The following is a 57,812-nucleotide window of genomic DNA, read 5'->3' on the forward strand; positions in this document are numbered from 1 at the left end:
CTTTTATTCAACATAGTATTAGAAATCCTAGACATAATAATTAGACAAGTAAAAGAAATAAATGCCTCTGAATTGGAAGGAGAGGTAAAACTGTCATTATTTGCAGATGACATGATACTGTACAGGGGTGGGTAAAAATTAGGTATACATTTGAGTACATGAAACACATTGTGACATATTTTTGAGTTAACAGAGCTATTGTTATTATCATAACCTGTATGTCTTTTCATATATGAACAACTGTAAACCCACTTTTGCCCACCTATGGATATAGAGAACCTTAAAGACTCCACCAAAAAACTATTAGAGCTAATAAGTGAAATCAGTAAGGTAGCATAATACACAATGAATTCTCAGAAATAGGTTGCATTTTTAAAAAATATGTTTTACTAATTTCTTAGAGAAAAAGGAAGACAGAGATAGAAACAACCATGTGATGTTGCCTCCCACATGCCCCTTACTGGGGATCGAGCCCACAACCTGGGCACGTGCCTTGACTGGGAATTGAATCAGAGCCTCTCAGTCTGTGGAATGATGCTCAATTCATTGAGCCATGCCAGCTGAGCCGGTAGCATTTTTATATACCAATAACTTATTATCAGGAAGAGAAATTAAGAAAACAACCTCATTTAAAATTGCATCAAAAGAATAAAACACACAGTAATAAATTTAACCAAGGAGGTAAAAGACCCATACTCAGAAAACTATAAGACACTGAAAAAAGAAATTAAAGAAGACACAAATAAATGGAAGCATATATTGTGCTAATAGATAGGGAAAACTGACATTGTTAAAATGTTTACCCCACTCTGACTGGTGGTGCTCAGCGGTTAGATCATTGGTCTGTGGACCAGAGAGTCCCAAGTTTGGTTCCCACTAAGGGCATGTACCTCGAATGCAGTCTATACCGGCCCCAATCAGGGTCATGTGGGTGGCAACCACTCAAGGTTTCTCTCTCACTTTGATGTTTCTCTCTCTCTCTCCTCTTATCTCTCTCTCCCACTCTATCTGAAGATAAATGCAAAAATGTTCTCAGGTGAGGATAAAAGAGATAAAGTAAAATATCTAGCCAACACAATCTTCAGATTTAATGCAATCCATATCAAAGTACCAATATCATACTTCACAGAACTGGAATAAATGATCCTATAATTTATATGGAAACACAGAGGGCTCTAAATAGCCGTGGAAATCTTGAGAAAGAAGAACACAGTTTGAGGTATCATGCTATCTGATATCAAACTATACTATAAGTCTATAGTAATATAAACAGCATGTTACTGGCATAAAAATAGTCACATAGGTCAGTGGAACAGAATAGAGAGCCCAGAAAAAAATCCACCCTTGTGTTCAACTAACCTATGACAAAGGAAGCAAGAATATAGTGTAAAAGTAGTCTCTTCATTAAATGTTGTTGGGAAAACTGGACAGATACATGCAAAAAGTGAAACTCGACCCCTTTCTTAGACCATATATAAAAATAAATTTAAAGAGATTAAATCCTTGAATATAAGACCTGAAAACATAAATCCTCTAGGAGAAAACATAGGCAGTATGCTCTCTGAGCACTTGGTAGGATATATAAATGTCTTATCAGTATGTTATTACACTTGAAACTAGTATAATACTGTATGTCAATTGTAAAAGAAAACTGAATTTTAAAAAATGTATAACACATCACCTTAAAAGAATAAAAGATAAAAATTGCATGATCATAAGGATAAATGCAAAAAAAGATTCTGACAAACTACAATACTCTTTCATGATAAAAAATCTTAACAAATTGCGTATTGAAGGAATACACCTCAACAAAATAAAGGCAATATCTGACAAAAATCACAGCTATCGTACTCAATAGTGGAAATTTAAAATATTAAAAACAAAAATTAGGATTGAGACCAGGGTGTCCTCTCACCACTCTTATTCAACACAGTACTGGAAGTTTCAATTAGAACAGTTAGGCAAGACAAAGAAATAAAAGGTATCTGAATTGGAAAGGAAGAAGTAAAATTATAATTATTGCAGACAATATGATCTTATACATAAAAATTTCTAAAGACTTACCAGACAACTGTTGGAGTCAATCAATAAATTCAGTAAAGTGGCAAGATATAAACTCAGCATTCATAAATCAATTGTGTTTTCACACATTAACCATGAAATATCTGAAAAAAAAAAAGCTATTTTGGTCACAATAGCATCAGAAAAAAATATTTAGGAATAAATTTAACCAGGGGAGTAAAAGTTTTATGCAATATACACTCCAAGGCTTTGATGAAATAAATTGAAATAGACATAAACATATGGAAGATAGCCCATGTTTATGTATTAGAACTATTCTATCAAGATACTGTTAAAATGTTTATACCATTGAAAGCCAACTATAGGTTCAGCACAATCCTTAGCCTAATTCCAATGGCATTTTTTTCACAGAAATATAAAATACCACCTTAAAATTTGTGTGGCCCCACAAAAAAACCTCAAATGTTCAAACAATCCTGAAAAAGAAGAACAAAGCCAGAGGCATCAAAATTTCTGATTGCAAACTATACTACAAAACTATAGTAGTCAAAACAGTATGGTAGTGGAATAAAAATAGACACATAGACCAGTGAAACAGAATAGAGAGCCAAGGCCACTCAATTGGGGAAGGATTGTCTCTTCAATAAATGATGCTGGAAAACAGGATAACGGCACACAGAAAAATGAAATTAGGCCCTTAAATTACACCACTTATAAAAATGAACTTAAATGCTTAAAAGTTTTTAACATAAGACCTGATACTCTAAAATGTATAGACGTAAACATTGAAAAGAAGCTCCTTGGCATTGTTTGTAGTAAAGATTTATTTGGATATGACACTAAAACACAGTGACAAAAACAAAAATCAACTGAAAGTACAGCAAACTAAAAGGTTTCTTTCTGCAGAGCAAAAGAACAATAAAAACCTGAAAGTGTAACATGCAGAATGGAAAAAAAAATTGCAAATCATACATTGCATAAGAGGTTAATATACAAAATAAAAAATATAAAACTCCAAAAAATTAATTAAGAAATAGGTAGAGAAACCAAATAGACATTTTTTTCCTAAGAAGTCATCTGAATGGCCCACAGGTACATGAAAAGATGCAGATAGCACCTTATTTCTGTTAGAATGGCTACTATTAAGAAGACAAGAGAGAAAAGTGCTGGCAAATATGTCCAGAAATGGGAACGCTTATGTAATGCTGGTGACAAGATAAATTGATTGGGTCACTAGGGAAAAGAATATTTCTTCTCCAAAAATTGAAAATAGAACTATCATATGATCTAGTAATTCTATTTCTGGGTATATATCCAAGGAATTGAAAACAGAATATTGAAGAGATGTATGCACTCCCACATTTATTTCAGCATTATTCACAATAGCCAAGATTTTTTTTTTTTAAATTCTGACTTGAGGATATTTTTCCATTTATCTCCAAACAGAGTGGGGGAGAGGGAGAGAGAGGGAGAGAGAGAGAGAGAAAGAGAGAGAGAGAGAGAGAGAGAGAGAGAGAGAGAGAGAGAGAATTCTATGTGACAGAGACACATGGATTGACTGTCCCCTACACAACCCCGACCAGGGGTGGTGACTGAACCAATATCGAGTAACTTGCCCTTGACCAGAATCAAACTCTTGACTCTTTGCTCCATGGACCGATGCTTTAATTGCTAAGCCAAACCAGCCAGGGCAAAACAGCCAAGATTTTATACACACACACAAACACACACTGGAATAGTCTTATTTTGTTGTGATGCATTACATTGCTTTTTGAATGGTGCACCAACTTTGTATAACTAAGATCAATCCCCCTTGGTTATCATAAGCGATTCTTTTATATATTGTTGAATTCAGTTTGCTAGGACTTTCCTCATGAGAGAAGAAAACCCCATTATTTGGAGAGCCAATCTAGGCTCAGAGAATTTGGCAAAACTCTGTTATGCCTTCCATGACCCTAAATTCCAGTGGTGTACTAGAACCAGCCTGTACTGGCTCCTGAGAACCATTTGCCAAATTTTCAGGAATTTTGTCAGGCAATTACTAAGCACAGCCACTATGAAAAACAAACTATATAGGAGTCACATCAGCAAATATAAGGGGGTAAATAACTCTAAGGGCCCATCCTTCCACTGAAATAACAAACAAGCAAGAGAAAAACCATCAGAATCAATCTTTTGGAACTCTAGAAAATAGTCAAAGGTTTATAACAACCAAATGAATACTGAATGAAGAAAAAGGAAATGTAAAAATGGTAGGGGAGTGTGGTGGCATTTTTACTTGCCCTTGTTTCCCATTTGTGCCCTGTTTGATAGATGCCTTAAAGATACCAGCCCACATTTCCATATGGCAACATCGTCTCTGCTTCCAAAGGGAGAAGAGTAGACCTTGTTCTTAAAGAATTGTGTTTGTTTGGATATGATGGAGGCTATCTGAAGGACTGATATGAAGCAGTTGTGCCTTTGCTCTGCCAACTATAGAGCTTTCATTGGGCAGAAAAGCAGCCATCTGGAAGGCATTTCTTGAAAACAATGAAAGATAAATGAACAACACCTACTGTCTTGGGGAAGAGATTAAATTTGAGATAAACAATAGAAATGCTGGAAACCTGGGAGGAAAGACAGGGGAGAGAAATTTTTGTGTGGAAGTAGAACATTATAAATCTCCCAGTGTGTAGAAATTTAGAAAGTGATGTGCAAACTCAGGGCAGGATATATGCTCAGGAAATCATAAAGTCTTACTCTAAGTAATCCTAAGGCTCATATTAAGCAGAAAGTGAAGCCTAAAGCAGAGTTGTAAAAGGCCTGACCAAGCATTGAAGGAATGGTGAACACAGAGCCGAAAAGAAGTTTGTTTTTTGTTTTTGTTTTGCTCCAGGCATTTAAGAAAATCTTTATCAGCACAAGAATTTACCATAAGTTGGGGAACACACTTCAGAGGCCAGCTACCCCAAATACAGTCTTTATAGAAAAACAGGCTCCTCTGGCATTGCAAAGGTGCGTTAGCCTAGATGGACCAGAACACGGACAGGACTTGCCTATTACTAAAGAAGTTGTAGGTCTAGGGCATGATTATCCACCTTGACCTGCCCAGTTAGAAATTTATGATCAGATCACCTTGTGAGTCTCTGGTTTATTACAGAACCTCTTTTTCATTTGAAAACATCAGATTTGAGCAGGCACAATTGAAAATCATTAAAGTTGAGGGTGGGTGACTCAAAATGATCCAGTCTGAGGAGCAGAAAGACAAAAGAATGAAGAGAGCCTGTGAGACCTGTGGGACACCATCATCTGTCAACATACATAACGGGAGGACAGAAGGGAGAGGAGAGGGAGAAAAGGATGTAGAAGAATTTTGAAGAAACAAAGGCCAAAAAAGTCATAATTTGATAAACTACACGAATCTACGCATTTAAGAACTCAGTGAACTCTGGCAAGAACAAACATTACAGATTCAACCTGAGACACATTATCATAAGACTTTTGAGCCCTAGCTGGTTTTGCTCAGTGATTAGAGCATCTGCCCACACAGGGGAGGGTCTCAGGTTTGAGTCCCTGTAACGGGCATGTACCTGGCACGGGCCCAGTCCGGTGTGTGTGTGTGAGGCTACCAATTGATGTGTTTCTCTCTCAGATGGATGTATCTCTCTCTCCCTCCAATGCTCTTTAACTGTCATTAGAAAAATATCCTTGGGTGAGGATTAACAAACAAAGAGAAATCCTGACTGGGTCAATGTAGGAAATGGTGCTATGTGCGAGATGTGTGTGAGTGTGTGTGTAGGGAAAGTGAATGTGTGAAGTTGATAAAAATTATTTTTCGATAAAAATGAAGATAGGTTATGACATAAAAGGGTGATTGAATCTTAGCTAAAGCTACAATAACACAAAATAAAGAAATCTCAATCAGTACCACAAAGGTAGGAAAGAAAAGAATCTAATTAAAACAAGAAAGCATAGATACCCTTTAAAATAAAATCACAGAAATAAGCCAATATTTGCATTCCTACATATATGCCAATTGAACTATGTATACATATCATCAGGACATAGTAATTAGAGTGTTTACAGGAGCACTTCTCATAAAGGTCACAAACCGGAGACAACTCAGATCTCTATTCACAGCTAAGTGGGTAAATAAATTGTGGTGTATTCATACAATGGAAAGTTATATCACAGTTAATACAACAATAGACTCACCATATTAATTTGTGAGAAAAGAAGCCAAATACAAAATAATGCATGCAATGTGATTCTACATAAAGATGGCTAAACAAGTGGCAAAATTTAACTTGTATAGTTAGAAGTCTGAATATTGACTAGTGTAAACTTTTAGGAAGTAGAGATTCTTAGTATGTATATATAGGTACAAAAGGTTGTTTTGGGATACAGGCAGTGTTTTAATTCTCCATCTGAGCATGCTTACCCGATCATTCAATTTATGGTACTTCACTGAATTTTAAATCCTAGTAGGCTCTACTGTGATGGCATTATATTCTCTATGGTTTGTGGAAGAAGGATCACAAAGACTAGGAAAGAGTACCAAAGCAGTCTTTGTTTTGTTTCCAGGACTGTCAAATTAATCTACATTCCTTCTAATTTAATAATGTTGCATTTTTTTGCAATTTTGGAGTTCAAATATTTTGCAATCACACAAACAGAAAGCAGACAACTTCAGACCTTATATAGAGAAGACATATATGAACTAGTATTTTATTTCTGAGTTGTTTGAGAAGCCTGGGCATGGTCGGTCTGAGATAAATTTGAAGACACAGTTTGCCTAGAGTAGACAAAGACTTGTAGGATAGGATTTAGGTCCCTGGGAAGTGGTAATATTTAGAGACTGGCAGGTAGGCACAGGCTTATTATTAACTGACTTCTCCCTTCTGAAACAGAGCACATAGTTCTTCTGCTGATTTATTGTCATTCGAGAAACACATTAATAAAGTAGTATGGACACCCATGTGCCAGGATATTGTATGAGGTAAGAATTTGTTCAGAAATCTTCTTTGACATCCCTTAACTCCATGTTTTCTTCTTAATTATTACACAACCTCAGCTTGTAGGTTATAATTGGAAGCATATACCATGGTATGGATAGGAATAACTAAAATCATTAAAATGTCCATACTACACAACCCAATCTATAGATTCAATGTGATTTCTGTTAAAACGCTGCCATATTTCAGATACCTAGAACAAATATTTTTACCTTCAAATTAAGACTGTAATTCCATTCTTATGTTCTTTCTTGGGTCCATAAGGCAAAAGTGTCCCTAACATCTTTGTAAACTAACTGTCCTCTAAATCCTGCTCCTGCTCACCTCCCCTGGGGTATTGTCTCCTATATGTCAAGCCTCAATTGTCTTGAGTACCTTAATTTTGTGGTTGCTTTGCTTTGGACAAGAAATCATGCTCAACCATTCCATTTTCATAAAGATTGGATCCTGACTTCTCCATAAGTTTTTGTTTTCTTTATATACCCTTAATTGCCAGAAATATACCCTTAAATCTAAAAGAAAAAGAAGAAAAAACATTTTGGAACCAATAACTGTTTGTTGGTAAAATAAACCAATGAATGCATCCCATCCACTTATTACTTTGTTTCATTTCTGCCCTCAACTTTTAAAGAAAAATTCTCTGTAAACCTGATACTCATCCTCGAGTTTCCCAGTTCAGAAGGCTTCTCCCACATTTTCATCCTGATAAATCTAGGAACATTCTTCGTGTTGACTATCTCTCCTCTCTTGTACACATCATGATGATGTGCCTGTCAACAAACCAGATCTTATAAGTAGTATGGGTCAGAGGCTTAGCAAAGGTCCATTAGAAATTTCAGCATTTATTCCACACATATTTATTGCAGGATGTCAGCATACTGGGAAATGTTCTAGGTACTGTGGGATATTTGAATAAGATAGGTTAGATGCCTCCTCTTTGAGAGTTTACATTAAGCAGACCATAAACTTGAAAATACTTGAATAAACAAACTAATTTCAGATTGTTTTAAGTGCTAAGAAAGAAACAAACAGGTAATAGGACGAAGAGTAACTTGAGGCTACTTATGATCATGTGGTTAGAGAAAATGTGTATGAGGAGTTGACTCTGGGGCTAATCATGAGCTGCTTTAGATTCCTCTTGCGTGTCCAACTTTTTACAGTGTCTATAAGTTTTAATTTCCAGCAATTCCACTTCTGGGTATTTATCCAAAGGAAATAACAACACTAACTAGGAAAGGGCTGCACCCCCACATTCATTGCAGTATTGTTTACAGTCGCCCCCAAAAGGAAACAACCTAAGTGTTCTTCCATGGATAAATAGATATAGATAATGGAATATTATTATACTAAAAGAAGGAAATCTTGCCATTTGCAAAAACATGGATGGACCTTGAAGGCATTATGCTAAGTGAGGTAAGTCAGTCAGAGAAGAACAGTATGATCTCACTTATATGTGGAAACTAAAAACAAACAAATAAAACAACTGAATTCACAAAGCACAGGTTGGTGGTTTCCTGGGGTGGGGGTTGTGAGGGTCAAATGTGTAAAGGAGGTCAAATAATACTAACTTTCAGTGAAAAAATGAATGAGTCCTGAAGATGTACTGTACAGCATGGTGACTATGGTTGATAATACTGTATTGTATATTTCAAAGTTGCTAAGAGAGTAAAACCTTAAAAGTTCCCATCACATGAAAAAAATTGTAACTATGTGTGGTGGTGGATATTAAGTAGACAAATTGTAGTGATTATTTCATTATATACATATATCAAATCATTACATTGTACAATGGAAACTAATATAATGTTATATTTCAATTATATTCCAATAAAACAGTTTTCAAAAAGAATGTTTGCTTGCCTCTACATCTCCACCTTCTATCCTAGCTCATATTGTGGCAGGATATTGAGAAGCTAAGAAAATTCCTGGGCAAGTGGAAAAGGTAAACTGAGGCAAGAAAATTAAACAAGGACAAACAATTTGAAGGACTTACACCCACCTTGTGAATCCCAAGACTTTATCTTCCCCAATCAAGAACACATAAAAGCAAATGGTTTAAACCTCCCCGCCCTAACCTGAGAATGCATAGTTTAAATTACCGTGGTCTGGGGGACAGAGAACAGAGACCCAGTTAATGCCACTTGTGCCAGCTAAACCCATGCACAGATGAAGTTAGGGGAACTAATACGAAAAACCCCATTAAAGCCAGGCAGACCCAAGATAAGAGTAAAGCAGAGAAAAAAGTACCCCAAACTCCTTTCTATGTTCATTTTGATGCATCAAGGTATTTTTAATAAACATCTGGAAAGGTTTTGAATATTCTGTTGAAACCCTCCCCTAGGATTGTCACCCTCAGGACAAAGACTCAGTGTGGGCTTGCTCTAGAGCATGCCCATGACCCTTCTCCCTAAAATCTGAGGGTGCTCAGGAGACTTGCAACCAGGGGAGCAGTGGCCAGCAGCAGCTTGTCTTGGGCTTACCCCCTGATCCTGCCTCCATGGTCCCTTTTCTCTGACTTCCCAGTGAGCTGACAGCAGCCCTGCCTTGGCTCACTTCTTTCCTGTAATGTTCCTAGGGAGCTACAGCAGAGCACACTTAGGCTCTCTCCTGTTTCTTTTCCCCCCCCCTAGGTCCTTGCTTTGTTTCACTGTCCCCAGCTTTAATGAATATACGTTCAAATCGCCTGGACTTATGTTGTGAAATCTTTTGTACACGAAGTCAAGAGCCACACACTATAGGCAGGCCTGAGAAGACCAACTCTGGGCAGGTCCCTGTCTTGTTACACTATTCCTTTTGTATCTGGAGATGCTGTTTGTATGCCTTGGATTAACTATGTAGAATGGTTTATCCAATTAGAAACTCATTCAATCTTCCTGGGTCTAGCCATGTTAGGGTATCCATCCACTTCTGATGGTGGAAATGGTGATGCAGTTATCTTTTATGTCTTGGAACCTCATTTTTCTTATGTTTCTTTCCCTAAACTGAGGCTCCTATTGGATACATTAAATATTAGTCATTAGTGTGCCCTATTTATTTGACTGCTGTGTATAAATCTGTTGTCCCTCTCTATTGTGGTCTACTTTTGACATTGCATCCTGAAACTCATACATCATTTGTTTACAAAATTTTGAAAACTCTTCATTGGTTTAGGATGTGATCACTTTACTTGGCTCTGGCATTCAAGGCCTCCCATAATCTGGCAACAGTTAATCCAATTCTTTCACAATCACTTCTTCTTTTTCCTACTTTCTAGTTCACTTTCTTTCCTTAGAAACAACACCGTGCCTTCCTTCCTCAACCTCACCATTTCTTAATCCTGTATATTGCGGGCAGAATGTACCACCCCAACATGTGCCACTTTGGCATGTGATTGTGAGTAAGACCTAGCAGACCCAGGAAAAGCATATAATCTTCCTCTTAGCTGCCTAAAAAAAATTTAGATAGGGGACCTATCCCATGAAAAGCACTATCACTAGAGATAACTTTATATAGCAAAAAGAAAAACAAAACAAACAACAAAAACAACAACCTGGCTGGTTTGGCTAAGTGGTTAGAGTGTTGGCCTGTGGATTGAAGGGTCTTGTGTTGATTTCTGGTCAAGGGCAAGTACCTGTGTTGCAGTTTCGATCCCTGGTTCAAGTCAGGGTTTTGAAGGACGCAACCAGTTGACATGTCTCTCTCACATAGATGTTTCTCTCTCTCTATCTCTCTCTCCCTTCTTCCCTTCCACTCTATCAAATAAATCAATGGAAATATATCCTTGGGTGAGGATTTTAAAAAAAGACTCTTCTGTGTGGCTCAGCAAACATTTTTTAACCACATATTTGCTGTTCTCATCTTCCTGTGAATTGTATTTCTTCCCCTTGAGGCTCCAGACTCCTACACAGGTCTCCTTAGCTCAGGATGGAGCCACAGCTGCCTGACTGCCTTTGAGTCTTCATGTCTATTGGAGTCTGCTGTATATGCCGTGACTCCATTCTGACCCTCAGTTACTGCACATACACACCCTGGCAGTTTTTTGTAAAGGCAAGGGCTTTGAAAAACCCAGAGAAAGCTATAAAGTTAAGGGAGATAAGGATGGCTTTGGGAAACTCAGAGGAACCATGGAGAAAGGAGATTAATGAGTGCCCTGAAGTCTAACAGTTCCTCTCCTTCCCCTTTCATCAATTCTCCCCCTTAACAGTGCCAAAAGTGGAACCAAGAATATAGTTGTTGTTTTTTTTTTTTTTCCCCCTCTGTGCTTTGTGTCTATATAAGCAAAAAACAAAGAAGACTTGAGACTGGGATTTGGAGAGAGCTCCCAACCGGCCGGTGAATAAAGTGCTCCCTACAATTCGGCTGTGCGTCTCTGGTTATCTCGCTGACATGTTATAGCATTTGGAGGCCCCAGCAAGATCTCTGTGCTTTATGACACCAGGAGCTAGACACCTAGGACAGTCAGCCTCCCCTGGTCCAGCCACCAGATACCTAGAGGTCATGGGGGTGGGGTACCACCTAAGACATTCCAGGGCCCCAACGATTCTACCTGGGTTCCCAAAGAGCAGACGGAGATGCTAAGACATTCCCAAAAGATTTAAGGAGACCTGGTAAAAAAGCCTCCGGAGGTAGATTCTGGGTGACCGGTCAGTCTGGGTGAGAGTGAGAGGGCTGGATGCGGTGCAGCCCCTCCTCTCCTGGGAACCCCCTTACGACGTTAGGTGGGGTTCATTCTGTTCCCACAGGATAAGGTGTTTTCCTTGACCTGCCACTGGGGCAGAAGAGGAATCTGATCACCTCCCAGGAACTTCTGGTGTGTGAGTGTGACTGTGTGAATGTAGTTGTGTGTGAGTGGCCCTGCTCCACGACACTTGTTAAGGAGCTTGTGTGAGTCCTAACCTGTGGTACCGTGACTGCCTCATGTGGCTAAAAGGCAGAATCAAGTACTTGGGGCACTCTGGTGTCCCAGCAGCGAACCTGATCAGAATTGAGGGCTTATTCCAACCTGTCACATGCCAAGAGGCATCTGAAATCTCCACAAAAGGAGTGGCCAAGCAGACGAAGTGAAAGTTTCTGTTTTGTATGTCTCTCCTTATGTTTGTCCTCATCTGCCTCCCTACTGTGTCTCCCTCAACTTTGTTACGGTTAGTCTAATCATGGATAGCAAGCAGCCCTAGTGCCCAGAAGACTCCATTGGGTTGCATGTTGAAACATTTTTAAGCAAGGATTTGAGGAAGGTTCTGATTAGGGCACAAAATATCTAAAGGAAAGTTAAAGACCTTCTGTGAATTAAATTGACCCACATTTGGGGTGGGCTGGCCTGATACGGGATCATTTAACCCTGAGTTAGTGCAGGCGGTTTGGAATCAGGTCTCAGGGAAGCCAGGACATCCAGACCAATTCTCCTTTATTGATCGATGGCTTGATTTAATGAGACATCCACCCCCATAGTTAAAGAGCCATGCCCTCCAGACCAGGGCACAAATACTAGTAGTGGATCCCAACCTGGGCCCCAAGAAAATCCTGGGAAAAGGTAGGGAAATGCCTGTGAGGCAGAGATACAGCAAAAGGCCTAGAAAGAGCTCCCAACAAAAGGAGAGAATTTACTAGATTTTGCATCCATCAGACAAGGACCTCAAGAGCCATATCAAGATTTTGTAGCTGGGTTGCTATAGGCAGTCAACAGAGTAATAAGTGATTCCGGGACCAGCATATTAATAAACAGCTTGCCAATGAGGATGCTAATAATCCCTGTCCTTACCATAAAAAAAGAAGCTAATATATCTGAATTCATCCACATTTGTTCAGATATTAGATCTTCCCATATATGGGGAGGCTGCAATAGCTCAGGTTTTGAAAAAATGTCTTTTTGTCGGTAAGGTAGGAGGAAATGTTAAAGGGTGATACTTGTGGAAAGCCAGGTCAATTTTCTAGGGAGTATAAGCAGCACACCAACATCCCCACCAGTCAGGAAAATGCAAATGGAGCCATCCCAGACTCCCTCAAACAGTAGGGGAAATGTCTGTCACCCCTGCTCAGGTGTTCCAAGCAGGGTGGAATCCAAGACTACAATCCGGGATCTCTGCCAGCCACCTCAGGGAGAGCAGGACTGGAGCCTTGTCCTTATACCCAACTCAGAGGATGTGAATCTTCCCTTGTGCCCGGGCACACAGGAACTCACCCAGAGGCCACAGGGGCCCCAGAGTTCCCTGGGGAGGGCGGTCCAGCTGTGGAAGGGGCGTGTTCCTTCCCTGCCAGTAGGGTGGCGGGTCCCGCAGCTCCAGGTTTGATGGGAGCAAGTTTTCAACAGGCTTCTCTGAACTCTGGGGAGTTGAAAATAGGGATCCTGGAAGAGGGCACAAAGTGTTCTTGGAGGGAGTTGAAAAACACTCTGCCCTGTGTGAGCACATGTCCTAGGATGATGCTCCCTTTTCCTGCATCCTTTTGAAAACCTGGGGTCAGAGGAAATTTTCCCATCTCTTCACCCACAGTTAGACCCAAGTACTGCTGGGAGGAGGGCTTCTTTGGACACTTTTCACCATGTTCTACTGTTAGGTCTAAAGGCCCAATTAGTTAAAATACTTCAAAAGGTATATAATAAAGTGACACCCCTGGGGAAAACCAAGATTAAAAAAAATAGCAAAGGTAATAAAAGCAGCCTTAAAGGAAACAGGCCCACAGATAAGGATCACCCTAAGAAGAGAAACATGAGGAAGAGCCAGGATGGCAGGCCCAGGGCCCGATTAGGAATAGAAAAGACAAGAGCAAAGTCAGGCGTAGAGGAACAAAGTAAAAAGCCATCCTTAACTTAGAAAAATGACAGGGCTAGGACTCCTTCCAAATGAGCCCTCTGGAGCCCAGAATAATACAAGACAATAGGGGACAAACTAGTTGGATTCCTGGTAGAAACTGGTGCAGCAGACTCAGTCCTGACTGAGCCCATAGGGCTCTAAACTACCCCTGGACTTCAAAGAGGACTATAGACCTTGGAAACAATACTGTGACTCATTTGTTTCTGGTTATGCCAGAGTTCCCATACCTCCTACTCTGACATGAATGATCCAGAGATCATTCTATTGCTGGCCACTGCCACTCCGGGCCAGCCCCACATCAGTTCCACAAAACATTGGCCATCAATCCTGCCAGCCTGCTTCCAGTCAACGACCCAGAGAAACCTCTACAGAACTGTCTGGAGGTAACAGACATAGCACAGATGGCTTGTCAGACCTCAAGGATGTCCCACTGCTATCATCAGATGAGGTATTGTTCACAGATGGGAGCAGCTATGTCCAGAAAAAAATCAGGTATGCTGGGGCAACAGTAGTAACTTCGGACAGTGTCATCTGGTCACAGTCCTTAAATAGGGGAACTTCAGCCTAACAGGCTGAACTCTTGCCCTAATCCAGGCTCTCTAATGGGACAAGAAAAATCTGCTGCAGATCAGAAATTTTGGGAAGCAGCCCTAAAACCAGTGGGGCCTCTCCATATACGCTAGGTCAGAAAATGACTTATCCAAGCAAAAATAAGCCATAATGAAAATCAATGAATGATGGACACTGCCTGATGGGAGGTTTTTAGTCCCAGAGGCTCTAGGTTGGACTTTAGTTAACTAGCTTCACCAGACTACCCACTTAGGTTGCACCAGGCTTCCTAAACTCCTGAGAGGCGGGCAATGTCCAGTAGGGTCACAGGGAAAGGAAGACGGCAGAGGGAAGCAGGAATGGGTGGGTTTAAGCAGGGAGGAGAAAAAACCTGGGGAATGTGCAGACAGCAGATGCATTGAGCAAGCTCTCAGGTTTATGTCAGGGGAAGGACTAGAAAAGTCACAGGGGATCTGTGCAAGTTAAAGAAAAATTGTGAAGAGGGAAGAAATAAAAAGAAAAGGATTATGCAGAGAAAATTTTAAAAAATAGTAAAGGATAAAAAAAAAGGGACATACATCTTACAGGAAGACAGGACATTGGAGGGATTCTCCAGAAGGGAAGAAAATAGGACACAGAGAGGGAGAGCTCGCCCCTAGTAATGGAATAACAGTCTGGGATGCAGTAAAGGGAGTAAGATGTTTAGGCTTCTCCTGACCCTTAGAGCAGATGATAGCCCTGCCTCTATAGCAAAGATATCACAGGATATCTCTAAGGGGTTAAATTTACATTGTAAGTTCAATTGTGCTTACCACACACAGGGTTCTGGGCAGGTAGAGCGCATGAACAGGACCTTAAAGGAAACCTTTACCAAATTTATTTTAGAAACTGGTGAAAAATGGACCACTGTGCTCCCCCTCCCCCTCCTACAGTTCATGCAGTCCCTGCAGTCTGCCCAGAAAGCTGTCCATATACACATCTGTGACACCCTGCCTGTGCCCACCTCAAAACCTGTGTACCCTTTCCAGCCTTGGCCTCAATGTAGGTAAAGAAGTTCACCACCCAGGAACTAACTCCAGCCTGGAAGGGACTATACACTGTCACCCTGCCTACACCAATGGCTGTCAAGGTCAATAGCATCCCGATCTGGCAGCACCATTCCCAGCTGAGGGCAGAACAAAGCAGACTGGAAGGTTTGGGCCTCTCCAGATCAGACCTTGTGTATATCGAGACCTTAATTTTTCTGTTTATGACTGTTCATGGGAATCCTTATAGACCTGAGCCCCAGTGGAACTAAGAACTTAGAAATGTGATATTGGGGAAGGTCTTAAGAAACATCACCACAAAGGGGATAAAAAAAACCTGTTTTCAATCTCGACCTATGTGACCTCATGAGAGGCACCATAGGCACAGCTGGTATTATTGAGGATAATACAGAAGATATAGGAGGGCCCCTTCCCTGGGATTGTGAGACACCTATGGGAGGCATGGGGACTTCAAGGGGTAGAGATCTATGTATGCCGAGGGAGCAGTACAGTCACCACAAGTTGCTTTAATGCAAATGAATACTTCTGTTTATCTTGGGTTGTGAAACCACATACACTACTAAGGGCTACATAAGAAGCAGGGGCCCTCATATAGGTTTTAGAAGGTTAACCAAGCCCAAGGGTTTCTCAATAGGAAAATCTAACCCCATCCAGATTAATGTCATTACTCAGCCAGACCTCTATTGGGCCACAGGAAGGACATAGGGGCTGACTGTTAGTTATGCCTAAATTCGAGGCCACCTTATTATATAAGGCTGGGCCTCTTCGAGCCAATTTCCCAAAACCCCAAATGCTGACAACTGCACATGGGACCAGCCCGTTAACTTTGGGGGATATCCAGGGGCAAGAACTTGATTACTCCCACCTCAGTATAACCTCCAGCAATACAAAACAGATGAGGTTTAGATCTTCTCCTCAAGCAGGGAGGACTCTGTGGCACTGGGTGAAACCTGGTGTTTCTATGCCAATAATTCGGGAGTAATACAGGGACAGAGTTAGTATCCTGAGTGAGAAAGAACACTGACGATAAAAGAAGACAATGTGATAATTAGTCCAAAGAATGTGTAATTGGTCCCTTGGCTGACAACCCTCCTGTCTGCAGGGGCAGGGCTCCGCCCTCATGCTCTGAGCCTTGACTACCAGAACCTGCTTGGTCAATTGCCTTAACAAAACTATGCAGAAGAGAATTGATTCTATAAAACTCCTTGTAATTGAGAAACAATATACCCCTGTTCCAGAGAAAGAAAAAACTAAATAATTTGACTTGCACATAAAACCAGTGGGGATGAAGTAACTCCATTCTGACCCTTAGGTATAGCATGGACACACCCAGGCAGTTTTTTGTAAACATGAGGGCCTTGAAAAACTCAGAGAAAGCTATAAAGATAAGGGGGTTAAGGATGGCCTTGGGAAACTCAGAGGAACCATGGAGAGAAGGAGATTAATGGTTGCCCTAACTTCACAGCTCCTCTGGCCCCCTGCTATCAGTCCCCCCCCCTTAACAGTGCCAAAAGCAGCACCAAGAATATTTTTTTTTCCCTCTGTGGTTTGTGTCTATATACACAAAAAACAAAGAAGGCTCAGACCTGGGATTTGGGGAGAGGCCCCCAGCCTGCGGGTGAATAAAGTGCTCCTTACAATTCAGCTGTGCGTCTCTGGTTATCTCGCTGACAGGTTACAACATTTATATGTACTTATATTTGGTTTTCTTTTGATAATTTGTTTTATCTCAATTTGACTATTAGTCTAGCCAACAATACTGGAAGGGACGAAGGGGAAAACTTTCCTCCCTAACAACACTGTATTACACGAGTCTTTCCATCTTCTCTGCTAGACCCAGTTCATTTCTCTTTATTTGAGAAGGCTCCCCTTTATCTTCCAGATCGAATTAGTGCCTGTCTTCTCTGTGCTGACAATAGCATGTTACATGAATGATAACAATATTAACCTTTTCTGAACCCTTTACTTCTGGAAACAGTTCAAGAAATCTCTCCATCATTTTGTGCTCTAAGTGTGGTGTAGGGGATCTCACTTTAGAGATTTAGTTAGTCTCCAGCCGTAAAGGATCTTGAAAAGGTTGGACTCTCTGTTTAACCTTCTGTCACTGTTTAACTCTCTCTCTCTCTGTAGCTTCAGGTTTGGCTGACTACCAGAAAGTTGGGATGCTGCTTAAAGATAAAGGTCATGCCCCCAGGAAAGAGGTTAATGAATGTGTAGGGCCTGGCTACCTGCCTGATGCTGTTAACTTATTGTTCCTTCCAGTGGTCTACTTTACTACCCCCATATGCTTTTACTATTAACCCCCTATGAAAAAAGAGACCCTGTCCTGGGAGAGGGTGCATTTTTCCTCCACCAGCCACCACTAGGAACAGGTGGCTACTTTGCCCAGGTATGTAAGTTTCTCCTGTTAAAGCGCTTATGAACTTCAGTAAGGTACCATCCGTTCTTCTGAATGGATCCTGAATTTAGACTTTTGGGGCTTTCCCCAACCCATGGCTCAGTGCCAAGAAGTACCCTTCCCCATATGACAGACATAAGACTTAGCAATGTACCTCCTTTTCACTCATAATGAGGACGGATACAGACCTTAAAACTTTTTTTTTGCCTTAAAACAATGAACTGAGCTCTTTGTCTCCACTGATCAATTGAAACAAAGCAATTATAAGTAAACCTTAAATAAGTTTCTGTCTGTTAACTTTAACTTCCATATCACTACTCCCAGCCTCTTATTGTTTAACCTCACCCCAAGCCCCTTATTCCAGGAAACCAAAGTTCATTGCTCAGGCCAGGGGGACAGTATCCTGAAACCCCAACCCAAACCTGAACAGCCACCAGAGGAGAAGGACTGCTCTGGGACAGACCCCAGCCCGGACCAATCAAGGACGACCTGGACTCCTGGGCGGGCACCCACCCAGCCCAGCCCCAAGTTTAGAAACCCTTGGTCTGTATGAACCCAATGCTGAGCTCTACTAGGAGGCAGCCTTGCAGGTATTTCCCTCAGTAAACCTGCACTTCCTGGTTACTCAGCACCATCCCCTTCTTAGTCTCCCCCTTCTCCAGGCCCCTGAAATTTGACAGGCCCTCTTTCTGACCCAGCAAACAACCTCTCCTTAAAGATCCTGCCGGAATCTAGCAAACCTCAGGGGAAAAGTTCTCTGCTCATCCCACTCCAACCCACACCAAGGTCTTTTTGCAAAACCTTGTGATTCTTCACTAAAAGAAAATTCCTTTGTGCCTGGCCTGTGAGATGCTTGCAGCTCTATGCCTGGATTGTTTTCCACATTGCAGTAGTCTCTGTCCCTCACTGCAAGAATTCTTCCAAATATAGTCTTTTTCTACCTGTCTAGATTTATTTTTATTTGATAATACAAAATTTTTAAATTCTTTAATGACCTGTTTAATAGTTTACTCCCTTTCACCCCCATTTGGAGCTTGCCTGCCTCCCTCCCTTCCTTCCTTCTTTCCTTCCTTCCTTCCTTCCTTCCTTCCTTCCTTCCTTCCTTCCTTCCTTCCTTCCTTCCTTCCTTCTCTCTCTTCTCTCTTCTTCCTTTCCTTTCCTTTCCTTTCCTTTCCTTTCCTTTCCTTTCCTTTCCTTTCCTTTCCTTTCCTTTCCTTTCCTTTCCTTTCCTTTCCTTTCCTTTCCTTTCCTTTCCTTTCCTTTCCTTTCCTTTCCTTTCCTTTCCTTTCCTGTCCTTTCCTGTCATGACAATGTCAGATTCATGGAGTGTCATTCATTTGTGTTTTAGTTTTAGTCTTTGAGCCTGTGTTTGTAGTATGTCCACCCCATTTCCCTCACTCTCCTTCACCTACCTGTCTCCTTGAGGCCAAGCTCCTGTCTTCAGGTGGCTCCAGAGAGACCTGCATGTGGAGTAGTTTCCTTCCCAGGATCTGGGAGGCTGCTGACTCACATCTCCAGGCCAGATTTTCTCTGGCTGTGGTAGAGGTCACTGAATTTATACACCAAGAAGGACATTAAAAAGTGGTTTCACTTTTGGTTTTGTAGCTTGTTTTTTCTTTAGAAAAATCAACTGACTTCCCTCCCACTCTATCTGGAAAAAAAAACCAGAAAAATGTCCTGGGGTGAGGATAAAAAAAAAAATCAGTTGATTAAAAGGAATTTTGCTTATTACTATTGTGATTCTTGGGTTTTAAAATTTTTATAATTAGAAGACTAATCTGGGGTGTGTGAGTGTGTGTGTACCAATGGGGGTTGCAGTGAGCACAAGGTGAGGACACAGCAGAAACAGGACAGGGGCAGGATGTGGGAGAAGAGACATGGGCACATTTCTTAGAGCAGTGCTTTTCTAGGGGGAAGTGCTTTCATTGCTTTGCTGTTCTAATTCTCAAGTTACCCGAGGACGAAGAGAAAAGCATGCTCCTAGTGCTAATGAAGTTTGTTCATTTTTATTTCCTGTGAAAGACTTTTATGCAAGAATTAGTTTCAAGTGTTGGAGCTCTGTTTTCCCAAAATGGTTAGTTTGAAAATTAAAAAATCTTCCAACAATTTATTGCCTGATTTGGATGATTCATCCCCAAGGTGGTCTAAGCTCCTAAAGGTGTACTGTGTAAAAGATCTAAAAAGCATATTCTATGTTTCTGGTGAGAGAGAAATAATTTACTTACCTGTATCTTTTATATTAGAGCTTTCTAATTAATGTTATTTCTGAAGATGTACTTCAAACTTAAACCCATGTAGAACATGTTGTTATCTTTCTGTGAATATAATGCATTACAATATTGCTTGTATACCAGTACTGCCTGTCCTATTGTTCTTTTATTTCACACTTTTGTAGTCTGATGCACAGGTATTTTTCAGGTGAACTTTATAGTCATTCTTTTCAGTTCCTCCAGAAATCCTACACACATCATCCCTTTGCTTACTCTTTCCCTTAGATAGGAGCATTGGCGTTTTCTTTCTTTTAAAAAGAATCTTAATTTTCAATTACAGTTAACATTATATATTAGTTTTAGGTACATAGCATTGTGGTTAGACAACTATGTAACTTATGAGATGATCTCTCCAATATTTCAAGTACCTACCTGACACCATACATAGTTATTACAACATCATTGACTATATTCTCTAGGAGTGTTGGTGTTTTATGATAAGCAAAAATTTCAATGCCAGTCAGAGACAGATTTGAATCCAGCATACAACAGTTACTAGTTATATCTACTTAAATCTTGCATATGGGGAGCACAATGCAAGTAATGAGAGCATCTGAGTAGTGGAATACATTTTTGCCAATAGTACTTTCTACCTCACATAACATTAATGAGCACAAAATTCTTAGCCTGAAGTAGTGATTAAAATTCAGATTTTTCTCCCTGGCACATAATTGGTTTGAAGATCAAACCTATCAAAACAAGAGCCACCAAGGGAAATGTCACAGCTGCAGTGTTCCATCACGTGTTTAATTGAATTTTTTATATTTTCTATATGATGCCACCATCTTACAGTTCTTGGGGGACATTTCTGTAACTCTCATATGCTGGGTCTTGTATCAGTGTCTATGTTTGTCTACTGCTATGCTATGAGTCTACAGGTGATAGAGTCTATGTCTGATCCACCTCAAATTTCATCACCTTTGAACACATTTTCTGTGTATGGTCAGATCTCAGTAAATGTTGTATAAATGACCGGTGGCCTCAAAATCAGATTCAGAAATGAGCTCATTCTACCAGAGCTGCCTCCTGTTACTAAGGTTAATACCAAATACTGAGAAAAATATTTTGATTCATTTCTTGTTCTCATCTCAATTCCCAGAAATGTTCTGACAGGATTATTTGTTAAGTGGTTACTTGTATATTTTTTGTAAGCTGTTTTCTCTAGGCTTTCTGCCAATTTCCTAATTTACATTCCATTTGAAATTTTCCTGCCTTTTTCAGAACAAACTGATGGAGAAATAAATAACCCAGAATTCTTCAGAGATCCTAGAGACAGCCAATGACCCACAAGCTCACCAGGGCTGGGAGGAGGGTGAGGCCACCAAGGCCTTAGTGTACAAGGGTGCTAGCGAGGGAAAGAGTCCATAAAATTTGAACTCTCGGTGCCTCCCTTACACCACCCTAGTTTCATCCCGAATCCTAGCTTGGACTGAAAGTCCTGTGGAGTGAGCTAATCCATCTCTAATCCCATGATTAGAGAAAAAAAAAAAGAAGCTGAGATCTCACAGTCTCTCCTGCCTGGCATTTCCCACTGATCTTTTTCTTCCAGCTGTGTCTTCTAAAATCTTGTGCGAGATACCAGCCTACCAAGAAAGAGAGGGAGAAGAGGAGAAAAATCATATAACCCAGGTGTGTTAGTAACAATATGGTCTTCCTTTGTTTCAACAGCAGATGTGAGGGTAAATTCCCCTTATTAAGCAATTCTGCAACACCAACCGGGTGTGCTACACCAAAATTCATTCTGACACTATCTACCTGGATATAGTGTCGGATCCCACTGCTTAAGGGCAGAGTCCCACCTTCAAATTCCAATCTCAAGGAACAGGTCCCTTGGGTACTCCCAACTTCTGAAAACAAGACCAGAAATCAGAATTTTCCACAACCTCCTTCTCAGTTATTATTAATTATTTAGGGTTGTTGACAGAAATCAGAGAAACACTACATTATGTTTCCAGCTTATTAAAGGACATGATAGAGGATACAGGTGAAACAAAACACAGAGCAGAATCTGGGAGGGTCCTGAGGGCAGGCGCCTATGTTCCTGTGGAGTTGTGGTGCATCACCCTCCCATTATAGGGTTGTATTCACCAACCTAGAAGCTCCATAAAACCCATGCTTTTGGAATGTTATGGAGGCTTTTCTCAAACATGATATATTAGGGATTTAATTTCCAGCCCCTTTCCCCTCTCTGAAGAGGTGGTGGGGTGGGGCTGGATATACCAAGATTCTAATCCTGGCTTTTTTTTCTTGTACCAGCCCCCATCCAGAAGCCAACCTACAGCCACTTCATTAGATCTAAAGATAACTGTTACTCTTAGTAATCTTATAACTTTGAAATTTTTAGAAGAGTTTGAGGAGCCCTGTGTCAGGAAGTGGGCTGAAGACCAATTATACAGAGGTGAGCAAAAGTAAGTATATGGTTGTAAGTATGCAAAACAGTTATTTAATAAAGCTATTGTAATGATCATAACCTGCATATCTTTTTCCATAAGAAAAACTGTAAACCTTCTTTTCCCTACACCTGTATGTTTGTTATTATATCACCTTATCACATCAGAGAAAGACAGAGATACATCTGATCCTGCCTTAGCTGGACTTCTCCACCTACCTCACAGGGCAGTGCCCAGCTGGATCCAGTAGCATTTCTTGCCAGAGGACGTAGAAAGAAAGAGCATTATTCTTTTCTCTTGTGAACTCTGAGTTCTTTCTGCTTCTGCTGTTTGATTATACCATTTCATTGACTTCAAAAGCCATTAATTCATTTTTTAAAATATTTTATTTATTGATTAGAGAGAGAGAGAGAAATGTCAATTTGTTGTACCATTTACTTATGCATTCATTGGTTGATTTTTGTATGTGCCTTGGCCAAGGATTGAACCCACAGCTGTGGCATATTGGGACAAACCTCTAACAAATGGAGCTACCCAACCAGGGCCTGGCATTACCAGGTGGCATTATCCTTGCAAGTGACAGGACCATGAATATTTGGGCAGATGTGTCCTGTTAAGAGAGCTATTGCCATTACTCTTTTTAAAGTCGTATATTTACATGGAAAGTGAACACAGAGTTCCTTTCTCACTACTTTCTGTGTAATCTTAGGTTACTTATTTAATTTTTCAGCAGTTCATCTTGCTATTTTGCTTTGAATTGATGAAATGAGGTAAACAACATGCCTAACCAGGAGTAAGGGATAAAAAAAATGAATTCTTGCCCTGGCCGGTTTGGCTCAGCGGTTAGAGCATCCACCTGCGATCCGGAGAGACCCGGGTTCGGTTCCCACTAAGGGCATGTACCTCGGTTGCAGTTTGTCCCTGGTCCTGGTTGGTCGTGCGGGTGGCAGCCACTCGATGTGTCCCTTTCACATCGAAATTTCCCTCTCTCTCTCTCTTCCTCTCTCTCCCTCCCACTCTATCTGCGCAAAAAATGGAAAAATGTCCTCGGGTGAGGATTAAAAAAAATAAAAAAATAAAAATAAATGAATTCTTTCCACTTTGTTTTTTTTTTTTTAAATTCAAGTCCTGCTTTAATCTCCTCTAGTATAAATTGTATTTCAGTTTTGTAGGGGAATGTAGAAACCAATTATGTAGAACAGAAGATTGAGTTCAAGGACGTTTCCACCCCTAAGCCAAGGGGAGAACCTCCTGAACCTTTGTAGACATTATGACATATAAGTGATAGTATTGAGCACTCCAGGATCCAGAATATATATCCACCAATGGGAATCAGGAAGCGTAAATGTACAGAATTCGTAGTAGATGAAGACTGGGGTGGCTCCCATTGTGGAGCATCCTGAGGGATGTCAGCAAGGCCAAAAACAATGCAAAGAGAAATCAAGTCAGAAATTTAATTCAGAAGAGTGAGCACCAGGGAAATGGTAGGAATGGGCTTAGGGAGCAGCTACCAGCACTATGGCAGCAGTTGTGCATTTTGCTGGAGCAGAAGGGAGAGCCACTGGTAATATTGAGGGTATTAAAGAGCTTACTAATCACTCGAGGCAAATCCTGTTGGTTGCACCATCAAAATATTTGTAAACCAGGCCACTTTTGACTAATCACCATCCTCATACAAGCTACTATCATCTATTTCCTTGATTGTTGCAATAGTCTTTTAATTTATTCCCATTTTGTCATTGCCATTGTACTTTACCAACTCTTGTTTCAGTCATTTCTCCACACAGTAGCGAGAATGATCTTTTTAAATGGAAAGTAAAACATCTCTTCTTTCCTAAGAAATCTCCAATAGCTCCCCAATTAACACGTAAAGAAAGTAACAATCCTTACAGTGTCCCACAGGCCCCACATCAACTTCATCGCTGACCACTCTCCCAGTCGCTAATTCTCATACAGCAGTACTGACTCTGTTGATGGTACTCAGTCACCCCAAGTTACAGTCCAATCATGGCATCTTTGCGCTTATTCCCTTTCTTTAAAATATGCTTTTTTCCCCAGAAACATCCTCACTTTCTCCAGAATTCTGCTCAAATTGAATTCTCCCTAGAAAAGTCTGTGATGGTCCTGTATTAAGTATCAATACTCTATGCCCAGAATCACTATTCCCTTTGCTATTCCCTTACTTAGCACTTGCCACTAATTAAAATAGTATTTATTGTTGAGTTTTTTTTCTTTTTACATTGTCTCTTTCCTCTAGAATAAAGTGTTATGAAAATAGAGGCTTTATGTGTGATTTTTTAAACTCTTTTATCTTGAACTTTTGGAATAGTAGCTTGGACATAGTTGGGACTCAAATACTTTCTGAAAAATTAAATGAATATATAAAATCATAATATTTACTTATGTTACCAAAATTAGATCATATTATACAGAGTTAGGCAAAGTAGGTTTATTGTTGTGAGTGTGTGAAGCACAGAGTTAATAAATTTATTGTAATAATCAAAACCTGCATATCGTTTTTTCATGCATACATACAACTGTAAACCTACTTTTGCCCACCATTTACATACCTATTTGTAACTTTCTTTTTTACATGATATGTTTTCACATCTTTCTATGTAGATATACAAAGAGCTGCCTCATTTTTCTTAGTTTCTGTATTAAATTCTACTCAAGAGATACACCACTTACCTTAGCCACCTCCAAGTAATGGACATTTAAGTGGTTTCTAAATTTTCTTTTATGAGCAATTCTATGATGAATCTTTCCACAATTGTCTTGTATATATTTATATATTTTCTTGGGATAATTTCTAAAAGTGGAATTATCAGGTCCTGTCCTTTATTAAAGCTTTTGAAAGACGTTGTCCTCCCGTGTATCAGCAATATATGAATCTTTCCATTTCTACATAGGCTGGCTAACATTGACATTATTATTTATTTTAACTATTGTCAACATTGTTTTCATTGTGTTTCAATTTACATTTATTTGGATATTACAGATTTTGAAATTTATTTATTTACATTTTATTTTTAACTGTTTGATATGCATTTTAATATTCTAAGATAATATGTTTTGGTGTGTTTACTTTTCATGTGAATACATTTTAATAAATTTTTTACATATTATCATGACAAATTTTTCCTTTTTTATGTATTGCAAATATTTTTCTCACTTGGTGACACCTTTAAAGATGATTTTTCTTTTGCTTTATTGTTGCTACATAAAATTCTGAAATTAGGAGATTCCAAAATGGCAGCAGAGTGAGTGGAAGCTACACAGACCATTACCCAGGACCAAACTGGAATTACAACAAAAATAACAACAAATTGTCAGGAAATGTCAACTAAAAAGCAGCTTGGAGGACAACATAACCAGGAACAGGGACTTGATCCTGGTAGGATTGCGGAGGGGCGAGAGGGGGGCTGAGAGCCCACAGACAGCAGTGGCGTTAGCTGTGCGCAATGCCCTTGAGTTACACAACCAAGTGGCTCCACAGTGCACAGCCAGGACAGATGCTAAAATAGCCACAGTCACTCACTTTGTGCCCCATCAGAGGGAGGACAGACTGGACTAAAACTGTGTGGGGACACTCGGGATATTGAGGGTGCTCAGAGCTTTTACTGAGATGCGGCCACGCAGGACGGTGGCCATCTTGCTCCTTCCGAGGGCTCTGGAGAGAGGCAGCGGTCTCTCCTTCGAAGAATCAACCTCAGCCAGTGGCCATTGAAATGCAAACTGAGGCCCATTACCAACCAGCATTGGCCCCACCCTCAGGAAATCCCCTTATGCTGAGCACCTGAGGGAGCTTTTCATTCAACTGAGAAGCCAGGGCTCTTCAAGTAATCACTACTGATAGCCTCCAGGCAAAAAGCTAGAGGATAACTATACTATTCCTGGGCTAGCAACTCTAACCAGGAAAGTGAGACTTGACAGTGGTGTTTAACATGGATCCTCCCTGACTCATCCAAACCCAGGAGAGAGCCACAAACAGCACAACACCAACACCCACAGGGAAAATTTGGCAGGCTCAAAAGCCCACTGTGATAGCCAAAATGGTGAAACACTGAAACAAAATCCAAATGAAAGAACAAGAGACCTCTACCAAAGATGAGATAAATGAGGTGCAGTTAAACAAGTTAATAGAAATAGAATTTAGAGCCATGATCTTGAGGAAGCTCAAGTGTAATAACATGAGCACCATGAGTAAAGACATAGAATGCTGAAAATGAACCAGTTGGAAATTAAAAACCACCAAGAAGAAATGAAGAATGACATATCACAAATAAAGAACACATTGGAAGGTCTAAACCGCAGAATAGAGGAAGCTGAGGATCAGATCAGTAAATTACATAACAGGGTAGAAAAAATCAACCAACCAGAAAACCAAAAAGAAAAAAAGAATTGAAAAACAGGAAAAGAGCTTAAGAGAACTGTGGGATAACTGACAACAAAATAATATTCGGATCATAAATTTCCTCGAAGAAGAAGAAAAAGAGCAAGGGTTAGAGAATATATTTGAAGAAATACTGACAGAAAACTTCTCTAATTTGGTGAAGGAAAAAGGCATTCAAGTTCAAGAAGCACAGAGAGCCCAAGTAAGAAGAACCCAAACAGGCCCACACCAAGACACATAATAATCAAAATGCCAAAAATTAAACACAAAGAGAGAATCCTAAAAGCAGCAAGAGATAAGCAACAGGTTACCTACAAAGACACCCCATAACGCTCTGAGCTGACTTCTCAACAGAAACACTACAGGCCAGAAGGGAATGGCATGTGGTAATCAAGGTTATGAAAAACTAGGATCTGAATCCAAAACTATTCCACCCAGCAAGGCTACTGTTCAAAATAGAAGGTCAAATAAAGAGCTTCCCAGACAAAAAAAAAACAAAAAAAAAAAAACAAAGGCTAAGGGAATATATTACCACCTTACCAGCACTGCAAGAAATGTCAAAATAACTCCTGTAATTAACTGGAAAACTAGGAAGAAAAATATAACCACACTAAACAAAAATGGCAATAAATAAGTACATATTAATTATCACCTTAAATGTGAATGGTTTGAATGCTCTGATAAAAAGACACAGAGTAGCTGACTGGATAATAAAGCATGACTCATATATATGTTGTTTACCAGAGACACACATAGGTTGAAATGAAGCCCATAACTATAGACCACTCACAATAAAAGACACACAAAGGTTGAAAGTGAAGGGATGGAAAAAAATTCTTTCAAGCAAACAGAAAGGAAAAAAAAGCTGCGTAGCAATACTCATACCTCATCAAATAGATGTCAAATGAAGGCCATAGCTAGAGACCACTACATAATAAAGAAGGCCACTACATAATATTGAAAGGATCTTTCCAATAGGAAGGTATAACCTTGGTAAACATACATGCACCCAGTATAAGAGCACAAACAAGTATTAAATATTTTCTGGAGGACCTTAAAAAATAAATCAACAGCAATACAATCATAGCAGGGGACCTCAATACCCCATTGACATCACTAGATAGATCTTCTAGACAAAAAATTAACAAGGAAACACAGACTCTAAATGAACTGCTAGATCAAATGGATTTAATAGATATCTGCAGAGAAACACACACCAAAACTGCAGAATTCACATTAATCTCAGTGCACATGGGACATTCTCAAACATAGACCACATGTTAGGGCACAAGCTAAGTCTCTACAACTTCAACAAGATTGAACTCCTACAAGCATCTTCTCAGATCACAATGGCATGAAACTAGAAATCAATTGCAACAAGAACATGCAAAGACATTTGAACACATGGAGGCTAAATAGCATGTTATTGAACAATGAATGAGTTACCATGGAGATCAAGGAAGAAATTGAAAACTTCCTGGAAACCAATAAAAATGAACACACAACAACACAAAATACATGGGTGCAGCGAAAGCAATTCTAAGAGGGAAGTTCATAGCACTACAGGCCTACCTCAAAAAACAAGAAAAATTTCTAATAAACTATCTAACCTCACAACTTAAAGAAATAGAAAGCAAACAAAAAGAAAACCCCAGAGCAAGTAGAAGGAAGGAAACAGTAAAGATCAGAGCAGAAATAAATGACACGGAGACCAAAAATACAATTCAAAGGATCAAAAAAACAAAGAGCTGGTTTTTGAAAAGATAAACAAGATTGATGGACCCTTAGCTAGACTCACCAAGAAACAGAGAGAACCCAAATACACAAAATCAGAAATGAAAGAGGAGAAGTAACAACTGACACCACAGGAATACAAAGGATTGTTATAAAATATTATGAACAATTATACAGCAAGAAATTTGACAATCTAAGTGAAATAGACAAATTCCTAGAAACACATAGTCTCCCAAAACGGAACCAGGAAAAGATAGAAAACTTGAACAGACAAATAACAACAAAAGAAATTGAAGTTGTAATCAAGATTCTCCCAGCAAACAAAAGCCCAGACCCCGGTGGCTTCATGGGGGAATTTTACCAAATATTTAAAAAAGAACTAACACCCATTATCCCCAAACTATTTCAAAAAATTCAGGAAGAAGGAAGACTTCCAAACTCGTTTTATGAGGCCAGCATAATTTTAACTTCAAAACCAGAAAAAGACATTACAAAGAAAGAAAACTACAGGCCAATATCCCTAATGAACATAGACACCAAAATCCTGAACAAATTATGAGCAAATCAGATCCAGCAATACATCAAATAAATTATTCACCACGACCAAGTGGGTTTCATCCCAAGGATGCAAGGTTGGTACAATATTTGCAAATCAATAAATGTGATACATCACATAAATAAAATGAAGAATAAAAACCACATGAGCATATCAATAGATGCCAAATATGCCTTCGACAAAATCCAGCATCCATTTCCGTGAAAACGCTCAGCAATGTGGGAATAGAGGGATCATATGTCGACATAATAAAGGCCACATATGAAAGACCTACAGCCAAGATCATACTCCATGGGCAAAAACTAAAATCATTTCCCTTAAAAACAGAAACAAGACAAGGAAGCCCACTTTTGCCACTCTTATTTAACATATGGAAGACTTAGCTACAGCAATCAGACAGGAAGGAAAAATAAAAGGGATCCAAATTGGAAAGGAGGAAGTGAAACTGTCATTATTTGCAGATGACATGATGCTATACGTAGAAAACCCCAAAGACTCCATCAAAAACTTACTAGACTTAATAAATGAATTTGGTAAAGTAGCAGGATACAAAATTAATGTCAAGAAACCAATGGCATACTTATACACCAATGATAAACTCACAGAAAGAGAAACTAGAAAAACAATCCTATTTACCAGTGCAGCAAAAAATTTAAGATACCTAGGAATAAACTTAACCAAAGAAAGAAAGGACCTATTCGCAGAAAACTACAGGTCATTGGAAAAAGAAATAAAGGAAAATATAAAATAGTGGAAGGACATACCTTGTTAATGGATTGCAAGAATTAACATAATTAATATATCCATACTACCAAAAGTAATCTATAGATTCTATGCAATAAACAACAAAATTCAAACGATATTCTTCACAGAACTAGAACAAATACTTCAAAAGTTCATATAAAACCAAAAAAGATCTTGAATAGCCACAGCAATCTATAACAAGAAGAACAAAGTAGGAGGGATCACATTTCCAGATTTCAATTATACTAAAAAGCCACTGTAATCAAAACAGCCTGGTACTGGCACCAGAACAGGCATATAGACCAGTGGAACAGAAAAGAGAACCCAGAAATGGACCCAAGGCTATATGCTCAATTAATATTTTACAAAAGTGGCAAGAGCATACAGGGGAGTAAAGACACCTTCTTTAATAAATGGTGTTGGGAAAATTGGACAGCTACATGGAAAAAAAAATGAAATGAGACCATCAACTTACACCCTACACAAAAATAAACTCAAAATGGATAAAAGACTTAAATGTGATTCGTGAATCCATAAAAATCCTGGAGAGAACTGTAGGCAAAAAAATTTCAGGTATCATTCACAGCAGAATTTTCACTAATACATCACCTAAGGCAACAGAAACAAAAAAAGAAATGAACACATGGGACTACATCAAACTAAAAACCTTCTGCACAGCAAAAGATCGAATCATCAAAATGGAAAGGCAACCCACTGTATGGAAGAGCATAATTGCCAATGATATATCAGATAAGGGGTTAATTTCCAATATATAAAGAGTGCTCATACAACTCAACAAAAGGAAGACAAAGAACCCAATTGAAAAATGGGCAGAGGAACTAAATAGACACCTCTCCAAACAGGACATACAAATGGCTAAGAGACATATGAGGAAATGGTCAACATCACTAATCATGAGAGAGATGCAAATTAAAACAACAATGAGGTACCACCTCACACCTGTCAGAATGGCCGCCATCAACAAATCATCAAACAACAAGTGTTGGCAGGGTGTAGAGAAAAGGGGACTCTAGTACACTGCTGGTGGGAATGAAGATTGGTGCAGCCACTATGGAAAACATTATGGTGTTACCTCAAAAAATTAAAAATTGAACTTCTATTAGACCCAGTGATCCCACTTCTAGGAATATACCCTAAGAAGCCTGAAACACCAATCAGAAAGAATATATATACCCCCATGTTCATAGCAGCACCAATCTTCATTGAATCTATAGATTGCTTTGGGTAATATGAACATTTTAATGATGTTAAGTCTTCAAATCCATGTACAAGGTATGTGCTTCCACTTTTTTATATCTTCCTCTATTTCTTTTTTCAATGTCCTATAGTTTTCTGCAAATAGGTCCTTTACTTCTTTGGTTAACTTTATTCCTAGATATCTTAATTTTTTTGCTGCGATGATAAATGGGATTGTTTTTTCAGTTTCTCTTTCTGTGAGTTCATCATTGGTGTATAAGAATGCTGTCAATTTCTTTACGTTAATTTTGTATCCTGCTACTTTGCCAAAATCATTTAGTAAGTCTAGTAGATTTTTGATGGAGTCTTTGGGGTTTTCTATGTATAATATCATGTCATCTGCAAATAGTGACAATTTCACTTCCTCCTTTCCAATTTGGATCCCTTTTATTTTTGCTTCATGTCTGATTTATATGGCCAAGACTTCCAGTACTATGTTACATAATAGTGGCAAAAGTGGGCATTCATGTCTTGTTTCTGTTCTTAAGGGAAATATTTTAGTTTTTGCCCACTGAGAATGATGTTGGCTATAGGTTTTTCATACACTGCCTTTATTATGTTGAGATATGATGCCTCAATTCCCATATTGCTAAGCATTTTTATCAGAAACAGGTACTGGGTTTTGTCAAATGCTTTTCAGCATCTATTGATATGATCGTGTGGTTTTTATTCTTCATTTTGTTTATGTGGTGTATTACATTCATTGATTTGCGAATATTGTACAAGCCATGCATCCTGGGATTAATCCCACTCTGTCGTGGTGAATAATTTTTTTGATGTATTTCTGGATCCGATTTCCGAGTATTTTGTTAAGGATTTTGGCATCTATGTTCATCAGGGATATTGGTCTGTAGTTTTCTTTCTTTGTAATGTTTTTTCTGGTTTTGAAATTAGAATTATGCTGGCTTCATAAAACGAGTTTGGAAGTCTTCCTTCTTCTTGAATTTTTTTAAATACTTTGAGGAGAATGGATGTTAGTTCTTTTTTGACTGTTCAGTTAAACTCCCCCATGAAGGTGTCTGGTCCTGGGCTTTTATTTGCTGGGAGAGTCTTGATTACATCTTCAATTTCTTCTTTTGTTATTGGTCTGTTTAAGTTTACTATCTCTTCCCGCTCCAGTTTTGGGAGACTATGTGTTTCTAGAAATTTGTCCATTTTGCTTAGTTTGTCCAATTTGTTGCCATATATTTGTTCATAGTATTTGTTAACAGTCCCTTGTATTTCTGTGGTGTCAGTTGTTACTTCTCCTCTTTCATTTCTGATTTTGTGTATTTGGGTTCTCTCTCTTTGTTTCTTGGTGAGTCTAGCTAAGGGTCCATCAATCTTGTTTATCTTTTTGAATAACCAGCTCTTTGTTTTTTTGATCCTTTGAATTGTTTTTGTTTTTTTGTTTTTTTTGTTTTGTTTTTTTTTTTGGTCTCTATGTCATTTATTCTGCTCTGACATTTGCTATTTCCTTCCTTCTACTTGCTCTGGGGTTTTCTTTTGTTTGCCTTTCAGTTCTTTAAGTTGTGAGTTTAGACAGTCAATTACAAATTTTTTTGTTTCTTGAGGTAGGCCTGTAGTGCTATAAACTTCCCTCTCAGATCTTCTTTTGCAGCATCCCATAGATTTTGTGTTGTTGTATGTTCATTTTCATTGGTTTCCAGGAAGTTTTAAATTTCTTTCTTAAATTCCTCAGTAAACCATTCATTGCTTAATAGCATGCCATTTAGCCTCCATGTGTTCAAATATCTTTGCATGTTCTTGTTACAATTGATGTATAGTTTCATGCCATTGTGATCTGAGAAGATGCTTGTAGGAGTTCAATCTTGTTGAAGTTGTAGAGACTTAGTTTGTGCCCTAACATGTGGTCTATGTTTGAGAATGTCCCAAGTGCACTTGAGAAGAATGTGAATTCTACAGTTTTGTTGTATAATTCTCTGTAGATATCTATTTAATCTATTTGGTCAAGTGCTTCATTTAGAGTCATTGTTTTTTTGGTAATTTTTTTGTCCAGAGGATCTATCCAGTGGTGTCAGTGGGGTGTTGAAGTTTCCTGTTAGGATTGTATTGCTGTTGATTTCTCCTCTGAGGTCCTCCAGAATATTTTTAATACATTTTGGTGTTCCTATATTGGGTGCATATCTTCCTGTTAGATATATCCTTTCAATATTATGTAGTGGCTTTCTTTGTCTCTAGTTAAGTCCTTCATTTTGAAATCTATTTTATCATATATGAGTATTGCTACACCAACTTTTTTTTTCTTTTATGTTTGCTTGGAAGATTTTTTTCAACCCCTTCACTTTCAACCTATGTGAGTCTTTTGTTGTGAGGTGGGTCTCTTGTAAACAACATATGTATGAGTCATGCTTTCTTATCCAATCAGCTATTCTGTGTCTTTTTATCGGAGCATTCAGTCCATTTACATTTAAGGTGATGATTGATATGTACTTATTTATTGCCATTTTTGTTTAGTGTGGTTACATTTTTCTTCCTATTTCTTTTACTAATTACAGCAGTCCTTTTAACATTTCTTGCAGTAATGGTTTGCTGCTAATATATTCTCTTAGCCTTTCTTTTTGGCTGGGAACCTCTTTATTTGACCTTCTATTTTCAACGATAGCCTTGCTGGATAGAGTAGTCTTGGATTCAGATCCTTGTTTTTCATGACCTTGATTACTTCATGCCATTCCCTTCTGGCCTGTAGTGTCTGTTGAGAAGTCAGCTGATTGCCTAATGGGGATTGCTTTGTTGGTAACCTGTTGCTTATCTTTTGCTGCCTTTAGAATCCTCTCTTTGTCTTTAATTTTTGTCATTTTAATCACTATGTGTCTTGGTGTGGGCCTGTTTGGGTTCTTCTTACTTGGGTCTCTCTGTGCTTCTTGAACTTGAATGCCTTCTTAACCAAATTAGGGAAGTTTTTGGTTACTATTTCGTCAAATATATTTTCTAACCCTTGCTCATTTTCTTTTTCTTCAGGGACTCCTATTATGCAAATATTATTATGATTCCAGTTGTCCCACAGATTTCTTAAGCTGTCTTCCTGCCTTTCCATTATGTTTTTCTGTTGGTTTTCTGATTGGTACAATATTTCTACCCTGTTTTTTAGTTCATTTATCTGGTCATCAGCTTCCTCTACTCTGCTATTTAGATCTTCGAATGTGTTCTTTATTTTTGATATGTCATTCTTGATTTCTTCTTGGTGGTTTTTAATTTCCAATTGGTTGATTTTCAATGTTTCTATGTCTTTATTCATGGTGTTGATGTCCTTACTCATGCTGTTGAGGTTTCTCAAGATCATGGCGCTGAATTCTAGTCTGTTAAGATGCTTAACTGCATTTCATTTATTTCATCTTTGGTAAAGGTCTCTTGTTCTTTTTGGGGGGATTTGTTTTTTGGGGGGTTTCACCATTTCGGCTATCTCAGTGAGTGTTGGGGCCTTGCAAATATTCCCTGTGGGTGTTGGTGTTCTCCTGATTCTGGCTCCCTCTACTGGGTCTGGATGAGCCTGGGAGGACCCATGTTAAACACCTCTGTCAAGTCTTACTTTCCTGGGTAGAGTTGCAAGCCCAGGAATGGTTCAGTTATCTTCTAGCTTTTTGCCTGGAAGCTATTAGTCCTGGTTACTTGAAGAGCCTTGGGTTCTCAGTTGAATGACAAATTCCCTCAGGTGTTCAGCATAAGGGGATTTCCAGAGGGTGGGGCAGATGCTGTTTGTTAATGAGCCTCAATTCGCATTTCTATGGCCCACCTGGGTAGGGTTGGATCCCCGATGGAGAGGCTGCTACCTCTGTCCAGAGCCCTGGGAAGGAGTAAGATATCTACCATCCTGCATGGCCACAACTAGAATAAGTTCTCAGCGCCCTCCATATCCTGAGTGTCCCCACACAGTTCCAAGTCCAGTTCACCCTTCCTCTGCCAGAGCCCAAGGTGAGTGGCTGTTGATATTTTAGCACTCTGTCCCCATTCTCTCTGCTGTGGAGTGACCTTGGGAGTTTAATGCTGAGGGTGGTGCTCACAGCTAAAACTGCTGCTGTCCCTGGTCTCCCAGCCCACCTCTTGTGCCTCCGCAATTCTACCAGGATCGATTAGGTATCCCTGGTTATATGGTCCTCCAAGGTGCTTTTCTGTTGGTTTTTCCCAACGATTTGTCTTTATTTCAGTTGTTGTTCCTGTTTGGTTTTGGGAAAAGATCTGTGTAGCTTCCATTCACTCTGCCGCCATTTTGGAATCCTCAAATTTCTGGTTAGGATTTTTTTATTGATTCCTTTGATTCTTGTATTTCTGGTCTAGTAGCATACCGTTTTAATTACTGCTGCTCTGAAAATAAAAGTAACAGCATAAAATGTGGGCAACTATTCTATATTATAAAATTTTAAATTATTATATTATGGATATATTTATAAAGCTATTATTTAAGATGATCTTTATAATTATTTGATCCAATTCTCCTATGAATTCTGAATATAGGGATTCATATCTCCTCCAGCCACAGATCTATCTGTAGGACACTACCACTAATTTTTCTCTCTCTGATCTCATGTTATCTTTTTGATAACTTGTAAGTGGCTGCATAATCTTTTTGGTAACTTTTCTTTGTCTGTCTTCCACTGATCTCTCCAACTAAGGGTGGGAAGCTCTCCAGGACTATTACAGGTGTTCAGGAAATAATTGCTAAATTGATTGATGTGATGGTCATTCTCTTTGTCCTTCTCTAAATTGAAATTTCTGGAGCTGTTCAGAGGGATAAGAGTGCCCCAATGGTTTTACTAAAAGAAACAAATAAAACAATGAGGTCAATGGGCCTGGCAGAAGTCCTCACCAGACAGTAATGTTTTGCTTTTGGTTTCCTTCTCTTTTAGTGTGGCATCACCAATGGTAAGGAAAAACATAATACTTTTTAAGTCAGACACATTCAGCTCTATTTTTTCTTAGTTTAAGAATTCATCTACTTGAAATTGTGCATTAAGTCAGATAAAGGACTCATTTTATGCTCTATGACATAGTCTACACTCAAATCAGGTTGTAATCCTGAAGATCAAATAGAGACAGAACAAAAGGCATCACACAGGCTCCCTGTTCTTCGATGTGTGATTTGAACTTCCATGACCCTCCAGAAGGAAGAGAGGTCATAACCTGTTCTGTGTTTTCCATGCATTTCTTCACTACTTTGGGCTACATTACAGGTTTGTGGTTTGTCTTTGTTCTCACTCTGTGCTGGGGGGATGCAGAGGGCTGGACCCAGAACAGATGTTGCCCTTATTCTCATTCCCCCAAAGTGAAACTACTGTACCTCCACAAGTCATGCTGGTTTTCTCAGTCATTTGAATCACTTAATGGATAAAATATCCATAGCTTCATAAACAGTCTTACACAAATGCCCCCATTTTCACTTGGCTTTCTTCCTGTTAATCTGGGCAGATTCTGTTTCTCTTTTCAATTTCAAGAAACAAGCTGACTTTAATGTTCAGTTTAGGGATTTTGCCCCAGGCAGAAAACACTTGTCTCAAGTGTGTCTTTGAGTGAACAGATAGTATTCTCTGTTCTTTCCTTCACTATAACTGATAAACATCAGAGAATCTCTGAAATGAAAACACACTTTCAAACTTGGACAAAGACGGTGCCTTTCTACCCAAAAGATAAAGAAGCAGTGTTTGAAATGATGATGATTATTTATCTTATCTAATTTAATATGTAAAAATCTAGAAATGGTGATATTTGAGTCAACAAGTTGTTCTGTCAGTCTCTATTTGTAAGACCTAATAATATTAGAAGGCTGGAGCAATAAGCTGTCTCCTGATTAGGTTCCTGCACAACATATCCTGAGTTCAAATTTCCTGATGTTCCCTTCCCCCAGTGTCCTCTATTATGTTAAATGAACTCCTTGATTAAGCTGAGGTGATTTAAAAGTCTCCCATGTGCCATGTCCAATGGGACAATGAGAAGATATCATGACGTCTCTTTCCCCAGTGGTTTGTACAAGGAAAGAATCGTCCACTCAGATATCACATTGTTTCTGGTAGGAATAAAGTAACAACCTGATGTCAAATGCTACTTAAAATCATATATTCATCTACAAGCCCTTTATAGCTGAATTGCAATATCTTCCTAATTAAATAATATTTCCCTTTAACATTTTATTTCATGCTGAAGTATGACAGTACTTTATGCACTAGTATGCAGAAATTCCAATGGAGTTTATTCATCACCTGTAGGCCACTATATCTGTACCAATACAAAAACTTCCAGTCTCCTGAAGGAGGTTGTGACAAGAGACCATGCCATTCTCCTGACCTGGAATCTCATCTCATTTACTTTACATTCTTTTAATTTGTTATGGCTCTGAATGGATTGCAGATTCATCCTTTGTGTAATCATCTTGTTTCCAACTTCCTCAGGTTTAGAATTAAGTTATCTAACAGGTCACAGTCCTTCTGCATCTTGATCAGTTGGTGTTCAGGCAGACTATGTAACCTTTCATAATGATCCACTTACATTTAGTAGTTACTGCATCTACCATCTACCTTGTTTATTACCCCATTTTTAAAAAAGTTTTTTCTTTATTTATTTTAGAGAAAGAGCAAGAAGGAGGGAGAGAAATAGAAATATCTATGAGACAACATCAATTTACCTCCTCCTGCATGCCCCTCACTGGGGATTTGGCCCACAACCTGAGCATGTATCCTGATTAGGAGTTGAATTGGCAACCTCTTGGCGCATGGACCTATGCTCAAAGACACCGGCCAGGCTATCATCCCATATTTAATTCACCTAGTTCAATTGCTCTGAGGGTTTCTCATATACCTTACTCTTATGTTTCCTTTCTTTTCAACAGTCCTAACATTTTCACCATCACTCAGCCATGTGTAGGAAAGGTGAGCAAAGAGATCCACAGTAACTTTCCTCAGGTCATCTTCTTGTTGAACAAAACAGTTACATATGAAGCATAAACAGCTGGAGGCCTTTGATAACATCACCTGTCAGTACCCAAGGAAAGGCATCAAATTAGAAAAACCTTTAGTATTTTTATAAGACCAACCAAAATTTGCTTGTAATATCTATGTTAAGAATCTCAGAAGTATGCCATTTACTACTCTTTTTTTCCAGGTATGATTTTTTATTTTTAATTCCTCACCCAAGGATACTCTTTCTAATTAGCATTAGCTAGAGTGAGAGTAAGGGAGAGAGAGATAGAGAGAAACATCAATGCATTAATGATACATAGACTGGCTGCCTCCTGCACGACCAGACCAAGGCTGGGGACTAACCGCAACCCAGGTTACAAGCCCTTGACTGGAATCAAACCCAGGACTCATTGGTCCATGGGCTGATGCTCTATCCACTGAGCCAAACCAGCCAGGGTAGCGGGTATGTTTTATATACTCTTGTCTTTAACAAATTAACAGATTGTGAAATTTCTCCTCTATCCATAGTTGTGCAGAATCTTCAGCTACCGGAGGGTTCTGAATAAGAACAAATATGCCCTTTTCTTCATCAGCATCTAATGCAAGGGAAATAGCAACTTGATCTCCCATGTTCAAAATTTATTTCAAAAAGGTGTCTGGCAGAGTTGACAATGGTGATCCATAGGGTGGCTTAACTTAAAAAATAGTATACAGCTGTAAAATGAAATGTACTTGAGCTACTTGCAAACATATGGCACATTCAAAAGGAGTAATTAAAGAAAAGTTAGTGAAAGGAGCACTTATAAAGGTAGGGTCAAAGAGATGGTGAGGCACCATGGGCTAGAAAGAGCAGAAAGAAAACTCTCAAATACCCGTCTTTCAGGAAAAGTTCACTGATAGCGTGAGGTGGCCAAAGAGGGGACCAGAAAGACAAATATTCGGATCCTCCCCAATTCCCTCTTCCCTGCCATTCACCTGCAAAAAACTTTTCATTGGCCAAACTCAACCTTCGGAAGGCAAGGAAGCCTAGTGGTTTGGAACTACTAAGATTAACTTCATGGTTTATGATGCAGTGTTTTCATGGTGTACGATGCAGTGTTAAGTGTAGAAAGTTGAGAGTGATCCTGAAGAGACAAAAGGAATTGTCCAACATTACTATGTTTCTTTAAAAATTACCATCCAGGTTAAATGAAAGTATGTTTGTGACAGTCAACCAGACCTATGGTACCTATCTTACTATCTAATTTAATCTCCTTCCAGGCCCCAACACAACCTGTGCTCTTACCATATCTATGGACAGCTAATTCCTCAGAGTGTTCACACTCTTCCTCCTGCTTGAATTTGTTTTTTTCCCTTGGTTGATAGTTCTCATTCTTCTAGATTGGGCTCAGGCTTCATCTCCCTTATCTTAAAAGCATTTCCTGATGGTTTTTCCCAACCTAGGCTAAGTTAAGCCTTACTCCATCTGATTCTTATATTTTTCTTTAATTACTTCAATGATAGCAAATCTTATAGTTTGTGGTGGACAATAATATTTACTTCTTCCTCTCAAGCAGTCTTTGAATAAACATAGGAAATTTGAGGAGTTTCAGTGCTAATCAAGGTAGAAGGCATGACTACAAGAAGGCAGTAGAACATTAGCTTTATTTGGGTGACTGACAGGTTTGCACCTTGGAGAAGGGGGGACATCCCTCACAGCATGAGACCATCCAGAGGTGGCAACCACTCAGAAGGGGAAATGGACAGAGAATCTCACAGGTGGTCAAAGAGGGACCTACAGTTCAGTAGGGAGTCTTTCAACATATAGAGCTCCAAGGGACAGCCACAGCTTGGGGTCTCTAAAGCCCCAAAGTTTATCTTTCTCTGTGGTCATTTTTGCAAAGTGTGTAAAGCAGGGAAACGTTATATATGATATTTGGGCTTATTAAAAATGACTGGCTGTGTAAATTTTGAATTTGGCACTAGAAAGCTTTTGCTCTAATGGGACCCTGGTTGCTGTGAGGAAATAACACAAGGGCCAGTATAAAGAGCCCATCGTTGCTAATTTTTGTAACACACTGCAGCCATATCTTGTATTGCTTTATATGCCCAACACTCGGCAAAATTCCCAGCAAATTGCAGCGACTCAATTATAATTAATAATATTGGAAGGAATTCATGAAGGAAGGAAGGGAAGGAGGAAGAAAAGAAATCAAATATGTTCTTGATTTTACATTTCTGTGTTTATTTTTCTTTACTGTATATGTTTGTATTATAGGAGATAGTAAAAAAAAAAGTGAATTATATGTCTTGTGTTATTTCTGATAACTATTCCATTTAAACTTTAAAAAAAAAAACATTAGTTTGAAATTTTATTTGCACAGGCACATACTAATTCTAAAATGCCCAGAGGAGATGTAAAATATAATGTTTCATTGGTTGATTTTAATTATCTGGTTTACACAAAATGTTCATTACAGACAGCAATGCAACAGAAGAAGAGAAGGGCTGGGTGAGGATCTTACAAGCTCTTTGAGTATTAACCCAATTTACAAGGTAGCAGAAACTCTTTTCACCAAAGGAACTCAGTCAATGTTCGAATGGTCTTTGTAGGGTACCTTAAAATGAGTAAAAAATTCCTCTTTTTTACCTTCTAGGTACAGGACAGGGTTGTTTGTTTTCTTAAATGTGATGCACATCTTTTTAAAACAGTTTGCTGCCTCTTGAAACAGCTCTAGGGCAAGGTCTAGTCTATATCTGTTCGTCAGCATGAATCTGGCTCCTTGAGATGCAGCCTCAGTCTCTGTATGAATAACTTGCAGAATTTCATAGAAGTAACTAGGACTGTACCCCTCATTCATTTGTTCTCTTTTGTGTATGATTTCCTTAACCAATTTTATAATTTGAGCTGTTGTCTTGCTTATGATATTTTTTTCAAACTCTTCCACAGAGATTCCATATGCTTGGGACTTTTGAGAGGTCATAACATGTTTAGAGTAATTGATACAAAATGTTTTCTTTGTATCACGATACCTAATTCTGTTCACAATATTGGGATGTTGTTTAAAGTGTTCCAGGAGAATGTTCTCTAGCTCAATATCGATATCAGGAGCCTCAGCAGATGGGAGTGTAGGAGGCAATAGAATGGAGATGTTCTCTGACCAGACCTTATTGAAAAGATCTCTCAGCTTATTATCTTGTAGCTCTTTCCCTTCAATTTTTTCTAATAACTTATGTTTAAATTTTATTTCATGCTCCTTCCAAAGGTCTTGTATTTTCTTTCCACTCATTAAATCCTCACATTTTTTCATAGTTTCTATGGTAAGCTCCTCTTTAAGAGTCTTCAAATCATCTCCAAATCTTTCTTTCCACTGAGCTAAGATATCTCTCTCTCTGTCTTCTCGAAAATACCTTTCAAGTTCTTGTTTTATGGCTTCATGTTTTTCCACAAGTTGATTGTCAATCAAAGTTCTCTTGATCTGCTCAGCTTCTCCATTTTGAACCTGGTTGGTCAGCTGACTATTCAAGTCCAGCACATGACTTCTTAGCTCCCAGGTCCATCTGTTGTACATGGTCTCCAGTTTATTCATAGCCACGACCTCCTGGGTGTTCCTGAACCTGAAGATGAAGTTTTCATTCACTAAGGCCCTCCATAAATGCCCTATTCGAGCTTTTAGTTCTGATATCTTCAAAATACTTCCCCTGGATTCTTCTTTGGCATGTTTAAGAATCCTGATTTTTAGCTTTTGACCATTGCAGCTATAGCGGGGATTCACAGGGGCCATTGAGGGAAAACCTTCCCAGAGGTGAAGAAAGTAATGGATGTAGGTCTCAACATCAATCTTAATGACATCACTGAAGTGAGATACATCTGAGCACTGCTCATGTTTGGCTGCGGCAAGTGTCATTTCATTCAACCTGTCTTGCAGCCACCTTCTCCTTTCCATGCTTTGTTTTGTATCTATAATTTCTTCTGTGTTCTGATGAACAAACAGGCATCCTGGAGAGATATTCAGATGTTTCATCCTGAGAATGGCATGAATGGCTATTTGCAGAATGTCGTTTATTTCTGATAGATCTTTCCCAAAAATATTGATGAGAGTTAGGTTTCCAAGCCCAGTGACAAAGGTTGCCAACTCATTGTCCTCACTATGTGCTTTGTTAGTCAGCTCTGAAGCTCGAAGTCCTTCTGTGTCTACAACAAGCACAAAATCAAAGCCCAGCTCTTCCCTGAGCAACTCTTCCACCTTCAGAAGCTGCATGTAGGCACCCCGGGTGCACCTCCCTGTACTGAAACTGAACTGCAGCCCAAACATTGCATTCAGCAGAGTTGACTTTCCTGAGCTCTGCAGGCCCAGGACAGAGAGAACAAATACCCGTTTGTCTCCAAGTTTCTCAGAGACCTTATCAAAAACAGCTGCCACCCACTTTAGAGGCACATAAGATGCATCCCCATCCATCAGCTCAATGGGAATACCAGATATCATCAGGTCAGCAGCCATTTGGGGAAGGGAAAGAAAGAGCTGTATTTGTTTGGGAGGAAGCTTCTTGTAGAGCTTTATTGATCTGGCCAACTTCTCTCAGGAGATGTTTAATTCCCAGGGTGGAGTCACTAATCTCTTTGGTAATAGCATCTAGTTCAGCCTCCCAGAGTCTGAGGAAATCTCTCTTTGACTTCTGCTCCTTCTCTGTTCTTACCTGAGCCAACAGGAAACTGTGCCTCTGGTGGAGGTTTTCTAATTCTCTAGTAGTTAGTTGTTCTATTAGCATACTCAGGCCCTGCAGAAAGTACAGCTCTTGTGGGTCTCTGGGTATGACTGAAGACTTTTAAGGAAGGACTTTATCAGTTCACAAAGGTTAATAACTTTGTGATATCGTTCACAGGTGTTTTCTGCTTTTCCTTCTCAATCTCATTCTTTTATTTTTCAATGCTCCTCTTTCTTTTTTCTCTCAGCTGATGGAGTTCCTTATCCTTCTTACACCAATCATGCCATAGACCTCCCTGAAGAGGTAGTAACTTTTCTTTTATCTCAGATAATTTCACTTTTCTCAACATGTCCATTAGGATATTAGGTTATTTTTTCTGCTTCTTGACAGGCTCCTTGGTCTTCATCAATAGTAAATTCATACTTCCTAGCCATGTTGGCCCAGTCACTCAAACTGTGAGGTGATCCGGACTTCTTCAGCAACTGTGTTAATATAGCTGTAATTTTGTCAGCTAATTCTATCTTATTTAGATCCTTGATCCCAATTCTCACTTTGTGGACAGGATTCTCATCCATAATATTTTCTACATTTTCAAACAAACAGATGAGAGGTTTGGGTGACTTCCAAAATTCATGTAGAAGGGAACTTTTCATTTTGTCAGAATCAGAAGTTGGCAGGAGAATGACAGTGACTGAAGATACCTCTTGTAGGAACCTAACCTGCTTCTCATGTATTTCAGCATTTCCATGGAGATTGGTGAAGGCAATACAGTTTTCAAACCTGTCCTCAGCTCTCCCACCTGGGCAGAACCAGCAGATTTCCACCATACCCTCTGTCAATAGACGTCTGTTGTTGTCTTCCCTAGAATGACGGTGGAAAAAATGGTCATGTTTGCCATTACTGAGGAGTGAATTTAAAATCTGTGATTTGGAAGTAGAGACATAATTTCCAATCCTTATGAAAGACACAGTGTGTGTAGGTTTCCAGCTGATCAGCTGGTTATTATAATTCTTAATTTTTTTCTCCCATCCTATTTTTTCCACTTCTCTCCAGCTTCTCCTGATTTGCCTGAGAGACCAAAGAGGAAATTCTACTTGGGGATTGCAAGGACTGGGCACCAAAAGTGGGAGCGCAAATTGACTAAAGGAGAGTTAGGTCAAAATATACTGTCTTGTAAGGGAATCTGCACAGTGAAAAACTGCCATCTGGATGTCCATTGGGTGGGTGCAAGTTTGTGTTGTAGTTGATTGTGTTTTCTAGATAATGAAAAAGTCCTCAAATGTTCTTTCTAGTTCTGTGCTTTTCAGTGTCTGGGGCACCATAGATATTGTATCTATAGTGCCTCTATAAACTAGGTACCGCAAATGACATTCTAATATCAAAAGTTTCTCTAGAAAACAAAATGGTAGCTCCCTGTCAGCTTTTGGTTGTGTGTCATGGATGGAGGTGTTATTTACCAAAAAAGTATTTACTTTGGTCATTTTCTTGGGATAATAACTTTCCAGATTAAGCCGCCTGATTAGGTTAAGAAAGTCTGGATTTGGGGCTGTTTCTTCTCTATCATTGCTTGATTGATGATCTCTGGAACAAAAAGCAGATTCATTGGGTGTTTGTTGGTTTTTTTAAACATATTTCTAAGTTTCTAGAAAGAAATAAAGACAATGATAATGACTGTTGTCTCTGTAACAAAGAGTCTTGATTAAGGTAATCAATTATGAATGCATAAATATATTCATAAGTTTTCCAGAAATAAATAGAGTCCTTCTAAGTTTTAGGTAGTGGGTTAATGAGGAGATGAAGTATAATATTGGCTTCCACACTGAAGAGCATACCAGTTAACTGTGATAGACATAAATAAGTGAGTAGGTCCCGTCAGTGTGGCTCAGTTGTTGAGCATGGACCCATGCACCAAGAGGTTGCCAGTTCAATTACTGGCCAGGACATATGCCCAAGTTGTGGGCCCGATCCACATTTCGGGGCATGCAGGAGGTGGCCAATCAATGTTCTCTCTTATAGACGTTTCTATTTCTCTCTCCCTCTAACTTCCTCTCTAAAATCAATAGTGTGTGTGTGTGGGGGGGGGGGAGTAAGTAGTTAATTATACTACACTATAATGGAAGACATAAATAAATGGTAGCAAGTTCAAAATGCATTGGCAACACATTTGAAGAACTGATTAGATATGCTTGGGATGCAAAGTGAGAGGAGGATTTACTGAACTGACGTGACATATATTCATGGAGTGGGGATTGGAGGAGAAGATAATTTTAAAAGAAATAGAAAGATAATTAGCACAGGTAGTTACTGTGTTCATCACTTTACATATGCCATATTACTGAATGAATAGGATTTTCTCAGGCAAAGTCATAGGTGGGTGGGGGTATCTTAGATATTGAGGAGAGGAAGCGCAGGAAAACTGAAGTTTGAATATGTATAAGAAACAGAGCAATCGAGTATATATGAGCAGAAGCAGAAAATGAAGCTAGTGAGGAAAACTGAAAGAAAAATAAATTGGTTCCCATTTAGTAACCATCAATTTTCATAATGCCCTATTATCATTATCATTCCCACTTTGGAGAAGAAAGACTCATAGAAATCAAGCAAATGCCTGTGGTTACACAGGAGTGACAGAAGTCTTAGCCAGACCTGTCTGGGATCTTGCAGGCACATTGGTGCTAACATGAAAGGACTCTGCCATACCATAGGACATGGAAGCCAGTAAGCCCCTGAGATTCTGAGTATTCTATGGCCTGGAAACTCTGCTCTCTTCCAGGGCAAAAGTATCTGCTCCAGGGGTGATCACAAACCTTTGACAAAACATTGTGATCTACATCTGGTCCTGCTTCATTCTCTTGCTTCCTCTTTTTGTCTTTTTTGCAGCTTTATCTGTGGAAAATCCAGCTTTGAAAGAACACAAGATTGATTATTATCTTGATTATTAATACCTGGAGTCAAAATTGCAGTGTTGTTGAAGCTTAGTCTGTTCCCCCCTGCAAACGTTAGTTTGATGCCAACAACTTAACATCACTATGTTCAACATTAGTGTCTATTTCTCAGGGGTGACTCAAGAAAAGACATGGGTGTTTTATGTTATGTGAATAATTAGAAAATAAGATCACCTGTTTTATGAGCTGAGAGGTATGGGGTACAAAAATGACACAGCATGATAGTGATCAAATAAGGGTCATGGGTCAAAGTAACTGGGGTATTGCTGATAACTAGCTGGTAAGAGTGCTATTCACATAGAAATCTCAATCATGATAGGAGATAGAGGCAGGCTAGGCAGTTCAGGAAGAGACCACGGAAAGGGTAATGAAAGAGAGAACCTTGTAAACATTGCCAGGATGCAGTTTGCCTGCGGAAATTACATCCTGTGTAAAAATAAGATTATTTAAAGCTGGATGCAGCTGGACAGGAAACACAAGCTAAGACAGAATTCTTTGCAAAAACCAATCAAAAGATAGCAATGCATATACCTATCCCTAGACAGAGGAGCCTTACCAGCAACCCCCTTGGGTCCCCTCCCCCCTGCAGGGCATCTGTCTACCTTCCAAATAAAAGTTTCCTTTTGCTTGCTCCTTTGTCCATGAACTCATTCTTCCGTTTTGTGAGAAAACAAACTCGAACCTGAACACCGCCGCTTGGTTTCAGTAGCACATTGACTGACTAGGAAATGGTGAGAATGGAGAGGGTGGGATGGCTCTCCATGAAGTAACTAGGTTTTCTTCATTTCCGTATTTTCAAATTCACTGAGAAAAAATATCCAAATGAAACTGTAACAGAGTTTTTACAAAAGAAACTTCCATAAGGATGATCATTTGTGTGTGCTAGAAATGGTGATTTAAAGCAGTCAAATGATTCTTCCATATCACTCCCAAAATGTTGAGCATCCTGTATATCAGCCCAACATATTTCTAGGCTCTTCACAGATTATTCCTGAATCTCCTCTTTTTCATGTGATAATTAACCTTAGAACAAAATGAGAGATACAGGCTGATGGAGTTTAAAATTTGGATGAGAATAAGGTTAGTATCCAGCTAATGAACAATGTTGAGGGGGTCAGAATGACAGGTTTGTGGGCATATTTTGTAGCGAAGTAGATCAGTCTGTGGCTAGGACTGCGAGACTTCACCATCACCAGTGGTAGAGCTAAAGGACATTAGTCTTCATAGCAAAAAGGCCTGTGAAGTTTCCTGCATAAGAAATAGAAAAAAATACTTTACCTCAGTACACATTTTAGAACATCAAACATAAAGATCCTAATATCATCTGGGGGGGGTGATATTATATTGTCAACAGACCACTGACAAAATAATCAGGTTGTCATTAGACTCATTATCAGTAAGTAACAGAAGACAGTTACATAATTCTTTGAAAAATATAAGGTAAAAGGATATTCACCTTGAGCCAGTTACCTTCAAGTTTGAGAAGAGACTGAAGTTATTTCCAGAAAGTAACAACCTTTACATACCTTTCTTAGGAAGCCACCTGGAGACAGTTAAGAAACAAATGGGTAAATAAAGGAGTTCGTTAACTTGATAGGATATTTGAGATATTGGAAGAACAAAAGGATGTGATGAATACACACAATGTAAAAAAATATGGTAATGAGAAATTTTCATTAAAGCAAAAGAAAATAATAATATATATAATATGAACTCTATTTGATTTTGTTATGACTGAAATTTACATATGTATAATAGTAAAATAATTTATTTTCAACTTTAAAAATTACTATAAATAAAAGTGGAAAGATTTTTATTATGATTCTAAGAAGTGAAAATTTTCATCTTGACCATGTAAAAGTAAGAGTATTTGAGGGAGTTTTGAGATACTGCCTCTCATAATGGACCAAATTAAGAAGTTTTAAAAATAAAATTTAAATGTAATTTGTATACAAACTAAGAATACTGCTATAAATCTATCTGGAAGAGAGTGGGTTTTCTTTTACCTAGTACACTGTGTACAGCTTTGGCAAGTTATAACACATACTGAAAACAAGCAAACAAAAACACAGTTTGAAGATACAGAACAAGCATCAGAATCAAATTCAGGCATGGTGAGATGGAATCACACTGGAATTTTATTTCAATAAATAATGTTTAAAAGCTCCATGACACACAATTCTTTTTCTATTTTATGCTTACAATGTGTATTCAATTAATGAAGATGTAAAGATTTCAGGAAAAGTCTTGAGTCATATCCAGCCAAGAGAGGGGTAGGTTAGCTGTAGACTCACATTTTGCCATTGCCTGACAGAACTTCTCAGCCAGGTAGCGCTGGTTTCTGGCTTTCAGGACCTCCTGGGTCACAGTCTTGGAGTACTCATCCCCGTGGAACTGTAAGAGTATGTCAGCAAGTTTCCCTGGGGATGCTTGATGGAGAGTGCTCCGAGGCATGTAGTTGTATCCCTCAGCAAGAGCTATGTTTGTGAGCTGGAATTTGAACTTTACAAACTCTTCCTCTAAAAGGTCCTCAAGGATGTTAAGAAGAGTTGCCTTGAATTTGCTTTCCATTCTGTGCAGCTGAATGCTGGGAAACTGATGGCCCTGCCGTTACCAGTCTGAAATGGACAGATGGTTATGGATGATCACAGGAATGATGGGAAACACCTATGAGGCAAATGGTGAGAAAGAAATGAGGCAAAGTGGTGGATATGAGTTCAGAGACTGTCTTCCTGGAAAAAAAATCTGAGCTGCCAAATATGAGCTGTTAATACACATTCTTACATTTAGGACATTCCTCAGAGCTTAGGGGCTACTTACCTTGCCCTCTCACCCCCCACAATTGCAGTCCACTGCTGGAATTCCCAAGATTTTCTGCTAGATGATGTCTGTTTGTGGGGAATAGAAGGAGATAGGGGTCTTATGGAGGTCTGTGTTATGCTGAAAAAGGAAGGAGAAAGGGAGCCATGTTATTATTCAGTGGGTAGAAATAAAACTAAGTGCCGCCCTGGCCAGGTAGCTCAGTTGGTTAGAGCATCGTCCCGATATACCAAGGTTGCGGACTCCCCGTCAGGGCACAGGGCACATACATGAATCAACATATGAATGCAAAAATAAGTGGAATAAGAATGGATGTTTCTGTCTCAGTAAAAATTTTAAATAAAAAATGCTTTTTTGAAAAGTAAGTGCATTATGGACAGGGATGCTGAGTAAAAATTTAAAAGAGAATTGAAGACATTTATACTTCCTTTACTAATATGTGTTGGGTAGATTGGGAGGGATAGTAACAGATTCAATTTGCATATGAAAATTAGTATAAATCGTAGGGATATGGAAAATCACTTTTCTGATACCTTTGTAACTATAGGCTCCTCAACCTCTTGCTATGTGTCTTAGTCCTAAAAAATAACTTTTTTAGGTATGCAAGTATTTGAACATAATGCCATTATTATCACCACCATCTATTATATCAGCAATACCACTGTATTCACCAATCTATCTCATTTCTCTCCATCAAAACCCTGTCTATTCTTTAAGTTAAGATAAAATGCCATTTCCTTTCCAATGTCTGTTTTGGTTTTCTCCAAAAGTTGTAATTCTACCTAACTTTCAACAATACCTATGACACTTTTATTTTGTCTTGTAATTGTACTTATCTACATACTTCATTTATTTTCCTCTGTTAGAAAACACTGTTAGTTAAATGTATTGAACATCGTTCACATTGTGGGCAGGTTGTTTTGCATACTTCATCTCATTTATTTTTAACAAATGAGTCAATTAGAGAATTTTATTTTATGTTTAATTTTTATTTATTTTTCTTTATTGATTTTAGAGAGAGCGGAAGGGAGAGGAAGATAGAGGTAGAAATATCGATGAAAGAGAACATCAACTGGCTGCTTCCTGCATGCTCCCCACTGGGGATGTGGCCCACAACTTGGACATGTGCCCTGACCGAGAATCAGAGCAGCGACTTCTTGGTGTGTGAGTCAACGCTCAACCACTGAGCCACACCAGCTGGGTGAGAGATTTAACATTTAAACAAGAGAATGACACTATCTGGTTCAGCTTTAGAAAGGTCACTGTTTTACTTGGATGAGGATGGAGAATAGAAATTACCAGGAAGGAGCACTGGTAAAACAGTTAACAGAATGTTACAATGGTTTAAAGAAGATGGTGACTTGGACTAAGGTTTTAGCAAGAAAGATAATGAGCAAACTCCCATTCAGAGTTTATCTTATTGGCATAGCAACTGGGATTATCAATGGATTTGTTATGGGTATAAAAGAAAGTGAAAACAAAGATGATATATATAGTAAGCAGGATACTCAGATGTACCACCTGTTTACATGCCTTGTATGGAACCTTTTCCTTTAGTGTGTGTAGAACTGATAAATATGGGATATCACCTCTGTAATTATGTTATCTTATGTGGCAAAAGAGAGGTTATCCTGGATGGTCTTAATTTAATCCAGTAAGCTCTTAAAAGAGACAAGAAGCAGCAGCAGGTGTGCTCCTACTCATCCGAAGAGAGCATGTTGCAAACTACCTGGGTGGGCCATGTGATAGACAGTAAGAAAAAGGAGATTTCAATCCTACATCTGCAAGAAGTTGAAAGCTGCTAATAACTTGGAAGAAGACTCTGAGCTCCAGGTGAGAACTGCAGCATGGCCAACAGTTTGATTGAAACCTTTTGAAATCTTGAGCAAAGGACCTAAGTCAAACCTGACTCCACCCATGAAATAATAAAATGGTATTGTTTTAAGCTGCTAAGTTTTCTGGTGATTTGTTATTCAGAAATTGAAAATTAATGCAGATGATTTCTAGGGTTTTGACCTGAGCAAATAGGTTGATGAGGGGGTCATGCTTTGATATGGTCAATGTTTATAACACAGGCAGTTTGAGGTTCACATTTCATTTGTAATACCAATTAGGCAGATAAGTGAAGATGGTAAGTTGACTAAACTGGGGCATACCTTTTAAAGGATGGGTACAGTTTAGAGATGTTGATTAGAGAGTCATCTGTGTATAGTATTTAAAGGCATGGGACTGGTAAGCTAGGCTAGGGAAAAAGTACAAATAGAGAAGAAAGAAGGACCTTGGAGGTGAGCAACATTCCAACATTTAGAAGAGGGGAAAAGGAGAACAAAGGAAGCATCATGGAGGAGGAGATGGGGAATGAGACACATTTGGGATTCCTGAAGCCTGTAGAAGGAAGTGTGTCAAAAAGGAAGGTGTAATAACCATGTTAAATGCTTCTGAGAGGTCACGAGGATGCGGATAGAAAACTGGTCATTGTATCTTCTAAGATGGAAGGCACTGATGACCTTGATAAAGCTATTTTCATGGATGGGGGGTGGGGGTGGGAAAGCCCAACAAAAGTGGGTAACGAGAAAATTTGAGGAGGTAGAGTCAGATAAATCTTTTAATATTTTTTTGCTCTTAATATAGCAAAGGAGAGGGACAATCGCAGGAATGGACCATGTGCTTAAAAAAGTTTTGTTTATGTGTTTGTTGTAGGTATTGGTAATATCAAGACATTTGGTAGGAATGGTCCAGTAGGAAGGGAGACATGTTTGATGAAGGAGATTGTATTAGTTTCCTATTGCAGCTATAAAAAATTATCATAAACTCAGTGGTTTAAAACAACAAAGATTGATTGTTAATTAGTTCTGGAGGCCAGAATTCTGCCATGAGTCCTATGGGGCTAAGGTTGAGGTAGTAGCAGGGGTGGTTCCCTGGAATGAGCTGCAGGAAAAATTCTCTTTCTTGCCTCTTCTAGCTTCTGCTGGCACACCTTGGCTTGTGACCGCATAATTCCAGTTTCTACTTCTGTGCTCGCACTGCTATCTCCTCTTTCATAACAAAAACTCTATCTGCCTTTCTCTTGTGTGATCATCTTTAGGGCCTTCTTGGATAACTCATAATAACCCCCCCCCCATCCCCAAATCCTTAACTCAATCACTACTGCCAAGGCCTTTGTGCCATATAAGGCAAACTTTACATGTTCCAGGGATTAGCACGTAAATATATTTTGGGGAGGGGCTTTATTCATCTTATCATAAAGGAAAAGAAAAAATTGCAAGGAAGAGAGACACAGAGAGAGAAACACACACAGAAAGAGAATGAATGTTTTGATCCAAGTAGGAAATGGTGAGGGTCAGAAATAAAACTCTGTTAGAAAAGACAGAGAAAAAAATTATAGAATTAAAGCCCTATAAAGGTTTAAAGCAGCACGACTTTTAGTTTGTTTATATTTCTTAATGGAGGAAAATAAAATTTACATAAAAGAATAGGCACAAATGTTAAGAATACAATTAGATGGCTTTTGAAAAATGTACACACTCCAGTGAGCAGGCCTTTTTTATTGTCTGTGGAAATGGGCTTGAAGGTCGTTCCTAGGTTTATACCTAACCGAGTAATTTACTGAGATGGGAAACTACAAAGTATAGGGCAGATCTGGGTGTGGAGGAAGAAGATTGATTCAGCTTTGATACATTGTGTTTGAGATTAATACAATGGTTAACATGGGTGCTTTGTATTTTCTAGGCACTCTTCTAATCAATTTACATGTATCATTTAATTTGTTACTTATAACAATCTTATGAGGCAAATATTATATCTGTATCTTGTAGATAATAAATCAGAGACATAACTTGTTCAAGGTTCTATGACAACCTGGTTCTAGAACCACTGTTCTTAACTACTACATCAACATCCTTCTGGAGATGCCTACTATTAAGGTGGTTACACAGTCCTGCCTTTCAGAAACATGTCTGGCCTGAAGATTTAGATTAAGGAATCATCAGCATATAGATAATAGTCAAATCATAAAAATAGATAAAAATCACTCAGGGAAAATATGTTAAGTGAGGCTTAGTAGGCCAAAGGCTTTAATTTATGCAGAGCTGATACTCAGCTGTTAGGTTGTGAAATGACTTTATCAGCTATTAAATACTGAAATACAGTGCTTTCATACAGGTGCATATAGATTCTTCATTGACCCCCAGATACCTGACTGCCTTGGTTTCCCAGGCTCTGAAGAGCCCTGGGTAGGCTCTGCCAAGGACTATTCATTATTTTATCTTTTAAATAATCATTTATTACACATGTTTTATGCTGCTATGGCAGTTGCTGGGAAATAAAAGAGAAATTAGATAGCTTTGCCAGCCTTAGGAAATTTATGAAGAATGGTAGACACAATGATGGCACAGATATAATTAAGTTTGAATACAGTTATTTTATGAGGTGTAGGAGTCCAGAGGATGCAGGAATTGTTGTCATTCATTAAATTTATTTAAAGCATTCATTCAATATGTATACAGAGCTATTTTTAAGCATCAGGCATATGCCAGGCAATGTATGTTGGAGAGGGAAAGACTTTTCAGACAAAATTCATTCTTCAAGTGCTCAGTATCTGATGGAGGACCTGAGCACAGACCTCTTTTGCTATTGTGTTTCAGGACAAAGGTATGTACAGGTAGAGAATACAGTTTTGCCAGTCCCTTCGACAATAACAACTAAAAATGGGCCCAGGCTTCAGTGAGTTCATAGAAAGCATTCCTATATAATCTATAGGAATTTCTGACTTTCATGGGAAATTAATTTAGGTATTATCTAGGCAACCCTTTTCACAGTTATGAAATCTAGGACCTAGAGGTAGTCTATGATCAGCTTATTTCACACAACATGTTAGTGGCTGAGCCATGTGTCCAGCCCAGTCTCTGAGTCTGTCCAGAGACCTCCCCTCAGGCACACACTGTCTCAGAATGACCCATGTTGAGCTCAGAATGACCCATGTTGCAGTTGCACTTTGGTCTTTGTGTGTTTGTGTTACCAGTGATAGTTCAGCCTTGCAGTCCTTGATGAAGAATCCCTCCCTCAGTTCCTAAATTTGAGCAAAGAGCCCTGAACCATGTACTTAAAGCAGGACCTTATCAAATCATAAGACAAAGAAGACAGAGACAAAAAGACAGAGAATGACATAAGTGAGCCAGAGAGAGATCACAGTAGAGTCATAGAAGATGAGGGGAAATGGGGGAGCATTAGGGGAGGGCAGAGGAGGGGAAGGAAGGGGAAGGGGAGACAAGTGGAAAAACAAAGCAAAGACAAGAACTGTGAAGACTTCCTTATATACTCCACGAGAAGAAGGGGACTGGGGCTCCCCAACTTCTCAGTCACATGTCCCATTTGTGGAAAAGAGATGCTAACTCCATTGTGGGCCCCTGAAGAAAGAGGACACTCACCAGTATGGATCCTAGGTCTTCTTCCAATTCAGTCTGACCAGAGGAAAGTTGCTCTGACAAAAGTCTGCCGTCTTTCTGGAGCCAGTCTGTAAACCCTAAAAAACTAGTTTGATTTTTTAAAAATATGATTGAGCAATGTGGGGTGTGGTGATACTAGCTCTCCAGGTTCTTCCAGCCCACACCTACTCTCACCGGCTGCTGAGAGGAAGGTGAGGCACCAGGAAAAGGCTAGAAGTTTTATCTTATAATTGATTTAAAACTTTGTTGACTGCATCTTATTATTTATTAAGTCTAATTTTTTGGAATTTAAGATATGTATCTTCTAGGAGTAGCAAGAGTATGGATTGGATTCAGGCTGATCTAAAATGTTTTTAAATTTATTTTTCAATTACAGTTTGCATTAAACATTATTTAGTATTAGTTTCAGGTGTACAGCATAATGGTTAAACAATCATATACTTTACAAAGTGTTATCCACCCTATTTCAAGTGCCCACCTGGCACCATACATAGTTATTACAATACTGTTGACCACATTCCTGATGCTGTACTTTACATCCCCATGACTATTTTGTAACTACCGATTAGTACTTTTTAATCCCTTCACCTTTTTCACCCAGCCCTCCAACTTCTCTGTCATCCATCAGTCTGTTCTTTGTATCTGTAAGTCTGTTTCTATTTTGTTCATTTATTTTTCCCTTTACATTACACATATAAGTGAAATCACATAGTATTTGTCTTTCTCTGTCTGGCTTATTTCACTTAGCATAATATCCTCTAGGTTCATCCATGTTATCACAAATAGTAAGATTTCATTCATTTTTATGGCTGAGTAATATTCTATTGTATATATGAACCTTGGCATTTTTTATCTACTTGTCTATTGATGAGCATTTGAGTTGCTTCCATAGCTTGTCTATTTTTTAAAATATGTTTTTATTGATTTATTTAGAGTAAGAGAGAGAAACATTGATGTGAGAGAGAAGCGTCAATCTGCTTCCTCCTGCACATCCACTACTGGAGATCAAGCCTGCAACCTGGGCAAGTGTCCTGACCAGGAATCAAACCAGGACCTCTCCACGTGATGACACTCAATCCACTGAGCCACACCAGCCAGGCAATATAGGTTGGCTATTGTACATAATGCTGCAGAGAACATGGGGGTGAATGTATTATTTTGAATTCATGTTTTGAGTTTCTATGGATATATACCCAGAAGTGGAATCACTGGGTCAGAAGGCAATTCCATTTTCTAATTTTCAGGGGAAACTCCACACTGTTTTCCATTGTGGTAGCATGAACCTGCATTCAACCAATAGTTCACAAGCGTTCCCTTTTCTCCAAATGATTGCCATGATTTGTTGTTTGTTGATTTATTGATGATAACCATTCTGACAAGTGAGAGGCGACATATCATTGTGGTTTTAATTTGCATTTCTCTGATGATTAGTGATGTTGAGCATATTTTTATATGTCTACTGGCCATCTGTATGACCTCTTTGTAGAAGGGTCTATTCAGGTCCTCTGCCCATTCTTTAATTGAATTGTTTGTTTTTTTGGTGTTGAGTTGTCTGAGTTCTTTATAAATTTTGGCTATTAACCAGACTGATCTAAGTTTAAATCCCTGTGTGATTACTTGCTACTTGAATTAGGACAAGTGACTTAGCTTTTCAAAGTCTCCATGTTCTTGTTTGCCATACAAGCATATAAGTTCTGTGATTTATTGATTTTAGAGCAAGAGGAAGGGAGAAGGAGAGATAAATGGAAACATCGATGAGAGAGAACATCAATCAGCTGCCTCCTGCATGCCCCAACTGGGGATGGGCTCGCAACCTGGGCATATGCCCTGACCAGGAATTGAAGCAGGAACCTCTTGGTACATGGGTCGATGTTCAACCAGTGAGCCATACTGGCCAGGCAAAATTAGCTATTATTTTTCCTTTAGTAAGGAAGCCTACTGAAGGGTTCATTAAGAGGGAGAGAGATGTCAGAAGTTTACCTTGAAGTTGTTGATGCTGGTCTCATTAAGAATTGTAGATATCTGAAGAGTAGCACCATTTATCCTTCGGATGGGTAATAATATCATTCTGGTTTTGAGAGCATAAAAGAAAACCTTCACCATTCCTTACCTGAGGGCTAAAAAAAAAATTAGTTTCATTCCTTGGGTAATGATGATGTTTCTGGATCCTTGATAGAGTAGACATCAGGAACAGAATAAGCCTGGCAACCTTGAGCAATGATAGTACATATTAACTGACAAAGCTGGCCACTTAAAGTGTAACATTTTAGGGTTTTGGCTGGTATGAAGTGACTGCACACTTGATGAGCAGGAGTGTGCCCCACAGACCTGCTATGAAAGGGCCCAGCACCAGCAGATGCTACTGCCTTCCACTACTCAGGAGGAAAATCTGACAGGCATGGCTAGTACTTCACCTTCCTGGAAACTGAGACACAACTAACTGCTGCCCTGACCTTGAGAAATTCTTTTCTTCCTGCCATGTTCTGGAGTCATCTTGTACCCTTCTCTTAGTTTTCATTTCCAGCAGCACTGGACCACTGTGGCTGAATCACCTCAACATATCAAGGTAGTTAAAGCATGTTACTTGAAAGGGCCTTGGCCAGCCTGGCTGGTGTGGCTCAGTGGTTGAGCATCGACACATGCACCAAGAGGTCACCGGTTCTATCCCCAGTAAGGGCACATGACCAGGTTGTGGGATTGATTCCCAGTGGGGGCATGCAGGAGATGGCCAGTTGATGTTCTCTCTCATCAATGTTTCTATCTCTCTTTCCCTTTCTCTCTCTGTCTTTAATATCAATAAAGGAAAGAAAGAAAGAAAGAAAGAAAGAAAGAAAGAAAGAAAGAAAGAAAGAAAGAAAGAAAGAAAGAAAGAGAGAGAGAGAGAGAGAGGGAGGGAGGGAGGGAGGGAGGGAGGGAGGGAGGGAGGGAGGGAGGAAGGAAGGAAGGAAGGAAGGAAGGAAGGAAGGAAGGAAGGAAGGAAGGAAGGAGAAAGGGCCTGGCTAGTTTTCCTGGTAGCCCTTCCTCTGAGCATATGATTTCATAATAGTTTAAGATGTTAACTTTTTGGCTTTAGGTATTTTCTTCCAATCCATTTCTTACCTCTATTCAAAGATTTCATTGCATCTATGAATAGCAGTCCCAGGAAAAGCTTTGAGCTGGATAAAAATACAGTTGAACTTCAAACAAGACAAGTTTGAACTGCCTGGGTCCATTTATATATGGATTTTTTCCCCATAAGTACTGTAAGTGTATTTTCTCTTCCATATGATTTTCTTAACATTTTTTCTCTAGCTTACATTATCATAAGAATACAATAAATAATACATATAAAATATGTATTTATCAACTGTTTATGTTATAGGTAAGGCTTCTGGTCAACATTAGACTATTAAAGTTAATTTTACTGTGTTGGGGGTTGGCACCCCTAACTCCCACACTGTTCAATAGTCAACCATACATTTTAATACATATTTAGGACATCAGCTGCCATAAATTAAAGCATCTTAGAGAAATATTGTGTATTTCTCCCAGACTATATAATGATTTACCCAGAAGGAAAGGTAAAAAAGAGGTGTGAAGATCTCATAAATGAGGAAATAGGTACCTTGATTTTTGTCATCATGGCTGCAAAACCTTGAAGAGAAATGGCTGTATGATGCACCTGGATATAAAGCATTAAACATAGCCTTGCAAAAGATTTCTCCCATCTTTCAAACATGTTATGGAAGCATCATAGTGATGCATATGTCATTGGAAATCTGTGGGACCACTGATCAAGGCATACTTTCTCCTCTCCCTGCTTTATTGGCATGGTGTGAGATCTAGGGACAGTGGCATAAACCTGGGTGAAGGAGAGATATCCCAAGCTAAAATTGTCTTCTCTAGT

At 39.0% G+C, this 57,812-nt stretch overlaps 1 protein-coding gene across 1 annotated transcript; it reads right to left on the minus strand.

Moving 5' to 3' along the window:
* Window positions 1–40,435: 40,435 nt before the first annotated feature.
* On the minus strand, window positions 40,436–48,597 carry LOC118628601 (interferon-induced very large GTPase 1-like). Its single transcript, XM_036259575.1, is given in 8 exon segments — window positions 40,436–42,533; window positions 42,535–42,809; window positions 42,812–42,898; window positions 42,901–43,081; window positions 43,083–44,329; window positions 47,189–47,205; window positions 47,926–48,329; window positions 48,483–48,597. Coding segments are annotated over 7 exon segments (4,053 nt in total). The 5' UTR covers window positions 48,234–48,329; window positions 48,483–48,597; the 3' UTR covers window positions 40,436–40,595.
* Window positions 48,598–57,812: the final 9,215 nt, after the last annotated feature.

This window comes from Molossus molossus, unplaced genomic scaffold, assembly GCF_014108415.1.
Source record: "Molossus molossus isolate mMolMol1 unplaced genomic scaffold, mMolMol1.p scaffold_m16_p_13, whole genome shotgun sequence".
Taxonomy (NCBI): domain Eukaryota; kingdom Metazoa; phylum Chordata; class Mammalia; order Chiroptera; family Molossidae; genus Molossus; species Molossus molossus.